This window comes from Ictalurus furcatus, chromosome 13 (genome assembly GCF_023375685.1).
Source record: "Ictalurus furcatus strain D&B chromosome 13, Billie_1.0, whole genome shotgun sequence".
NCBI lineage: Eukaryota > Metazoa > Chordata > Actinopteri > Siluriformes > Ictaluridae > Ictalurus > Ictalurus furcatus.
This window is the reverse complement of record NC_071267.1, coordinates 2,955,895-3,022,905: the sequence shown is the minus strand read 5'-3', so window position 1 is coordinate 3,022,905 and position 67,011 is coordinate 2,955,895. Positions and strand designations below refer to the sequence as shown.

At 38.8% G+C, this 67,011-nt stretch overlaps 2 protein-coding genes and 1 pseudogene across 2 annotated transcripts; 2 read left to right on the top strand and 1 right to left on the bottom strand.

Annotated features, from left to right (window-relative positions):
- Nucleotides 1-10,551: 10,551 nt before the first annotated feature.
- Nucleotides 10,552-21,410, top strand: LOC128617303 (uncharacterized; annotated as a pseudogene).
- Nucleotides 21,411-28,813: 7,403 nt separating this feature from the next.
- On the top strand, nt 28,814-41,213 carry LOC128617302 (carbonic anhydrase 4-like). Its single transcript, XM_053640381.1, has 6 exons — nt 28,814-29,000; nt 30,539-30,690; nt 30,783-30,869; nt 30,960-31,032; nt 31,745-31,908; nt 41,145-41,213. The coding sequence occupies exons 1-6, from the start codon at nt 28,814-28,816 to the stop codon at nt 41,211-41,213; spliced, it is 732 nt and encodes a 243-aa protein (XP_053496356.1).
- Nucleotides 40,890-59,490, bottom strand: mmp25b (matrix metallopeptidase 25b). Its single transcript, XM_053640197.1, has 10 exons — nt 59,388-59,490; nt 59,040-59,183; nt 55,096-55,228; nt 54,431-54,572; nt 53,786-54,258; nt 51,383-51,476; nt 50,381-50,463; nt 50,104-50,256; nt 45,820-46,107; nt 40,890-43,061 (listed from the first exon to the last, which is right to left on the bottom strand). Exons 2-10 carry the CDS (start codon nt 59,145-59,147, stop codon nt 42,808-42,810), a joined length of 1,728 nt encoding a protein of 575 aa, XP_053496172.1. The 5' UTR covers nt 59,148-59,183; nt 59,388-59,490; the 3' UTR covers nt 40,890-42,807.
- Nucleotides 59,491-67,011: the final 7,521 nt, after the last annotated feature.

The following is a 67,011-nucleotide window of genomic DNA, read 5'->3' as shown; positions in this document are numbered from 1 at the left end:
CCAAAAAGGCTTCAAGAAGACGGAAATAACACTTTAAAACACACACTCATGCACCCACCGAGTGTTCACCCTGCACACTCACTCGAAATAGAGTGTGTAACACAGCACACGTGATCAGGCCTAATTTCTGCCATACAGCCTCAGCTCCTGAAAGAAAAAAATACACACAACTGAACATTAATGATTAGAAAAACGTGAGCTCATACACACTAGAAGACTACACCTCCCATAAAAGGTGCATTCAGGCCTACACTAAGTGACCCACTGCACAAAAGTGCTGCTGGTCCAAATGCACCATGCAGGTTGTAATTCCAGCACAAAAGAAATACAAACAAAACATACAAAGCAGACGATGCACAAACAAACAATACTTTTATGAACACATGCAAATCTCAAATTTAAACAAAACATACATCCATCAGGTAAAATGGCACTCACCCGCTAAATAAACAAAACAAAAGCAGCCACAATTACACCACTCAAAATAGACAGTAGATAGCAAATAAAGCTATTATAATGACATTAACTGTAAACACCAAAATGGCCACGAACAGGACAATTCCTGAACAGGACAGCGACAATTCCTTGCCCGCACATGTTCAATAATATGGGAGGGGGGAACACTCAGTCAACCTAGAAAAGAGCACACATTACTAATCCATGCAGTCTAAAGCACGACCACACTCATGCTGAAATACGAAATCAGGCTTACCCCACCAAACAAGGGCGTAACCACAGTATGGACATTGGGGGCGGGGGGGTCCAAGCCCCCAACATCCAAAGTTTGATACTGAAAATGTGCATATATAGGATTACAGTTACCATTTGAATTCACATGATTTCTGAGTGATAGAAGCTCCCACAACATGGGGAAATTGTGGGGTGCTGTGGATGTCCTGTGGGCAGATGTATTCTCTGCTCCATAACCTACCATGAAACCTACCATACCAAGTAGAGGCGAGCTAAGATGTGTGCAGGCAAACCACACACGCTGACATTTAAACACACAATCACAACTTTTAAACAAACTCAGAAAGGATGGCTACCTATGAAACTAAATTCAACATTATATATGTTGTAAATACAGTTTCCCCACGGATGGTTCCAAGCAAAGGCGTTCAAAGGGAAAACATTTTAAGAAATTTTCTAAGAATGTGATACAAAGATGTAGAATCTTTACAGACACATGCAAGCAGGCTACTTCTGATTCACCTCTTACAAAGTAGTGAAAATACTTTTATGAAAATACCTTTAGTGAAAATACTTAATTTACTCAAATATTTTTCTATTTTACAAGACCCACTAGATGGTGCTAAAATGCAAGAAATCGCACCTGCCAAATAGAATTATGCATTTTCCAGTAGTAGCAAACAGAATAATTTATAATGGGTACAAATTACATATCCAAAATATGTTTATGTAAATGATGTGACTACAACAACCAATGCTGTACTTGCTGTACTTGTACCTTAGCCCGAATGTAGTGTAAAGGAACAAAATGCTGTGCAACTTTCCTCACTTTCACTCGCATTTATAACAGTCTGTCACAATGTGAAGGTTCACAACGAACTCGGCGGGAGGATATGCAAGTGAATGTAACGTTAATGGTCAAAAACTGGAACTGACGTTAGCCTAGCCTACTTCGTGGGTGTGAAATATCAAAAGTTAATTGATGTTAAGAACAAACCAAGCCATGGTATGATGCCTTCTATACTAAGCTAAGGTTAACTACTATTTAGGTATCTATTTACTTACTGTCTGAAAAAAAGCTTGTATGTTCTGCTACACTTTTCTACACTTGGCTGCGGTCTCCATTTCTTACAGACTGAGCTGCTAAAATATATCAATGAACTTGAGTTGAGTATGGGCGCAACCAAGTGTACAATTGGAGGTGGGGGCACACACCTATTTTCCTTTACAAATGACAAAATAGACATAAATGAATAGAATAGATGAAGAAAAGACAGATCCATTGGCAGGGTTCATTAAAAGGGGACATATAGAAAATATTTTCTACTGTATATTGGGCGGGGGGGCAGATTGTTGTTTCCTCAACACTGTGGGGGACACGACCCCCCCCCAGAGAATGTGTGGTTACGCCCATGCCTCCACAGAAATTAGTTCGGCGTCCCAACAAACATTGCTCAGAGGGTGGACTTCATTCGCATATTCTTCAGAGACCACAGCCCACTGGCTAGCTAGGATGATTAAACCTAAGCACTCAAATTCAACGACCCTTAAATTAGCCTCGCTGCTAGCAACACAGCCCAAAACACTACAAATGAGTATAACCCACCTGAAAATGAGAGCCATATACAAGACGGATGAAGAAGATGCTCTGGAGGGGGTATGGATAAAAATACCGTGCTTACGCTGATACTGCAGTTGCAAACCTAATATATCAAACACATTTACTTACACACGTAAATATTTAGCAAAACAGCCACCTACATGCTCCCTAGCTGCTACCCCTTCATCGCTGCAGGAAGCACACCCAAAAGGTCAATCGGATATGACGCACGCAGTGCAGTACCCAGTTAAACCTTAAATAGGGCGTGACCACCACTGATTGGGCCGCACCCTCGTCACAGATCATGGGGAAGAAAAAACAACAGATCGCCCAGCCACAGTCAGCGCGTTTACATGGACAACAATAATCCACTATTAACCCGATTAAGACAATACTCTGATTAAGAAACTACCATGTACACAGCGATTTTTAATTACCTTAATCTGATTAAGGTCATACTCGAAGTAAACATAAATCGAATTAAGACATGTGAAGTATTCCTGTTTTAGTTGCATTATCGACGTGTATTACAGACATGTACACACCTTAATCACATTATTAACATCGTGTCAGAGTTTTCACCACATTGTGCGACAGGACACGTACACACACGGCAGCGTTCAACCGTTTTACAGCAAACAAGAGAGCACGGCTGCGTCCCAAATCGCGTACTTGCCTACTATAGGCCTGTAGTAGGAAGAAATACATGTATCTCGGCTACTATATAGACGGTAAATACGCGGTTTGGGACGCAGCCCACGGCTTCAAGCAGTTGTCTATTTGCAGATACAGCATGACAAATAATTAACTGCACTTAAAGTGGTCTTAAATTTAAAAAAAAAAAACACCCAAAACTGTATACGGTACCATAACGAAGACGAACTGTATGTTGACACGTGAAATTCTGACGTGTGCCGTTAATCGAACTATGTTCTATAACATGTTAAACGGGTACATGAGAGGAGTATTGTAAAAGCGACTCATGTAAACACCTTAATCACAATATTGTCTTATTCAGAATAAGGTCAATAATTAGATTACTGCTGTCCATGTAAACATAGTCACTGACATGATTGCATCACAAAAATCCTGCAGATTTTTCAGGTGTACTTTCATGCTGGGATCCACATAACAATAATGTGTATTTAAGCAACTGATTGTAAAATCATAAATGATGATAAAATAGTTTTCTTGGAATGCTCCTCTGTTCACTTTTTAGTCTTCATCTACTCTTTTTGTTTGTTTGTGTGGTGCCACAACACTGTCCATTTTTTAAGCAGTATTTTAAAAAGTTTGCAATTTTTACAAAGAAATTGCTGTCACACTGAAAACACTCACTCCCTGCAATCACTCCCTTTCCCCCAAAGTGATCCCAGTGAACAGCAGGAATATTTTCAGCAAGTGAAAAACAGCTGGATGATGTGCTTCTTCAGCCAAATAATCTTGACTATGCTGCATCCCACAGTCTGACATGGCTACTTCATTTTTAGAATAAATTTATGTTGGAATACTGGGATTTATAAGATGACAGCAAAAGTAACTCTATGTGTAAAGACCATAGTTATATTGTGCAATATAATTCATTTAAAATGAGGGAAATAGTTAGACCAAATTACATAAACTATATCTTATCGGGCATGTAGTGGAACAATGAGTAGCATTGCTGTCTCACAGCTACAGGTTCCACAGTGCAATGTTTAGCACAATTTACTCCTCATGTGGAGTTTCTGTGCATGTTCTCTCCATGTCCACGTGGGTTTCTTTTGGGTTCTCCAGCTTCTTTTCACCTCACAAAAATATGTCAGTTGGTGGATTGGCAGAGATAAATTGCCACTAGGTATGTGAATTGTGCCCTGTTATGACCTGGCTTCCAATCCAGGGTGTATTATTATTATTATTATTATTATTATTATTATTATTATTTCCCCAATGAGTGATCAGTAATGATCTTATATAATCACTTTATATATGCATTTCAAGCCACCAAAACCATTTTGCGGCAGTAGCATGAGGCAAGCAAGTCTTAAGATGTCAATAGAATGTTTTGGTATTCTGTAGCATTAGAATTTCCCTTCTCTGAAACTAAGTGACCCAAACCTGTTCCAACATGTGTACAAAACAAGCTCCATAAAGACATGGTTTGCCAAGGTTGGAGATGAAGAACTCGTGTGGTCTGCAAAGAGCCCTGACCGCAACACTTCTGAACACCTTTGGGATAAACTGTAGTGGTGACTGAACACCAGGCCTCCTTGCCCAACATCAGCACCTAACTCCACTAATGATCTTTAACTGAATATGCAAATCCCCACAACAACATCTTGTTGAAAGCCTTCCCAAAAGAATGGAGGCTATTATGACAGCAAAAAGGCAATTAATCTGCAATGGAATGTTCCAAAAGCACATACAGTCCCCTCCCAAAGTACTGGAATGACAAGGCCAATTCTTTTATTTTTGCTATACACTGAAGACATTTGGTTTTGAGATCAAAAGATGGATATGAGATGATAGATCAGATTTTCAGCTGTCATTTCCTGATATTTGCATCTAGATGTGTTAAACAACCTAGAACATGGCACCTTTGGTGGCAGAGCATACAATTTTAGGTGAGCAAAAGTACTGGAACAGATAGTCTTAAAGTAAATAATGCTTAATATTTGGTTGCATATACCTTACTTACAATAACTGCATCAAGCCTGTGACTCATTAACATCCCCAAATGGTTGCATTCTTCTTTTGTGATGCTTTTTCAGCCTTGTAACATCTTTCAGTTGTTATTTGTTGTGGGGGGTTTCTCCCTTTAGTCTCCTCTTCAAGAGATGAAAGGCATGCTCAATTGCATTAAGGTCTGGTTATTAACTTGGCCAATCTTAAACCTTCCCCTGATGATGCCTTTTGTTGGCAGTGTTTTGGGTCATTGAGGGTAAATTGGCAGACAGAATGTTTCTGTAGACTTCTGAATTCATTCTGCTGCTACCATCATGAGTTACATTGTCAATGAAAATTAGTGAGCCTGTTCCAGAAACAACCATGCAGCCCAAACCATAACACTACCTCCACAATACATGACTTATGACCTTGTATGCTTTGGATCATGAGCAGATCCTTTCATTTTCCACATTTGAGCATTTCCATCACCTAGGTAGAGGTTAATCATTGTTCCAGAACTTTTGTAGCTCATCTCTGTATTTTTTTTTTTTTTGCAAATTCCAATCTGGCTTTCCAATTCTTACACCTGATGAGTGGTTTGCATCTTGTGGTACGGCCTCTATATTTCTGCAATCAAAGTTTACTTCAAAAGGTGGATTGTGGTACTTTCACCCCTGCCCTGTGGAGGTTGTTGGTGATGTCACTGACTTGTTTTTGGGTTTCCTTCACAGCTCTCACAATGTTTCTGCCATCAAATGCTGTTGTTTTCCTTGGTGACCTGTTTGATGTCTGGTTGTTGATACACCAGTGGTTTCTTTCTTTTTCAGGACATTCCAAATTGTTGTATTGGCTATGCGAAGTGCTTGTGAAATTGCTCTGATTGATTTTCCATCTTTTCACTGCTTCAAAATGCCTTGTTTTTTTCCTATAGACAGCTTTCTGTTCTTCATGTTGGTTCATCCTTTTTAACAACAAATAGTCTTCACAGGCGAAACCCAGAGCTCATACCGAGAGTAAACATTCAGAGCTATTAATTGTTTAAACAATTAATCTCCCAGAACAAAACTGGGTAACAAGAAACACAGGTTCATCACTTGTTCCAATAGTTTTGATCACTTGAAAAATGGGTGTGTTTAAACAAAAGATGTTGTAAGTTGGTTAACACATATAGATGTAAATATGAGGAAATGAAAGCTGAAAATCTGATCTGTTGTTTTATATTAATCTTTTGTCTTTAATTTATTTATTCATTTTCATATGATTCATTTTATATTCACCTTTTGATCTCAAACCCAAACGTCTTCAGTGTATAGCACAAAAAAATTATAATTGACTTTGCCATTCCAATACTTTCAGAGGGGAATGTATTGGTGTGATGGTGAGGTGTCCACAAACTTTTGGCCATATAGTGTATATTTTAAATTTGGGAATCCAAAATAAAACAAGTTGTTTCACTACTGGGTCATGGAAAAATTCTACCCAAAGGTCTTCATATGGGTTCATATGTTGTATGGTGTATTCAATCTTTGTTTGTTTCACAGACTTGTTTTGTGATGTTTTTTTATTCCCCCAGTAGCTACTATATCTGGATGACCTTGTTGTTGGAAGACGGAACGCTCCAAGCTGTGCTTCAGCATGTACTGCTGTCATAGCTTCACCTATTTTATAGGAGAGACTGGGTAAACAAATTCACATACTGTAGGTTATGATGATAAATTTTAAATCACAACAGAATCTAGCTCTCATGTAATTAAAGTTGATTTAATTTGGATGCACTGTGACTGCAAAACATAACTGTTATTCTAGCTACATACATTTATATATTAGAATGAAATCATGTTTTACGATGCCTTTGTGCATCATTACAGAAGTGACAACACATCACGTGCAAAATTAGAAAAAGTGTCAGTGCAAAATGGACAACAAAGCACAAAACAATAAATAAATGCTGAGCAGATGTCTGTACAATAAGGACAATATAATTAATACAACACAATACATTAAATATAATGCAGTGTGTACAGTGATCCTCAGCATAGTAGATTGGTGTGTGATGAGTCAATGTAGAAGAGTAGAAGTACCTGAGCATTAGGAATAAAGTGAACAAGGCACTGTACCTGTATAACTGGTAATACTAGTGTGGATAGACAGTGCATAGTAACATTCCCAAGTATGAAAAAATACAAGGTACACAGATAGCATGCCTAGAGATTAAAGTCACTAGTGTGTTGATGATTGGTTGACAATATATTAGGTATACTGAGGGTCCTGACAACTTGTGGAAAGAAGCTGGTCCCAAATATGGTGGACATACAGTACTGTATGAGAGAGGTAATCTGCAAGCACACCATGACAGTAAAAAGGCACAGAACAGAGGCTTCAGTACTATAGTACTGAAGAGGTCATCACAGTACTACATAAATAGGGACTGTTTTTCAGTCTGCCATAATAATGTTGATGTCACATTTGCTGTCATAAACCAAAACGTACACTTCATGTTAATAGACTGGCTTGAATGGAGTAACTCTTCCAAACTACAAATACAGCAGAGAACTCACACTTACTCACTTTCAATAACTGCTTGAGCAATTTTTCTTGGCCAATACACCTACTGGCATGTTTTTGGTAGATAAGACCGAAGTGGTTTTCCAGCCGGTTCCGGTGACAGGGTACGCTGGCATGTTTTGCTGCCGCTCCTGTTACCATTTTGTTTGCTTTCGTTTGTTTTTTAAGTCATATTATTTTAAGTAACTGCAAGGTTTTTTAAGTTATATTGTTTTTAGCGCCATTACAATTGCGATGTGGTGGTGCCATTTTATATACATTGGACTGTTGTTTTTATTTCTGTGTTCCACCTGGAATAACCTGCAGCGTGCATCGCAGAATCAACGCCTCGGTCCAGCTGCGTGTGTGGATTGTATGACTTTGTGCTAGCAGTGCGCTCCGGAGCTTCAACGCCTTGGCCTTGTGAGTGTGCACTCAACGACCATGGCCCTAAGGTACACTACATGCCAGCTTCTGTCTTTAAAACAGAGCTCTTATTGTCTAGCCAAAGACTCTTCCAAACTCTGTCGAGACGCTGGATTGCTACGTCCTAAACCATATGTCCATCTTTGAGGCGCAGTTTTGCTGTCTCATCCTCTCCTAACATCTTTGTCCCTACCTGTCGACGTAAGACCAACAAACTGCTCCATACTGGTGTTGATCACACTAATTTAATATCGGTTCCCCACATGGAAATTAAACCACTGTCGTTTCCGCCTCAGAGCCTGGCTTATGCCGCATTATTCAGTGCACGGTCTGTGAATAACAAGGCGCTGCTTTTATTGGATTTTCTTACAGATAAAAAGCTGGACTTGTTGTTTTTAACCGAAACCTGCCATAAATAAAATGATGGGCTCCTGTTTAACCAGATCACTCCAGCGGGCTTTGGAGCATTTGACCTCCATAGGCTATCTGGCAGAGGCGGAGGCATTATTGTGGTTTACAACCTGAAGTTCAATATAAGCTCTGTGTCCGTTCCCCAGTTTTCATCATTTGAATGTCTGGTCTTCAGTATTTCCGCTCCTATATCTACCATCATTGCTACAGTCTATAAACCACCTAAGGCTAAGACACGTGCAGCTCTTATGTCAGAATTTGCTGACTTCCTGTCAACATTGAGAATGAAGTTTGACAGAATTTTAATTGTGGGAGATTTTAACATTCATGTGTACCAGAGTGACTCTGTGGCGGTTAAGGAATTTCTGTCACTAATTGATTGTTTTAGCTTCACACAGTTTGTAACTGACCCTACTCATAACAAGGGCCACACCCTGGACCTCGTGATTGCAAACGGCTCGTTTGTATCACAGTTTTCATCTGTTGACATTGGACTGTCTGATCACTCAGCTGTCTTCTTTAATCTGGAACTGTATCATCCAAGTGAGCCTACCATCCGAACAGTAACCTTCCGGAAGTGGAAGTCTATTGATCAGACAGTTTTCTCCAATTCGGTTGTTACCACCTTAAGCGATCTGCATCCCTCATCGCTGGAGGAGAATGTTCTGCAGTTAAATTCTGCTCTTGCTAGTAATCTTGACTCATTTGCTCCCCTAAGGTCACATAAGGTCACATTCGCCCGCTCTGCTCCCTGGTATAATAACAATCTGCGCTCTAGAAAGGCTGCTTGTCAGAAAATCGAGTGCAATTGGCGCCTTACTGGACTGAATGTCTACTATCAAGTGTGGAAGGATCTTCTGGGTGATTACCGAGCACTAATGGAAACTGAAAGATCATCTTACTTCTCTCCGGCTATTGTAAACAATCAAAATAATACCAGACACTTGTTACAAACCCTAAACAGATTGCTCCAAGTTAAAGCTGTTACCACTTTATCTGTTTCTCAGTGTTACATTATCCAATGTATTTCTGTTTGCTCTATGTGCCATTTGTGTGTCTATGTCGGTGGTGGGATGGGTTTCTTTTGTCTCCTCCCCCTTCTCTAGGCCCCGCCTACTGCATGCATCACGTTCTGGCTTGCTAGTGGATGATCACGTCTTGTCCACACCTGCTCCGGCCTTGCGCAACAGGATTGGTTGCCTGCTTGTTTCCGGAAGTATACTTAAGCCTCGTCAGTCTCCATCCCAGGGCAGATCATTACCATTGCGTTGTGTATAGAGAGAAGTGCTTTTCGCCTGTGTATGACCTCATGCCTGATTTGACTTTGTTTATGCTCTGCCCCGTTACGATTCGTGTGAAACACTTGTGTATATATGTACATATTATTTTGTTAATTAACACACTAATAGTCACCTCTGTAAATAGTGCACAGTTAAGAGTGGTTTGTAGGAAGTCGGCGCCATTTGTGTTGATTCTTGTTTTCTCCTGTTTTTGGGTTAGCTAGGGAGTGAGGGAAGACGGTGTATTTTTGTTTTCTTTTCTTGTAGTTTAGTTAGTTTTCTTGTGTTAGGTTAGAGGGAATTTTTGTTTATTATTTTGGCTTGGCCGGCTTCTGAAGAGTGAAACCACTATGTATATAAAAGGTGCTCCGTTTGGAGAATAAACAAAGCAAACGCAATCTTGGTCTCGCCGACCCTTTTCTATTTTTTTATAAGCACAGGTATGAGACCTGTGTGAAGTTGGCCCCCCCACCAACACAAAACATCAGCAAAATAGTCTCAATCGTTTGTGCTTTGTTTGAGCTGGTTTGTGCCATAAAAAATTTCATTTGTGCTGCTTTTTTAAAAATGAAAGAAGCACAAACGAAACTTTTATCAGCACAAACCAGCACAAATGAAGCACAAACGATTGAGACTATTTCGGGTTAATTTGGAGCATGTGGGAGGGCTGAGTGACCCCAGAATGACCTTTGACTATTCTTTTAATATCTCCTGAACCAAAGCAGCACAAACAAAAATTTTTATGGCACAAACCAGCACAAACGAAGCACAAATGATTGAGACTATTTTGCTGACATTTTGCGTTGGTGGGGGGGCCAACTTCACGCAGGTCTCATACCTGTGGTTTCCCTCGTTTCGTCCCGTTTCTCGTTTCGTCCCGTTTCTCTTTCGGCGTGTTTGTCTGGTGGTTTTGTCTTTGTGGTGGGGAGTGTGTGTGTGTACAGGTTATAAGATATGGCAACTAATTTTAACCTGGAGCAGTTTGCTATTTGTCCCACATTAGAGCAGTTTGAGCGATGCTGTAAGGATGATCTGTTGCTCCTTGCGAACTTTTACAACGTATCAGTTACACGGAGCACCACTAAGCGAGACCTCAAAAAGCTGCTGTATGAGGAGCTTGTAAAACAGCGAGTCATGCTTGAGATTACCGAGGCGGGTGTTGCATCACCGGTCAGTGGTTCCAAGGATTTGGCTTCAGCAGAGGCTAGGGCCAAGCCGAGGAACCAACGTGCATAGATCCCGTGGTAGTACACTCTCCATTAGAGGAACCCATGCTCGTGCTGCAACTAAAGAAACTTGACCTTGAGTTAAGTCGTCAGCAGTACCAAGCTCAGCTACTGCAGTTCCAAACACTGGAGCTGGAAACCAAGAAGGAGATAAAGTTGAAGGAGCTGGAGTTAGAGTTGGCGCTGCGAAATAGGCCAGCTCCCGGTTCACCTGCGTCTCCTGCACATGCGCTTCCTGTACCTGTTCATCAGTTCATAGCCTGTGCTAGAGCTTGCGCATCATGGCACCTCGTCTGTAAGTCCTACTGGTTTTGATGTTAGTAAACACTTAACCTAAATGTTAGTTCTTACATTTAGGCAAAGTGAGGTGGACACCTATTTCTCTGTGTTTGAGTGCATTGCTGCCACTTAATATTTGGTCTTTATTGCTACAGTGCACGTTTGTGGGAAAAGCTCAAGAAGTATGTTCTGGTCTGACGTTGGAACAAAGCTTGGAGTATGAAACAGTTAAATCAGCTGTGTTACGGGCATATGAACTTGTCCCTGAAGCTTATCGGCAGAAATTTCGAAAACATGCCAAAACCGCCAGCCAAACATATGTTGAGTTCGCGCGTTAAAAGTCTGCAAATAAGCCGCAAATAAGGTCGTTACTTTTGATCAGTTAAAAGAATTGATCCTGCTTGAAGAATTTAAGACTTGTATTTCTGACAAAATTGTGGTTTATTTGAATGAGCAAAGTCTCTTCGCTCGCTGTACAACGACAACACTGTGACAGTTTGCATTCACTTTCTTCAGTTGATACTGCATTTGAACCTTTTATTCTGGATGGTGTAGTTTCACTCCTCTGATACCGATTCGGACCGTAAACCACTGCGTATTCTGAGAGACACTGGAGCAGCTCAGTCCTTCATGCTGAAAGGTGTCCTTCCTTTGTCTGAACACTCTAGCTGTGGTGGAGATGTTCTAGTTCAGGGTATTGAACTTGGTGTAGTGAAGGCCCCATTGCATATGGTTTATCTTCATTCTGAGGTTGTGTCTGGCTTCATTAAGGTTGCAGTTCGACCTCAGTTGCCAGTTAAGGGAGTTTTGTTTATTTTGGGTAATGATTTAGCCGGTGGAAAGGTTTTCCATTTGCCTGTTGTAACAGACGCTCCCGTGTTGCATCAGAGCGATGAGCTTTTACGTGAGTTTCCCTCTGTCTTCAGTTCCTGTGTCGTGACACGCGCCCAAGCTCGCAAAATGAAAGGTGCTGTCGATATTTCAGACTCTTTTGTGTAGTGACAATCCCTTGTTTGAAAACCAAGATTTGTGTTCTAGTCCTGGGGTTCTTCTTGAATCTAAAGCTTCTCCAGTATTGGAAGAAGAGTGTGGTAAATGGGGTGTTGGGCGAGAACAGCTTGTGGCTGCCCAGAAAACAGATGTTTCACTCTCTCACTGTATGGCTGCTGCTGTAGATAGGGCACAGTTACCTCAATGTTCTACAGCGTATTTCTTTGATGGGATGTATTGATGCGTAAGTGGACACCCCTGAATTCTGAGCATGATTGGAGGTCAGTTTTTCAAGTTGTGCTTCCAAAACCATACCGAACCCAGGTGTTGAGTATTGCCCATGACCATGATCTCGCTGATCACCTTGGTGTGAGGAAGACATATGACCGTGTTTTAAGGCATTTTTTTTGGCTTGCTATGAGGTCAGAGGTTGCTAGGTATTGCCGTTCCTGTCATGTGTGTCAGTTTGCAGGGAAACTAAATCAGGTCGTTCCCCCTGCTGCACTTCAACCTATACCTGTTATGGGAGAACTTTTTGAAAGAATTTTAATAGATTGTGTGGGTCCCCTTCCTCGAACCAAGTCTGGTAATTCATACCTACTAACTTTGATGTGTGCTGCTACTAGGTACCCTGAAGCTATACCCCTGCGCAGCATAAAGTCCCGTGCTGTCATCAGAGGTCTTGTCAAGTTTTGTACCACTTTTTGTTTGCCAAAATACATCCAGTCAGACCAGGGTTCAAATTTTATGTCTGCTCTGTTCAGGAAGGTTATGACACAACTGAACGTGCGTCATCAGGTTTCTAGTGGTTATCACCCAGAGTCCCAGGGTGCATTAGAACGCTCCATCAGACATTGAAGTCTATGCTTAGGACCTACTGTTTAGGTCAGCGAAAAGACTGGGATGAGGGGATTCTCCTGTTATTATTTTCTATCCGTGATGGTGTACAAGAGTCACTTGGTTTCAGTCCTGCCGAGTTAGTCTTTGGGCACTCTGTTTGTGGACCTTTAAAGGTTTTACAGGAAAAGTTCCTGTCTCCAAGTCCGGTGAAACCCCTAACTAGGAATGTCCTAGATTATGTTAGTTCCTTTCGTGAGCGCCTACATACTGCTTTTGAGTTAGCCAAAAGTTCTCTGGCATCCTCTCAGGCCTGTATGAAGGCTCGTTTTGATAAAAAGCCTGTGGTGTGTACATTCCAAGCGGGTGACAAGGTTTTGGTTTTACTGCCATTACCTGGCTCTGCTCTCCAGGCTAGGTTCTCAGGTCCTTATGTTATTGAGTCTCAGTTGAGTGATACAGACTATGTTGTGAAAACCCCTGACCGGAAACGAAAGTCTCATGTGTGCCATGTGAATATGCTCACGCCTTATATCTCTCGTGCTACCATGGATGTTGGCTCTTCAGTTCCTGTTGTCATGTCAGTAGCTGCTGCCTCTATGAGCATGCCACCATCTGAGTATTCTGCTGAGGTGGATGGTCTCAGTTTAGGTAGGGCTTGTTTTCCCTGTGCTCAGTTACCAAACTCTGAATGGCTGGCAAATATCCAGTCTAAACTTGCTCACTTGTCAGAGCCAGCCCAGGGTGATTTAATAAGTCTTTTAAAGAAATATCCATCACTTTTTTCTGATACCCCTTCTCATACTACTGTCCTCAGACATGACATTGATGTTAATAATAATGCTCCAGTTAAACAAAAATGCTTATAGGGTTAATCCCGCTAAACATGCCATTATGACAGAAGAAACAGACTACTTGCTTGAGAATGGTCTTGCTGTGCCTAGCTGTAGTCCCTGGTGCTCGCCCTGCCTGCTAGTTCCAAAGCCTGACAAAAGCTATAGATTCTGCACAGATTATATAAAAGTCAATGCTTTAACTAAAGCGGACTCATTTCCCGTCCCAAGAACGGAAGATTGTGTTGACTGAATCGGAAATGCAAAGTTTGTCACAAAACTGGACCTTCTAAAGGGTTACTGGCAGGTTCCACTCATCCCACGTGCATCTGAGATTTCTGCTTTTGCTACACCAGACAGGTTTCTTCAATATACGGTCATGGCTTTTGGTCTGAAAAATGCTCCAGCTACATTTCAGCGGCTAATGGCACAGGTATTGGGAGATGTAGAGAACTGTGAAGCCTACCTCGACGATGTGATCATTTTTACAGACACCTGGGATAGTCATATTTGTGTGTTAGCCTGTGTGTTTGCTGGTCTCCAGACAGCTTCTCTTACTCTGAACCTCAAAAAATGTGAGTTTGGTCATGCCACCGTAACCTTGGTAATCTCGGTAAACAGGTTGGACATGGTACTGTTCGCCCACTGGATGCTAAAGTTAAGTCCATTGCCACTTTTCCTGCGCCTAAGACGAAAAGAGATCTTCGACACTTTCTTGGGATGGCTGGGTACTATAGGAGTTTTTGTAAGAATTTTTCAGATGTTGTGTTGCCTCTCACAAATCTCCTCCGTAACTCTGTTTCTTTTATATGGACTTCTAGCTGTAAGGCTGCTTTTGAGGCTAAGATGTTGTTATGTAGTGCACCTGTTCTTTCTTGCTCCATCTTTTGTGAAGCCTTTCAAACTTGAAGTAGACGCCATTGGTACGGGTGCCGGTGCTGTCTTGATTCAGGAAGATGCTCAGGGCATAGATCACCCAGTTAGCTTCTTTTCTCACAAGTTTAACTGTCATCAGTTGAACTACAGCACTATTGAGATGGAGGCCCTTGCCCTTTTGCGTGCGCTCCAGCATTTTGAAGTTTATATTGGTTCCAGCTCTGACCCTGTTACTGTTTTTGTAAACCACAAACCCCTAGTGTTTTTACATCGTATGTCAAACAGCAAAAAACGGCTCATGCAGTGGTCCTTGATTGTGCAAGGTTTTAACATAACCATTCAGCATAAGAAAGGGTCTGAAAATGTTGTGGCTGACTCACTATCTCGGTGTTATTTTAATGACATTTGTGAACCTGACGTTCACTCATAAGGGAGGGGGTGTTACGTTATCCAGTGTATATCTGTTTGCTCTATGTTCCATTTGCATGTCTATGTCGGTGGTGGGATGGGTTTCTTTTGTCTCCTCCCCCTTCTCTAGGCCCCGCCCACTGCATGCGTCACGTTCCGGCTTGCTAGTGGATGATCACGTCTTGTCTACGCCTGCTCTGGCCTTGTGCGACAGGATTGGTTCCTTGCACAGTTCCGGAAGTGTACTTAAGCCTCGTCAGTCTCCATCCCAGGGCAGATGATTGCCATTGCTTTGTGTATAGAGAGAAGTGCTTTTCGCCTGTGTGTGACCATTTCGCCTGTGTATGACCTTATGCCTGATTTGACTTTGTTTATGCTCTGCCCCATTATGATTCGTGTGATATACTTGTGTATATATGAATATATTATTATTATTATAATATTAATATATTATTTTGTTAATTAACACACTAATAGTCACATCTGTAAATAGGGCACGGTTAAGAGTGGTTTGTAGGAAGTTGGCTCCATTTATGTTGATTCTTCTTTTCTCCTGTTTTTGGGTTAGCTAGGGAGTGAGGGAAGATGGTGTATTTTTGTTTTCTTTTCCTGTAGTTTAGTTAGTTTTCTTGTGGTAGGTTAGAGGGTATTTTTGTTTACTATTTTGGCCTGGCAGGCTTCTGAAGAGTGAAACCACTGTGTATATAAAAGGTGCTCCATTTGGAGAATAAACAAAGCAAACGCAATCTTGGTCTCGCCAACCCTTTTCTTTTTTTTTATTTTATTGTAAGCTGCGGCCCGACCTAGACTGGGTCGTAACACTCAGCAACTATGTAATTCTTTTCTTCAGGCTTCCAGGGCTTTAATGGGAGAAAATTAAAAAAATATATTCAGTTGTATTGGTTCTATGTCCACTCAATACACATTATTAAGACAATACACATTATGTTCTTTTTGTGTGTTTATTTCTTGAGAAATAGAAGAGAGAAGCTCGAATGTACAGCGAATGTCCAATATAAACCCAACTTTAATGCGGTGTACGCGGTTTACAAAACTGAGGGCATGGTTTACACGTGGCTGTATTTTTTTTTCTTATCTGACACTAGGGGGCTCCGTACTATTGCATAATAATATGCAGTAAAATAATAATGGTAACACTTTACAATAAGGTTCAATTTGTTGTTTTAGTTAACTACGTTACCCAGTACACTACATAAGTTAACATGAACTAACAATAAAAATACATTAACTAGGATTAATAAATGCTGTTAATGTCAATATAAACACAAACTAGCAAAATTTAAAAATCACATGTTATATTTAACATTAGTTAATGCATTGAATGCATCTACTAGGTTAGGGTTAGACCTAAGCAAAACCGAAATCCAACCTAATCTAACTTTACCTAACTGAAATCTCAGGAAAAACTTAGGTATTTAGGTGAATATATTTTAAGTGTTACCACTACTGTTTTATCTAATTTTTTGTCCTTTCTGTCTGATCTCTGTCCAGCTGATCAACGCTGACCTGCAGCTGGACTCTCTCTCTCTCTTGGCTGCTCAATCTCACAGGCCTGGGTGAATATATACGTCATCAGCTGGTTTATTTGGCCATCGATGTTACAGCTCTGCTGGAATGTCTCTGCTCTTCACCTGTACCCACAGGGTTTCCTTATTCTCCCGCTTATCGTATCATTCCATCAGTGACCTATGTTCATGCTTCCCCTCAAACTTAAGCTCAGCTTCTTCTCATAACTTCTGTGGAGGGCCTGTTTATTCTTTCCTCTGATGATGATAATAGCTTTGCTACAAACACATCATATGACATTTCACCTACAAATTATTCTTCTACAAGACCCATTCCCTCCCCGGAATATGTGTATGATAGTGATTCTCAATAAACTACACACTGTTACCCTCGTGTTTTCCTGTATCTTAAATTTATTCCCACAAAAGATAGACAACTGGCAACAGCTTGAAGGAGATGCGTGCAGGGAGGCGATTTCCTTCCTTGTCCACACAGCTGATGAAGCTGAACTTATGCAAAAGATGAAGGAAACTTTTAAGCATAGACAAGAACTGGTACACAACCCTGAAAGATCATCTGACATCCTTAATATCTTTCCAAGATTTTTGGATGTGAAAGGATTGGTGAAAATAATGTTCCTTCTCTTTCTTTTCAAAGATTAAGGATTTAAGTGTGTATTTTATATATCCTGTTTTTTTGTAATTTTTTTATATTTCTTGTAAGGACACTCGGGTCATGATTACTACTTGAGACTTACTCATAGATTTATCACTCGCGCTCACAACTCTCCCATGTGTCATGTGTCATTATCAGACCTGAACTGTGTCACAAATAATATCTAACTTCATTCAAACATTCATGATTTCTTAGCCTATCAATCTTCTCACATGCACACTATACATTTTGGATGTAAACTATTAATAAAGTCCTAAGTAGCCTTTCGTATATCTTGAAATATGCTTAATCATTAGGTAAATCAGGACTTTGCTCTGCTGTGCAATGCTGAAACATCCAACAAGTTGCTTGAGAGGTGGGAGACCTCATTCAAACACAAGATTATCAACGAAGCCAAGTCACTTACTTCAACAGCAGAAATTAAGTGTCTTCTCAGTGCAGTAGGGGGACAAGGATCTGAAAATGGTAGGCATGATTTGTGATGTCATAGTTTGAGATTTGCTCTGGCTTCTTGTATTCTTGTATGTTATTGTGTGTGTGTGTGTGTGTGTGTGTGTGTGTATATATATATATATATATATATATATATATATATATATATATATATATATATATATATGTATATATATGTATATATATATATATATATATATATATATATATATATATATATATATATATATATATGTATATATATATATAATCACTCAGATTGGGACAGTGACATTTCATCTATTCTGCTACTGTTGCTTCTCCTGCCACCTTCTTCAGGGAGGAAGAAGACTAAGTCCAGCGGAGGCTGTTGATAGGCTTGTGCATTTCTATAAGGTAAAACTCACAATACTGTTGTGAAGTCTTTGTGAATTGTATTATTATTATTATTATTATTATTATTATTATGGTTAGATACTTGAAGGAATCAATCACCCAAAAATGTAAATTTGCTGATAATGTACTCATTCTCAAGTCAACTATATCCAATATCAAATCTCCCCTTCATCTCTAAGATTTTAGAAAAGGTTGTAGCAAAGCAGTTATGCTCGTACTTAGATAGGAATAACATTCATGAAATGTATCAGTCAGGGTTTAGACCTCATCATAGCACAGAGACAGCATTAGTTAAAGTAGTAAATGACCTTCTACTGACCTACGATCAGGGTTGTGTCTCTCTGCTTGTGTTACTCGACCTTAGTGCAGCTTTTGATACTATAGATCACACTATTCTCCTTGATAGATTAGAAAATGTTGTTGGTATTAAGGGAACAGTCCTCTCCTGGCTCAGGTCTTATCTGACCGATCGTTATCAGTTCGTAGATGTAAATGGTGAATTCTCCATGCGTACTGAGGTTACTTTTGGAGTTCCACAGGGTTCTGTTTTAGGCCCACTGCTCTTTACTTTATATATGCTACCCCTAGGTCAAATTATTCGTAAACATGGAATTAGCTTCCACTGTTATGCTGATGATACACAGTTGTATGTTTCAGCGAAGCCAGAGGACAGACAGAAGCTTAGTAAAGCTGAGGATTGTGTAAAGGACATTAGACATTGGATGTTAACTAACTTCCTTCTACTTAATTCTGATAAAACAGAAATACTTTTATTAGGCCCACGTGTAGCTAGAAGTAATCTTTCTGATCACATGGTTACTCTGGATGGTCTTTCTGTTTCATCATGTGCAGCAGTTAAAGACCTTGGAGTGATTATTGACTCCAGCCTATCATTTGATGCTCATGTAGATAATATTACTAGGATAGCCTTCTTTCATCTCAGAAATATTTCTAAAATAAGAAACATATTGTCACTACATGATGCGGAAATACTAGTTCATGCATTCGTCACCTCTAGATTAGATTACTGTAATGCCTTACTGTCTGGATGTTCCAGTAGGAATATAAATAAGCTCCAGTTAGTCCAGAATGCAGCTGCTAGAGTCCTAACTAGAACTAGAAGGTACGACCATATCACACCGATATTATCAATACTGCATTGGCTCCCAGTAAAATCTCGCGTTAACTATAAAATACTTTTATTAACCTATAAAGCACTACATGGTCTCGCGCCACAATATCTAAGCGACCTTTTGGTTTTATATAATCCGCCACGCCTACTTAGATCAAAAGATGCAGGCTATTTGACGGTACCTCGAATAGTGAAGGCTACAGCAGGGGGAAGAGCTTTCTCTTATAGAGCCCCACAGTTATGGAACAGTCTTCCTATTAGTGTTCGGGACTCAGACACAGTCTCAGTGTTTAAGTCTAGGCTTAAAACGTATTTGTTTACTCAAGCCTACCCTGACTAGATTCTGTTCTACTACTTCGCAGTCATAATAATCTTTTTTCTCCCTCTCTCCTTTCGCCGAGCCCCACATGAATTTATGGAGATACTAGAGATCCAGATCCTTTCTGCCTCTGGATGGAGCTCAAATCTTCTCTAATTCCAGACTGCTGGGACTACGGCTGCTCCTAAGGCCATACAGACTTCATATAAATCCATAATTAACTTTTTCACACTATCTGTTGTTACCCAGATGAGGATGGGTTCCCTTCTGAGTCGGGTTCCTCTCAAGGTTTCTTCCTCTTAAAACATCTTAGGGAGTTTTTCCTTGCCACCGTCGCCACTCAGAAGCTTGCTCAGTTGGGATAAATTCGCACCTTTAATATCTGTATACCATGTTGATATTTCTGTAAAGCTGCTTTGAGACAATGTCTATTGTAAAAAGCGCTATACAAATAAAATTGAATTGAATTGAATTGAATTGAACTATGATGTATGTGACTTTCTTTCTAAATTCGAGCTCTGCAGGACAATAGAATGCAAGTGAACAGATGTCACCGCCTTGAGAGTCCAGTTAGACAGTGTCACAGTAATCCACGTGACTCCGGTCAATCAAGTAATGTCTTCTGACATGAATCGATAAGTTTTTGTGAAAAACAAATCGCTAATCAAAATGCTTTTAACTTTAAATCTGTGCCGCTTGTCAGCTCTTTGAATAACTGTACTTTTATTACTGTGACGCTGTCTAAATGTATATTTTGGACTCTCAAAAAGATGGCACCCATTCACGTGCATTCTATTGACTTACAGAACTCGAATTTCCTTTGAAAATTCTTTGTGTTCTGATGAAGAAAGAAAGTCATATAAATCATGGGTGGCCTGAGGGAGTATCAGAAAATTTTCTTTTTCGGTTGAAATATTCCTTTTTTGAAGGTGTCCTGAAGTTGCCAGTAATAAATAAAGAATGATACAAACTGGTTTTATTTTGCACATATTGAATTAAGAAGGTTTGATGTGTTTTTTAATTATGATTATAGCACATTTTTCATCACAAAGTCTGAATATGTTAAGGACCACATTTCATGGATTTCATTTTACAGATTTCATCATTGCACATCATAATTGGTATATTTTTATTTTTAATCAAATTTTTATTGTTGCTGTTTTTTTTTTCTAGTCATCCACCAGTATTAAAGGCCATCTCAGTGCCAGGGAGGGCTGCCAGGCGTATCTGCTGGCATTAGGAAGGATCAAGGTCAGGATTGACAAATTCTACATGGTTGTGGATAAGCACCTCATCCCATGCACAGGAACCAGCTCCTTGAGTGCTATAGATGAACTCTTCAAAGTCCACTATGTGTTCAACCTGTTGTATGAGGAAGCCTTTGTCAACATCTTTACTTTCCTGTAGACTACAATCTACAACATTGATGTTGGTCTTACCAGTGAGTCTCCCAGAGTCAAGGAATTGCATGCAAAGCTTTTGAACTAGGTTAAATGTTAGTGTTTGTTGTCAAAGTCTGCATGCAAATAGCCACGAGAGTCACGCACAGATTCTATACTTTGTTAAAGTTTAAGTTATTATGAGTGCAGCGTGGCTGTAGCCGACAGTTTTGTGGACAAACTTTTCACAGAACATTTCTCAGAGCATCACCAGGCATTTAAAGTACATATATGTGACTTGGGTGAACTTGTAAAAGCCTGGAGTTTGAAGTTCTACAGGCCTTTTGATCTACAGAGTCCATATGGGTCAGATGATGGTGAATATATTGTACCTCAGTTCATGCTGGTTTGTTACATCTAAGATACTGTGTTGAAAATATAAGTTCAACTCGATACAGCAACTGATATGTTAGCTGTTCTTTTATTGACGAGTACACACATTTTAAAGGTATGCATTTTTAGGCATAACGTGTATAGATTACATTTTATTACCTCAATCTGGGTATGAACACTACTTAGTGTTGAAAATAACTCCCTTAGGGTTGAGCTAGTGACACATTTAGTGTAGATTCAACACTTGCTTAGTGTAAATGGAGCCTGTGAGGAGTAAAAATCTACACCAATGGTGTTAACAGTGAACATTTTCTTAGTGTTGAAAAAGCACTGAGTGTAGAAAAAATAACACTACTTAAAGTGTAAATTTAACTCTATTTAGTGTGGACCTATATAAACTCTGGATACGCATTGATTTTCACACTGTGAGTGTGAGTATAACACTTTAAAATTTGCTGTGTGTGATCAGTTAATCAAACAGACTGTCAATCAGTGATTCTTTAGCTTTTTTTATTTAATAAATACAATGAACTAATCTATATGTTACCCAGTCAACATCAGCAGTTAAGTCTGGTTAGCTATGACCAGCTTGACCAACACTGACCATCTAAGACCAGCCTGACCAGCTAAAAAAAAGTGGCCAAAACCCCTCTAAAACCAGCCTGCTCTACCAGCTATGACCAGGCTGGAAGACCAGCTAAGACCAGCCAACCAGCTTAGGCTGGTTTTTTCAGCAGGGAAACAGGCAAGGGTCATAGATCAGGCAAACAGGTCAAAACAGGCAAGGCAGAGAATCGAGGTCAATGGAGTAAACAAAGTCAAAACCACAATATCAACACTTAGTAAGGCTTGGTAACGACAGACACAATAACAACTAAGCGTATACTTCGCAAAGAGATTGTGTTCAAACAGTCTCTATATACTGTGGCGTGAGTGTGTGTGAACTCCAGAGAAGGTGTGTGTGTGTGTGTATGTGCGTGCGAGTGAGTGCTTGCATGCGTGAGGGAGGGAACCATTACAGGTACTCCTTGTCTTTTGATTTCCTATTTGTGAACTCTGGTTGGTAGATTGGTTTTGTCGATGTTTGTTTTATGTTTGGTGACTTCAGGAATGATTTGTGCAACCTGGCCTTCAGCCTGGTTAAATTTTTCATGTTTTAAAACTTTCGTTATACTCAGAAGACATATTGACACTATTTGCCATTAAAGTCTACAAATCTATATTTGTAACTACAAATGTCACAAATGAACCCCAGTATAATGCTGAAAATGATAAAATGAAAATCTGTGAAAATAAAATAGGATTTCATCAAGTAATTCTGATCAGAAGGTCATGAATTCAAATCCCGGTACTACCAACCTGCCACTGTTGGACCTTTGAGCAAGGCCATTAACCCTCAACTGCTCAGCTGTATAAAATGTAAGTTGCTCTGGATAAATTGTGTCTGCCAAGTGTCGTAAATGTAAAATGACAATATGACATTTTCATATCTTCTATGTCATATTATCTTGCCAATTATGCAGCTGTATCCTGAGTGGAAGTTTTTTGTTTTGCAGCACATCATACATGTTGATGCACTACATGGTCAGTTATATGCTGTTGCATTAAGATTTAAGAACACTTTACAACAAAGTTTACTAAAATAGCAAAAAAAAAAAAAAAGCCCATAGCTCTTGCAATGAAAAGAAAAAAAAAAAACACATCATAGGTAAATCAATTAGGGAACAACTGTAATTTTACATGTCTGACAAGATGACAATATATAAATAAACCTTAAATAGAAAGTCCAAAATAAGGAATAAGTTAATAGTGATATGTTTCTAGTAATAATAGTATAGCTTAGTGTAGGTGTTGATATTCAAAGCAAAATAATAATTCATTAACAATAGTTTACCAATCATAGGATGTTTTGTATGAAACAAGCCTAAACCCTTCCATTATGTAAGGTAATGCATCGTATAATTGATAAGTGAACCTAACCTACTTTATCTATATGTTCCTTCCATCAATTGATGTTATTCAGTGGTAACTTTCTCTCTTATTAATTACCAAGCACTTGCAAGTATTTGAAATAATTACATTATATGGCCAAAGGTATGTGGACATCTGACCATCACACCCATACGTTGGCCTTCCTCAAACTATTTCAACTAGAAAGCACACAATTGGACAAGTTGTCTCTCAACTCTCAACATGGACAGACATAAAGTTCAAGCGGTGGCAGAATGGCCCATGCCCCGAACCATCAAGGAGTTGCAACGGTTCCTCGGCTTTGCAAATTTTTACTGACGTTTCATTCGAGGGTTCAGTACCATAGCACACCACCTGACGTCCCTTCTACGGGGCAAGCCAAGGCAGCTCGTTTGGACCCCAGCCGCCCAGGATGCCCTGGACAAGCACAAGAGGGCCTTCACCACGGCTCCCATCCTCAGGCACACTGACCCCTCCAGACCCTTCGTCATGGCGGTTGATGCCTCGGAAACAGGAGTAGGGGCCCTTCTCTTCACAGAGGCTCGGAGACAAGCCCAAGCTCCACCCTGTGGCGTTCTTTTCCTGCAAGTTATCCTTGGCAGAACACAACTATGATGTGGGGAACCAAGAGCTCCTGGCAGTCAAGCTGGCCCTGGAGGAGTGGAGGCACTGGCTGGAGTTTGCCACACACCCGTTTGTTATCTATACTGACCATAAGAACCTTGAGTATCTGCGGTCGGCCAAACATCTCACGCCTCACCAGGCCCGCTGGTCCCTGTTCTTCTCCAGGTTCCAGTTTACCTTGTCCTATCGGCCAGGAGTGAAGAACACCAAGGCCGATGCCCTGTCGCGGCTCCGCTGCCTGGAAAGCCGAGCGGACCACCCAGATTGTATCCTGCCCCCCTTCTGCAATGTCAGCGCCATTGAGTGGGCTCTGGACCAAGCCATAGCACGTCTCCCCAGGTCGCAAATCCCAGCAGCATGCCCAGTCGGCAAGCAGTTTGCCCCAAAGCGAAACTGACTGGAGCTCACAACCTGGGCCCACACGGCACTAGCAACGGGCCACCCGGGGATACATCGTACCTACCGGTTATTGGCCGAGAAGTACTGGTGGCCCAACGTGTCTAGGGAGGTACAACTTCATGCTCTATGTGCGCCCAGGCCAAGGTACCGGGGGCACTGCCAGCCGGTAAGCTTAAGCCCTTACCCATCCCGGCATGACCATGGTCCCACCTGGCCCTAGACTTCATCACCGACTTACTGGAGTCGCAGGGAAACACCACGATTCTAGTGATTGTTGATCGCTTTTCAAAGTCCCTGCACCTCATCCCACTCCCTGCCATCCCATCTGCCTTTGCCACTGCCGAGCTACTGTTCCAGCATATGTTCAGGTACTTTGGGATCCTGGAAGAGATTGTGAGTGATAGGGGGCCGCAATTTACGTCACGAGTCTGGACCAGCTTCATGTAGAAGATGGGCATCACCATTAATCTCACCTCAGGTACCACCCCCAGGCTAATGGACTGGTAGAGCGGGCAAACCAAGAGGTCGCAATGTTCCTCCGGACCTTCTGTGCCACAAACCCAGAGGATTGGGGCCAATTCCTCCCATTGGCAGAGTATGCACAGAACTCCCTGCGACAATTGGTAACACAGCTCACCCCATTTCAGTGTGTCTTGGGCTACCAGCCACCCTAATTCCCCTGGAATGCCAACCCCACTGACTCGCCAGCAGTTGTTGAGTGGTTCCACCGGAATGAGCAGGTTTGGGAAAGCACACACCAACATCTAGTGCAGGCCTCGCACACTGCCAAGCGAAAGGCGGATCGTCACCGGAGGGACCATCCCAATTACCAACCTGGGGACAGAGTGTGGCTCTCCACAAAAGACCTATAACAGCCCCTCCCGTGCAGGAAACTTAACCCCAGGTATATTGGCCCCTTCAGAATCAAGGAACAGATTAATGAGGTCACATATCAACTGGAACTGCCCAAGCACAGCCGCATCGCTCTGATTTCATGTCTCTCTCCTTAAATCAGTTATCCCAGGTCCCATTAGACACGGTGGTCCCGGGTGACTCCCCACCGGAGCCGTTAGAAATCGACGGCCAGCCAGCCTACCGTGTCCGGACCATCCTAAACTCCAGGTGTCGGAGAGGTAAACTAGAGTACCTGGTGGACTGGAAAGGATATGGCCCAGAGGAGCAGTGCTGGATCCCATCCCAGGGCATTCTGGACCCAAGCCTGCATAGGGACTTTCATGCCACTCACCCAGCAAAACCAGGACCGCAGAGGAGAGGGAAGCCTTGAAGGGACTTGGCTCCTGGAGTGAGCCCTTCACGTCACTGCGAACTCACGACTACAGTTCCCAGAGTGCAGCGCGAACTACAAACATGGCCGACGAGGACTACACTTCCCATGCACGCACACGCTCGCATTCTCCAGAATTCTGATTGCAGACACCTGCACTCAATCAGAGACGCACACACAGTATTTAGGTCAGGCTGAGAACAATGGTGACTCGCGAAGTAAATGCTCAGCAGTCACGTCTGTCGTTCACCAAGCCGTCATCTTCGTTTTGGATTTTCCTGGTTCTCGGATAATTGCCTGTATTTGGATTATGATTCCCTGCCTTGCCCAGTTTTGTCTGTTCACCTGATCGACTGACCTCTGTCTGTTTTCTGAATTCGCCTTCAGCCTGATCCTCGCCTTCCTGTTTTTGCATCACCCGCGCTTACTTGAAAACAAGGTATCGTAACAGGTAATGAAAAGCCTTTTTATAGACCATCAATTTACTAACCCAGCTGATATTAATTTGCACAGATAGGAGGTATAATTACTTTCTAACTACTTACGGATTTCAGCTGGTTCCTTGCCTTACCTTGCCTTGAAGAACTGCTTTTTCTTAGCGTGTCATTCCACTTTATTACACACAACTTTATTCATGGACTTTAATGTTGTGAATTCTTTATATTTGCAGTTCTTGAATTAATACTTATGTCTGGTGAAAATTTCATGTGAATAACCTCATTGGAAATATATTTACTGAAAAAAATGTTGACTCATTCAATACTTATTGGCCCCAATGTATTTAAATGCACTGTATTATCTATATTATATATATATATAAAACCTTCTTTACGGTCACTATTGTGGGACTAAATGGGTCAGTCAGTCAGCTGCAGAAAAGTTTCATTTTTGCATTTTGTTCATTTTGTTCATCATACCCTTTATATCTCTTTATACATTCAGAGGGTGGGACCCACTTTCAAATGGGGACATTAATTGGTTTCACTAGAGGTGAGTGACAATTCCTCTATATAAAACGAGCCTAATCATTTGCTGCCCTTCTTGATTGGTGGACTAGCATATAGGGATGTTATGGAGACCCTACTTTGAGGCCTCCAAGGCCCTAGGCAATTGCCTACTCTGCCTATTGGTAGAGCCAGCCCTGAATACAGCCTATATGTAAATTTAACTGTTGAATTGACCTCTCACTGGAGGAGAGTGGTACTAGGCATGTCAGTGGGGAATGCTGTTATGAAATGCTGATAAACCACATATTTGAATGCTTTTATTCAACAGATCAACCACTTATGGGAAATTTGCTAAATATATATGCAGGCATTTGGATGTCTTTGACAGAGCTATTATCTGCTGTTGAAGGTATAGTTCCTGGCACACTTTAGTTTCAGTTCAAATCTTAAAAAAACAGGTAATCAAGGCTGCATCTACATGCCAAAGCATGTGAAAGTTAAAGGTATATTAAAGTAAGCTTGAAATTGTAACTCAGTAGGATGGAAGATCTAAAAGAAAGCACACACCTGCTAATACACCTAATTAAACTCAGTGTTTCATTGTCAACTTTAAGAGGTGTGTTAGAACAACATACAAGAACTGGGAATCCCTGCGTAATTTAAAATTAAGGGAAGTGCTATCCAATTATATGTTTAATAAAGGCAGGTGCAGACATAGGATAGCAGTCATCTCTTATCAGATCAGATTATGCATTTGAAATTCCATAAGTGTTGGCAGCAGAGTCACGTGACACGCCCACAGTATTTGAGATATATTTAAGAAGGGAATGAGTGTGACTTCTGAGTGTGAATTCTGCTCAGCTGTAGTGTTGAACATCACTGTTAAAAGGTAAGACTACTATCTATTGTCCATAGCCTATGACACAGATTTGCACTATTAAAAGAACAAATTTGAATATTATTTTTTATATTATTAATATATATTTTTTTTATTCGAAAGACGACAGTCAGGATGCTTTAAGACATTATGACATATTTAAACACTGTCTTATGCATGCAGATGAATGTACAGCTCGTGCCATTTCTCATCGCCTGTCTGCTATCCACTGTTTGTAGTGAAGGCTCAGTAGGTGAGTGATGTCGACTTGACTGCTCTATACTTACGACTGACAAATTGAATTTGCCTTTAATTTTACACTAGACATTTCTACTTCTTCTTCTTCTTCTTCTTCCATTGTTCTAATCTTTTTTTTATGTCACCTTTTCAGAATTCTGCTATAACTCGCCAGAATGCAGTAAGTATCCTTTTTTCTACCAAGTTGCTAATTCTTTTCTGATTGCATAGTCTGTGTATCAAAATGGTCCCTATATGTGCAGAAGAGGGCTGTGTCGGTAATGAAATGTGTATATATGTGTATAGATGCATAGCTTATATTTAATTAAATAAATTCCTAATTTCAAATTATAAAAGTATTAAAATAGGATCTAGTGAAACTCACTTAGTTAAAAAAAATAAATAAATATTCACTGCAAATCTGTAAAATAACAATGTTGCATGTTAAATCATACAAAATGATTAATGGTGGCAAGCTTATAAATGTGTAGCTATTCAAATGTGCATGCACATTTTAAGTTAATTTTAATAAATAAAAGTTATTATTTATTTATTTGTTTATTTATTTAACTTTTTTAATGTTACTTTTTATTAATCAGTTAATGTATGATAAATGAATATATATTTACATTGAAGCAAAATAGGGTTTGTTTGTTTTTTTTTGGTCAAATCCTGTTCTAAACAGACCACATTAAAATCCCAAACACATTCCAACCCTCTCTGCAAGCTGATCCATTAATTATAGCAATTGACTACTTATATATAATTTTTTAAGACCTAATGTTCTGCTTTGCTATCTGGTGAATATTAAATGTGGAGCTAACATTATTAAGGCCAATTCGCATCCCATATTATTTTAATTATTTTAACCTGAACTGTATTTTCTCACAGGACCATATCGTTTTTCACAAGGGGCACATCTTGACTTAAACAGAGATGCATAGAGCATACATGCAGTTTCTGGTAGGGAATGTAATCAGACACATGTACACCTGTGCAGCTCTACACACTATAAGCACTATAGTAAACAGTGAAAGTGAGCAATGAAACAATCTGAGACACAGCTAAGAGTATAAGTTAGGGGTTTTTGCATGAAATTGGAACTCGGCACAAATAAGATGTGAATAATAGACTAATTCTGCTCTGCATTTTGCTTGTTTTGCAATTTTATATGATGGGTTTCTCCTCAGATGCAACCACATGGCCTACTACAGCAACATTCAATTGCAATGGCACTCGTCAGTCTCCTATCAATATTGTGACTGCTGATGTGAAGGCTGATAGTAACCTGACAGCTTTCAGCTTCACTGGCTTTAATGACAGCTCCACCCTCCGAAACATTAACAACACTGGAAAGTCAGGTGAGGTCTTTTTGTAAGATGACTCAGGTTTGTAACATGAGATATTGTTCCTTCGTGGTCCAGGTTGACTTTATATAGAAACCTGTGTTGCTTTTTGCTTGTTTGTTGTTGTTACTTTTTTAATCTTTCAGTGGCAAACATCATGCCACCTAGTTTATTATATGTACAGTCATGGGGAAAAGAAAGTACACCCTCCTTCAATTCTTATCAGGTCATAAATTACAATTGTGTGGTCCTCAGCAACTTCTATGAACAAGTAAATAACCTCAGGTGACAACAAAAAACCTCAACATAGTCATTTTTTTAGTTTGCAAAATTGCATCTGAATAAACCCCAAAAGTTCTGGAGCAACATCTTTTGGGCTGATGAGACCAAGGTGAATATGTTTGGACATCAAGCACATCACCATGTTTGGTGAAAAACTAAAAACAGCGTATCACCACAAACACCTGTCATGGTAGTGAATGGTGGTGGAAGGGTGACAATTTAGGCTTGTTTGCAGCCATAGGACCTGGGAAACTTTCAGTCACTGAGACAATGAATTTAAGATAAGATAAGATAATACTTTATTAATCCCCAGATGGAGAAATTAGTGTGTCACAGCAGCAGCCAAAAAAAAGACAAAAAGAAAACAAAGAAGAGATAGTAAGGAGAGCAATACATTGATATATAAAGAGTATATACAGGATGTATAAATATGTATAGACATAAGCACAAACTCTGTATACATTATATATATATATATATATATATATATATATATATATATATATATATATATATATATATATATGTGTGTGTGTGTGTGTGTGTATATAATCTCTATATATACACACACACATACATATGAGCAGTATATACAGCAAGCAACAATGTACAGTCCAACTATGCAAGTAGCCCATGTACATATCGCATATGTACAATGGTATGATCAGTGTGTTCATATAACAAAAGCTTTCACTTTATAGCTGAATATTCTTCAGACAAATATGAGGCCATCTGTCCAACAGCTTAAGCTGGGCTGAAATTTGGTTCATTCAACAGGACAATGATCCCAAGCATACCAGCAAATTGATACCTGAATGGCTAAAGAAGAAAAATATCAAGGTGTTGGAGTGCAAGTCAAAAGCAATTATTGTTCACATCAAACATCAGACTGGGGAAAAATTTGATCTCTCTGGTTGATACCAGATAGGCTGATTTGAGTATTATTTTAGAAATTGCTGATCTCCTGGAATTTTCATGCACACCAGTCTGCAGACTTTACACACAATGATGTGAAAAACAAAAATACTTTGTTGATGAGAGAGGTCAGAAGAGAATGGCCAGACTGGTTTGACTCTAACTGGAAGTCTACTGTAATTCAAGTAACCACTCTACAACTGCAGAGAGCAGAAAAGGCATCTTAGAATGCACTATGATGGGTTTGGGTTTCACTCCTGTCAGCCAAGAATCTGAGGCTACAGTGGGCACCCCTGGGTAGATATTGCTAATAAATTCAAATGAGACACTGATTTGAAAATTCTTTGCCTCTTCAGTCAACATCGATCTTGATGATCAAAAGATGAGCGTGTCAGGAGGAGGCCTTCAGAACACGTACACTTCCAAAGAGTTCCACATTCACTGGGGCAACGGCTCCTCTTTCAGTGGATCTGAACACACTGTGGATGGCAAACAATATGCAATGGAGGTGAGGCAGCTGTTGGTATAAAAATTGTGATGATATTCTAGACTCAGTGATTAATTAAAACTTTATATTGTATTTGTGTTTTTCTCTTTCAGATGCACATACTAAATCTTAGGTCTGATGTATCCGTGGCTGCTGCCAATGACTCAACAGCATATGCTGTTCTTGGTTTCTTCATTGAAGTAAGTCCTTGCTGTACCCTTATACAGTTGCCTTGTTTCCCTGACAACTTGTAGTTATTACATTGTGGCTCTTTATTATTATATTCTTAGGCAACCAATGACAGTGGCAAACCAGAGAGCTGGAAGAACCTCACCTCATTCTTATCAAAAATTCCTAAAAAAGGTACAGCTATAATTCTTGTGTAGTGAACCGATTGAGAAGCTGCTTATTTGCACACCAAAGAAAATTGATCAATGATAATCTACAGGTTATGTGTCATTTAATTGGTCATTCAGCACAGGTGTAGAGACATACCGTTTAAATTCCATTATAGTACATCACAGTTATTTAAACCAAAATGTTTTAGATGGATTCAAATGCATCCCAAGAAAATGCTACCTGCACCAGTACTTCAGCTCCTGCAAAGCCCAGTTGTCCACCATTCCTTTACCTTTATAAGGAAAAGGACTTCTTCAAAACAATAGCAGCAGTAACAAAGCACATGTGACAAGTACGTTGAATTCATCAAAGACTTTGTAACTTTGATGATTAGGACATTTGCTGTAATTCCAATCCAATTCCAATCAGTCTTACAGTGTGGGAGAGAGGAACGTAAGGTGTTTTGGCTTGAGATAAACACCAGATCAAAACCCATTTGTTTCCAGCAGGCACTGAAATTCCTTACACCTTACTTAACTGTTACAAATTGAAACAAACTTGGATTTAGGGCATCAGCGTAAAATTAATAATGTGTGACAGGAGAACATGATCATCTGTGAAATTATTTTATTTCTTTAAACTATTTAATCTCTTCTTAATTGCCAGGTTAAGTAAAACCAGCAGCAGAAACAACACCTTATTTTAATACTAAAATGTCCTTTTTTCTTCATTTTAGGTGACTCACTGGACATTATGAATCAACTTACTGTAGATAGTCTGCTTGAAGGAGTGGACCGGACTAAATATTACCGTTACCTTGGCTCTCGGACTACACCAAAGTGTAATGAAAGTGTGGTATGGACTGTATTCAAAGACCCAGTCAAAGTCAGCAAAGATTTGGTAAGTCTTCAAATTATGCACCCTGCTGATATTTAGTTCACTGCATGTTATTTCATTACATTCATTCATTTGGCAGACATCTTTTCCAAAGCAACTTTAATACAAGTAGGGATCTGAGCAATTGAACGGTAACAGCCTTGGTCAAAAGCCCAAGCACTGACTCTCTGGCAGTACAGTCAAGTTACTAACACAGAACCATGCTGAGTTAGATTTGATCATAATATTCCATAATTATTTTACTATTTGTTTATTTCTGCCCATTAATAAACAGCATCAGCAGGAACTGTAAATGAATCATAGTTTGCCCAAGAAGCTTTTTTCCCCCTGGCCTAATACAGCAACACATCAGCATGTAAAAAATAAAGCTTCTGAGATTAGGATTATAGTTATAGTTTCAAAGACCAGTTTTAAACACAATTAAATGTATTCTTTCCGTTACTAGATTGATCTTTTCAGCAACACAGTGCACATCAATACAACTGCTGATCCTTTCATCACCAACAACCACAGAATACTTCAGGCTCTAAATGGCAGGGTTGTGATATCACAACCAATATCATTAACAAGCACAACTTCATCAGCAAGCACAACTTCATCAGCAAGCACACTTCATCACACTCTGCCCATCAGCACAGCGCTCCTCTACTATGTATTTTTGTTGGTGTTTGTAGTCCCTGTCTACCAAGACAACAGTGTAATAATCAGAGTGTTTGTTTAGTCTAGACACTTGTTTCCACTGAATGTTTCAATCAGACCTAAATTAATGTGCATTCATGTGCAATATTCAAATTATTATTAAATTACTGTATTTATTCTCTTAAAGAAAATTTTCAACTACCAACAATAACTACAAAATGAAGAAAATTTATAGCCCTATTATAGCGTGAGGGACTGCGATTGTTGTGCAATGTTTTGTGTAGTATCTTTATATATGGTGGTGGGGGGGTCAGGTGGGTGGTGGGGTCGGGGTGGTGTTATGGCATGTACAGTCTATGTATGCTTGATTCCAAGCATTTTCAATTTAAGTGTAACTTAAAAGCATTATGACATACACTCACTGAACACTATATTAGGAACACTAATACTGGGTAGGACTTCCCGTTGCTTTCATAACAGCCTCACTTCTTTGTGACATGGATTCCACAAGATGTTGGGAACATTCCTTTGAGATTCTGGTCCATGTTGATGTGGCAAGGCACCCCTAATGACTAAATTTATAAATGAAACAGCTAAATTTAATTCATAATTAAAAATATATATTTTTTAAATTAGTTTTTTCTCAAACTATGAACTAGGCTAGCCTGGTAAATTTGTCCAGAGAACTAACTCTAGGTCTTAGTCTAAATCTCAAGGTTCATTGTGCAATGGAAGGTTAAAATTATAACATTAAAATCTTTGGAGTCCCAATCATGGAACCACCTCAGGAAAAGTTTTAAATAATTAGCAAGAAAGAGACAAAAAAATTAAATTAAATAAAACATATGCAACTGGTTGTAGTCTGCATTGTGTGTTTTCTTCTGACCAAATAAATATGCGGATGGCAACTGGGTTGAATCTTTGTTTACTCTCTCTCTCTCTCCCATGAAAACACATTGTGTAAAGGGGCAGAAAGGAGGTAAAATAATATAAAGACTTAACATAAATGACAAAAAAACATACGGATGATGCATAAAACTAATCATAACCTTAATTAAAGTAAAAACATGAAAATAATAAATCATACATGGGATATAATGCAGTAAATATGATTTAGAAAAAGAATATTAGTTTAAAAGTAATTTTTAAGGCAAAGATGAAATTAGATTTATCAGAGCTAAATAAAATCCTAACTCTCCCATGAAAACACATTGCGGAAAGGGAAGAGGAGGTGCAAAGACAGGAAGTTAACATTTACCAACTACAGTCAGAAAATTAAAGGGGAAGATGCACACATCCAGTCACTTCAGGTATACATTTCCTTTTGTGTAATTCTATATAGTAAATTTATGGAATATCTTCCATACACGTTACACATACACACACACAACTATTATTAAAAAAAACCTCACAGGGCTGAGGCTTACCGAGAGGGGGGGAACAACAACAAAAAAAACCCCACACAGGCCACTTAAGGCCAAAAAGGCTTCAAGGAGATGGAAATAATACTTTCAAACACACACTCATGCACCCACCGAGTGTTCACCCTGCACACACACTCGAAATAGAGTGTGTAACACAGCACACGTGATCAGGCCTAATTTCTGCCATACAGCCTCAGCCTCAGAAAGAAAAAAATACTAAAAAAAAAAAACCACACACACACAATTGAACATTAATGATTAGAAAAACGTGAGCTCATACACACTAGAAGACTACACCTCCCATAAAAGGTGCATTCAGGCCTACACTAAGTGAACCACTGCACAAAAGTGCTGCTGGTCCAAATGCACCACACAGGTCATAATTCCAGCACAAAAGAAATACAAACAAAACATAAAAAGCAGACAAACAACACCTTTGGGATAAACTGTAGTGGTGACTGAACACCAGGCCTCCTTGCCCAACATCAGCACCTGACTCCACTAATGATCTTTAACTGAATATGCAAATCCCCACAACAACATCTTGTTGAAAGCCTTCCCAAAAGAATGGAGGCTATTATGACAGCAAAAGGGTCATTAATCTGCAATGGAATGTTCCAAAAGCACATACAGCCCCCTCCCAAGTACTGGAATAACAAGGCCAATTCTTTTATTTTTGCTATACACTGAAGACATTTGGTTTTGAGATCAAAAGATGGATATGAGATGATAGATCAGATTTTCAGCTGTCATTTCCTGATATTTGCATCTAGATGTGTTAAACAACCTAGAACATGGCACCTTTGGTGGCAGAGCATACAATTTTAGGTGAGCAAAAGTACTGGAACAGATAGTCTTAAAGTAAATAATGCTTAATATTTGGTTGCATATACCTTACTTACAATAACTGCATCAAGCCTGTGACTCAGTAACATCCCCAAATGGTTGCATTCTTCTTTTGTGATGCTTTTTCAGCCTTGTAACATCTTTCAGTTGTTATTTGTTTTGCGGGGTTTCTCCCTTTAGTCTCCTCTTCAAGAGATGAAATGCATGCTCAATTGCATTAAGGTCTGGTTATTGACTTGGCCAGTCTTAAACCTTCCCCTGATGATGTCTTTTGTTGGCAGTGTTTTGGGTCATTGAGGGTAAATTGGCAGACAGAATGTTTCTGTAGACTTCTGAATTCATTCTGCTGCTACCATCATGAGTTACATTGTCAATAAAGATTAGTGGGCCTGTTCCAGAAACAACCATGCAAGCCCAAACCATAACACTACCTCCACAATACATGACTGATACCCTTGTATGCTTTGGGTCATGAGCAGATCCTTTCATTTTCCACATTTGAGCCTTTCCATCACCTAGGTAGAGGCTAATCATTGTTCCAGAACTTTTGTGGCTCATCTCTGTATTTCTTTGCAAATTCCAATATGGCTTTCCAATTCTTACAGCTGATGAGTGGTTTGCATCTTGTGGTATGGCCTCTATATTTCTGCAATCAAAGTATACTTCAAAAGGTGGACTGTGGTACTTTCACCCCTGTCCTGTGGTGGTTGTTGGTGATGTCACTAACTTGTTTTGGGATTTCCTTCACAGCTCTCACAATGTTTCTGCCATCAAATGCTGCTGTTTTCCTTGGTGACCTGTTTGATGTCTGGTTGTTGATACACCAGTGGTTTCTTTCTTTTTCAGGACATTCCAAATTGTTGTATTGGCTATGCCCAGTGCTTGTGAAATTGCTCTGATTGATTTTTCATCTTTTTTCTGCTTCAAAATGCCTTGCTTTTTTCCTATAGACAGCTTTCTGTTCTTCATGTTGGTTCATCCTGTTTTAACAACAGTCTTCACAGGCGAAACCCAGAGCTCATACCGAGAGTAAACATTCAGAGAATCTTCCAGAGCAAATCTGGGTAACAAGAAACACAGGTTCATCACTTCCAATAGTTCCAGTAGTTTTGATCACTTGAAAAATGGGTGTGTTTAAACAAAAGATGGCATGTTGTAAGTTGTTTAACACATATAGATGTAAATATGAGGAAATGAAAGCTGAAAGTCTGATCTGTTGTTTTATATTAATCTTTTGTCTTTAATTTATTTATTCATTTTCATATGATTCATTTTATATTCATCTTTTGATCTCAAACCCAAACGTCTTGAATGTATAGCACAAAAAAATTATAATTGACTTTGCCATTCCAATACTTTCAGAGGGGAATGTATTGGTGTGATGGTGAGGTGTCCACAAACTTTTGGCCATATTGTGTATATTTTAAATTTGGGAATCCAAAATAAAACAAGTTGTTTCACTACTGGGTCATGGAAAAATTCTACCCAAAGGTCTTCATATGGGTTCATATGTTGTATGGTGTATTCAATCTTTGTTTGTTTCACAGACTTGTTTTGTGATGTTTTTTTATTCCCCCAGTAGCTACTATATCTGGATGACCTTGTTGTTGGAAGACTGAACACGCCAAGCTGTGCTTCAGCATGTACTGCTGTCATAGCTACACCTATTTTATAGGAGAGACCGGGTAAACAAATTCACATACTGTAGGTTATGATGATAAATTTTAAATCACAACAGAATCTAGCTCTCATGTAATTAAAGTTGATTTAATATGGATGCACTTTTTCTGCAAAACATAATTGTTATTCTAGCTACATACAATTATATATTAGAATGAAATCATGTTTTACGATGCCTTTGTGCATCATTACAGAAGGGACAACACATCACATGTGCAAAATTAGAAAAAGTGTCAGTGCGAAATGGACAACAAAGCACAAAACAATAAATAAATGCTGAGCAGGTGTCTGTACAATAAGGACAATATAATAAATACAACACAATACATTAAATATAATGCAGTGTGTACAGTGATGCTCAGCATAGTAGCTTGGTGTGTGATAAGTCAATGTAGAAGTGTAGAAGTACCTGAGCATTAGGAATAAAGTGAGCAAGGCACTGTACCTGTATAACTGGTAATACTAGTGTAGATAGACAGTACATAGTAACATTCCCGAGTATGAAAAAATACAAGGTATGCAGATAGCATGTCTAGAGATTAAAGTCACTAGTGTGTTGATTGGTTGGTTGGTTGACAATATATTAGATATACTGAGGGTCCTGACAACTTGTGGAAAGAAGCTGGTCCCAAATATGGTGGACATACAGTACTGTATGAGAGAGATAATCTGCAAGCACACCATGACAGTAAAAAGGCACAGAACAGAGGCTCATCACAGTACTACATAAATACTGACTGTTATTCAGTCTGCCATAATAATGTTGATGTCACATTTGCTGTCATAAACCAAAACGTACACTTCATGTTAATAGACTGGCTTGAATGGAGTAACTGCCCAAACTACAAATACAGCAGAGAACTCACACTTACTCACTTTCAATAACCACTTGGGCAATTTTCTTGGCCAATACACCTACTGGCATGTTTTTGGTAGATAAGATTGTCATATATTTACAGTTAGCAAAACCCTGTCTGGGTTGGATCAAGGCTGGGAATGGGAATATCTTCCAGTGTGCAGTATTCCTTAAGATCTGGAAGATTCTCCTCAGAGACATCACAGAACTCTGGCCCTTGCTCATCTCCATTATCATAGAAAGTTTGACAAGCCCACATCTGGTCGACATGATGTCTCCAGTGTTCCAAAAGTCCCACATCCACAGTGTAAGATACAGGACCTGTCTTTGCTGAAACAGTGCAAGATGTCCACTTCTGTCCCCTTTGATAATAACAAACTAGCACTTTGACCCACAGCAAAAGTTCTGTCCTTAGCATGCACTTGCAATCACTGACATTGATTGCTTTGTGCTCTTTCAACTACAGCAGCCACATTAGGCTTCAATAGTTCTAAATGAGAAACAACATGGCCGGGGATTCCTTAGTAATAGCATGTGGTGTGTTTCAATATGCCGGTAAGTGTCTAACCTCTGTTGAACAGTGCACATTTCAAAGTTTGAACAAAACATTCTGCTAGGCCATTCGTGGCTGGATGGAATGGTGCTGAACGAGCATGTGTCACTAAATTAGCCTTGAGGAAAGTCTGTAACTCACCCGAGGTGAATTGGGGACCGTTATCCATGACCAGCACTTCTGGGAGCCCATACCTGCTAACCAATCCTCTCAACATCTGAATGGTCTTGGTAGACGCAGTTGATTCCATCACAATTATCACAGGCCATTTAGAGTGAGCATCCACTACAACTAAATACATGTGTCCTTCAAATGGACCAGCAAAGTCCAAATGTATGCGTTTCCAAGGAGATCCTGACCATGTCCGGGGTGTAATGGTGCGGAACCTGGGGCTTTTTGTGTTTGCTGACATAAAGAACAGGTTTTTGACGATGGTTTGATTTGAGTATCGATTCCAGGCCAACATACATGACTATGAGCAACTGCTTTCATCCTTACAATGCCTGGGTGCCCGATATGTAGTTCTTTCAGTACCCTGAATCTTAGCTTAGGAGGAATAACCACCATACATCCCCACATGAGACAACCTTGTTGACTGCTTAACTCATTTTTCCTGTTTATGTATGGAGCAAATACATTCTTTGGGTCATGGATCTGTGGAAAATGTCCAGTTGTTGCCATTTCCATTACTTGTGATAGAGTGGAGTCTGATCTAGTTTCCTTACAAATGTCTGTTCGCTGCACCGGTAAGGCCTCCAAATGTTTCATTTGGAACAATTCTACTGTATCTGACTTTGTTTGTGGTGTGGCCGGTAGTGGTAATTGTGATATGCCATCTGCATTACAGAGGTGTGCACAGTCCATATACTGAATGTTGTAGTCATATGCTGCTATCATCAGAGCCCAACGTTGCATCTTAACTGCCAGCATGGGTGGAATGGCCTTAGTTGGACTGAAAATTGTTGTGAGAGGATGATGGTCTGTAAGCTGTGTAAACTGTGGCCGTACAGGTATTGTTAGAATTTCTTTACTCCGAAAACAATTCCCAGTGACTAATTGAATGTGCGATGAAACATTGAGTGTATCACCTCTGATTTCAACCGTGACAAAATCTTCAGACAAAATTAAATTATTAGTGATTTCAATCACACTCTTTAAAATCTTTAAAACATAATTATAAAATTCCACAATGCTGTTGACATTAGAGATCGAAGAAAAACTCACTCTTCTCCTAATCTTGGTCTTGTTGAATCTGTCACGATTAACAACCTGGGGTGATGGCATGTTTTCAATTTGCGAATCTTGGATATCAGGGGATGGCATGTTTTCCATTTGCGAATCTTGAAAATTAGGTGATGGCATGTTTTCCATTGGAGAGACGTACTCATTATCATTTCCCGAATTTCGTTGAATATTGGCAGGGAGTTTGATTAAGTTAACCAGACTATCATATACCATAAAACTTACATTAAGTTCGTATGACAGATGAACAAAAAATGGTCTATGTTCTGGTGTTCTGGTGTCATATCGCAGTAAACCAGTGACTCCATTTCCCAGAATGCACCGCAGACTACAAACATGGCCGAACACCCAGACATGTTCACCTTCTCCAGAATACTAATTAGACACACTTGTTCCCAATCACACTCACACCATGCTTTTAAAAGAGTCTGCTCACACATTACACATTTGTGAAGTAAATGCTTAGTTGCCTAACATACAATACATGTGGCAAAATGTGTTATGGTCTTATGAGACCACGATAGAAAATTTTGGGCATAATTCTAAAAGATATGGTGCAAAAACAAGACAGATTATCATCAAAGAACACAGTGAAGCATGGTGGTGGAGGCAGCATCATGTTATGAGCTTCTTCTCTTCAGCAGGAACTGGGGCTCTAGTAAAGACAGAGGGAATCAAGGAAAGCTTCAATTACCCATCTATTTTGGCACAAAACCTGCAGGCCTTATAGAATATATCGATAAAGCATAATTAATATTTAAATCTAACATTTGGATATATTAATAAAGCATAAGCTATATGTATAATCAATATTTAGAAGCATAATCTAAAACCATAGAACACTTTCTAATCATGTTATATTCTAAGTATGTACTGAGTTAGAGGAATTCTGTGTGTTACTGCACAGTAGTTGTTTTTCAGTATCATCCTGTACCTTTCTGCACAACAGTAAATTATCATTTAGATATTTGCTGAAATTGCTTTCCGATTAAGACCACTTTGAAGCTTGCAAACTAGTATCGGGCTGAGGTAAGGCTTCAAGTATCGGGCTGGGACGAAAGCCAGAAAATCATTAAGGAAGCAGAAGTGAATTGGGTGAGAGCCAGAAATTCATTAAGGTGTAGAGATGAGTTTGGGACAGAGTAAAAATAAATAAATAAATAAAAACACCTTGGCCTTATAAAACCTTTCTAAAAAGCAATTAACTATGCATGTGCCGCAAAAGTAAGATATCATATAGACATGAATAATTCATTGAAGTGAAGAAGATTGGTCTATTTTTAATGAGAAAAGGTATAAAAGGGCATGTGTATGTTTGCATAATTTAGACTTTCTGCTGACTGTCTCACTTCATTGTTTCAATAAAGTTTGATTTCTTTTACATCAACATGGTTTCCACATGGTTTCACAAAAACCTGTCAGACAGCTGAAGATTAAGACTATTTTCACTTTCCAGTAAAACAATGGCGCAAAATACAAAGGAGTGACGTTCTTCAGAAGAAGAACATTTTGGAATGGCCCAGTCAGAGCCTTGATTTAAATCTTATCAAAAGCCTGTACGATGATTTGAAGAGGACTGTGCACAGGTGATCGCCTTGCAACCTGATAGATCTGGAGCATTTTTAAAAGGAATAAAATTGTCAAATCAAGTTGGTAGATTGTTAACCCAAATGACTGTGTGCTATATTACATGCTTTAACAAAGAATTGGGTAAGGGGTGTGCACATTTATCCCACAGGTTATTGTACATTTTTCTTCTTTTTTTTTTTTTTTTTTGAGTTGACGTTTTATATTCACTATATGCACTGTATGTGTTTGTATTGTAGTGAGCCTAGGCTGTGGTAGTTTGAGCACAGACACACAGGAGGCCTCTTAGGTGCAGAACTTAGAAGGTTTTATTCAAAGGCTTGTGTGTAGGAGAGAAAAGGGGTGGTGGAGTGAAGTGCTTGGGGGCTGGTGTCTTCCTCGTTGGTGTAGAGGTTGTGGTGTGGTCTCCCAGGGGGTTGAGGCCTTTTTTGGACGTCTGGGAGTTCTGGGGCAGGAGCCAGGGAGCAAAATCTTCTTCTGAGGCCAGATCTTCTGTGGAAAATAGATAAAAAAAACCAGTAGCAGTGTTTTGGAGATGGTCCCTCCTCTTGTAAGAGTAGTAAGGCCCTTTTATATGCTCCCGTCGGCTGCTGGATGGTGGAGAGCTGCCGCGCTGATCATTAGCCGCTAGCCGTGTATGTTTCTGTGGTCCTGGTGCTCTCAGGCTGTCCTAAACATTGGTGGTGCTGAAGCGGAGCTGTTCTTTCAGCACCCAGGCGGCAGTTGTGGGAAAAGCGCTTCTCCTCTTTTGTGTGCCTGCCGCCGGCCTGCTGTCACAGTATGTATGTTTGTATGTTTGAATGTATGTGTGTATGTATGTATGGTCTCCCAAAGTTTTTGTACCTGAGCTTATTGGACGTCTTGTAGCTTGCTTTTAGTCATTGCTAGGGAAAATTGGGCTTTCTATATTACTTGTATATTTTTCCCAAGAAAATTACATTAAGCTACAGCTTAGTCCAAGCTTGAATACAGATGTTGTTTTCCTTCGTATGTTTTGACTTAATTTGCTAACTACTTATTCAATGACTTGGATTACTAAATGTTTACATAGACATATTCAAATCAGATACTGGGCATAGATGGAACATGAGTCTTTTCCAGCTCAATTTTAAAAAGCTTAAACAAACAGTTTAATAGTAATTAGAATGAAAGCAAAGCAAAGAAAAAATAAAAAACATAATTCAATCCTAACACTACACTGGTCTATGTGTAAACAGTTCTGCTGTGGGGATTCTGACCTGCAAATGTCCCCTACATGTTTGATGGTTAGGCTGCAGCTGTAATACATTTATCTGCTGATTGTCTTCTTGCTGATTGTTGATTGTAAGAATAAACCTGTAAAATCTCTGATAAATTAAGAACAAGTTTAAGAATAAACATCTCTTGCAGAATTTAAGGAACCAATGGCGGCTCAAGGTTGCACTTCTCATAAAGGGCCACACAGACAGCTCTTTTCTTTTTCTCCTAAAAATACAAGTTCTATATCAATCATGGTAATTAATATATATGCATAATTCAGATATGTATATCATTAAAAGAAAGAAATTTCATAACAAACACTAAGATCTTAAAAAGCATTGGCAGAGGACTGAATGCAAGAAATAATACTTACATATACTTGCATATTTAAACATCTTGAATACTTTTTTCACTCAAAACATTTTACTATAACAAATAATACATTTTATTGCATAGGAGTTGCGTAAAATAAATCTAATTTACCTACACTTGTATCCTTATCAAAAAGTCTATGTGGTAATTGCAAATGTCCACAAACTTATACACACACCCTGCAGAAGATACGATATTTGGAGATTGAAACATGATTGAAACATGATAGGTCATAAAAAGTGATAGCTTTACATTTTGATCAGTGTAGGCACTCAAATTGTCCCAAAAGATCTTCATCATATAAACATGTTTGATTAAATTTAGGTTAATTACTCCAAATTCTTGGTAAACAAACTCTGCATTTCAGGATAGCAGTGAAATAGCATACATAGCAACCACAAGTCCCTGACTGAAATATGCATGATCAATCATCTCACTAATTTCTTTAAAAAAAAAACAAACCTCTAAATCAGCACACAGATGCACTGAAACAGTATTGAAATAAGTAGCAGTGAAGATCCAGTCAATGTGGAAGCCTTGTTACTTTTACAGTTGCATTTGCAGATGTGCGGGGTGAATGGGGATTGGATGTCTGGTGTTGGAGTAGGACAAAACATCCAATCTGTCGCTGTTGATTTAGGATTCACTTTGTCCTGGTCCATCCCCCCACTCTTTAGGACCCAGTAGGAATTGTCCTTGAAGAAGTATGTATCTCCTGCTGTGGGAAAGAGAAAGCCTGAAATAAATTTTTTTGTGTCTAATGCAAATGAAACCCAGTAATATATTTTCCAGTCTACAAGAACCTTTGTTTGGTCCTCTAGCAGGTGCTAGGGCATACTGTATAATACAAAGCAACATATGTTCGAATGAGCCTAATAGTGTTTTTACAGTAGCCATAGTACTACAACTTTTGCAGTAGTGTAAGAACAGCTGCCAACAGATGTAGGGAATAATGCAATAATTACCATGCCTGTAAAGAAAAAGGTTTTCTGGTATGAAAAATTGTAGCCAAGTCCAAATTGACATTCTTAGCACAGCAGATAGACATGCAGCTATGGGGCATGCTAAATGATATGCTAACAGTGCTAACTATCTGAGGCAAGCAGTTTCCGTACAAATCTTTACTGAAAGATACACTTTACAACTGCAAAACTGTAAACAGAAGAATGTCTTTAGACATTACAATACATATGTCTGTATAGGAAAGGTGCGTAGTATTTTTTGTTAAAAACAAAGAAAGTTTTTAACAAATGCTAATTTGTTTTTAATTAGTTAAAGTTTTTAACTAATGCTATTAATAGCATTAGCTTTACATGGGGCACTAGAATAAATCAGCAGTATCAATGGGTGATTGTCCAGTAATAAGAAAAGCTTTTTTATAAAGTGAATTATAAGGTGTGATGCCAGCCTTCACAGGGGACTACCAGTGCACACCAATAGCACAAAGTCAATACCACACCCTGAAACAAGAACCAAAGCATGTGCACAAAATTCAGAAAAATGGTGTGAAATGATCAATTACCAAGGCTTTCGGTACTCTTTTAATTCAACACTTTTAATAATTCTATATACTGAGTTAATAATTTAACAGCACGTCTTCAAGTAAGAGTAGTTGTCTAAGAAGAGATTCTTGTAATTCTATAAACTGATTTGTCTGATTTCGAGGTGACCGCATCATAATCAGACAAATCAGTCTATAGAATTAGGTGATTTGGGGAAAATCAGATGGCTGCATGTGTAATGGGAGAAAGTTGTAGGCTTTCAGCCTGCACTGTGAGTTAAAACTCAGAATTAAATGACCGCATTAGTACATACGTTATATATATTTAGACAGGCAGCATTCTGCTAAAGTTAAGGAACTGAACTTTGCCTGTGAAAATCTTCTTGTTGATTACCAATGTTTTAACTTGCTAGCTAGTATGCGGACCCAAAAAGATTTTGGGGTTGGTAAGCAAGCTACTTAGTGGTTAACTAATGGAAGAGCATTTATGCAACCACAATGAATAGGTTAACTAGAATTTACTTAAATTTCCAGACTTTGTGTTTGGTAAATCTATTTGGTAAATCTAGCTGCAAACACTGAGCTCTCAAGTAGTGCAACAGAAAAGGGTTCACCCTGTCATCGGGAGATCACAAGTTCAATTCATCCATGGCCGGGAGAGCAAAATTGGCCATGCTCTCTGGGTGGGAGGGATGGCATTAGTGTCTCTCCCCTGTCAATCACAGTGACACTAGCCAATCCCAGCCATTTGTAAGCTCATGTTCGTGGAAGAATGTGCTGCCCTGTATTGCTGCATGAGCAGCAGTTTGAAAAGGTGTGGTTGGCTATTATTTAGTACTTTTGAGGTGCGAGGCCTGTCATGCTTCCATAACAGACATTTTAGTATAGCTACCACTGTAACTAGAAGTCACAAACAACCATAGATATAGATAAGCTTCAATGAACCAACGGGTATACTGATTTGGCTCAACTACATTTGTTTCACGCCACAGTCGGAAAAAGGGCGTGGGAACCCAGGCATTGCCACAGCGTCCTTGCAACCCCAGAAGTGTGAACCTGAGAGTAAAATTTGCACAACAGAATCCACTTGTTTCCATACAGAGACATTCATAATGTGATACATTCAAACAATCTATTTTCATTCAACCATACGTGCATTCACATACAAGTTGTATTCAAATTGAAACTGGAGCTGTATACAAATCAGCTATGACAGCATGTTGCCATGTCATATATGGGCCATTCTACAGAATTGGTGCAAACTGCTGTCCCACAAAAAAAAAAAAAACACCACACATTTAAAAAGCATTTAAGTGTTAAAATCATAGATGTTTACTAAGATCCTTCTATTATCTTTATCTATATATATATATAATCATCATTTATTGGGTACTTTCAAATGGGAGGTGGCTGTCACAAACCCTAACCCCTAAATTTCAACATATGAAAATGATATTGAAATAATTTTTTGCACTTTATTCCATTATTATTATTGTTGTTGTTTTTAAAAAGATCTTTTTGATTTTTAAAAAAGTGAAGTTCAAATATTTATTTAATATTTTCTTTGTAAATCATGAAACTTTATGTAAACAAAATGTGTCCTGCATTTTCATGTCACTACCAAAACAGTGCGTGCTTTTAGCTGAGACTGATTTTAACCACACCCCTACATTTCTGATCAGATAACATTCCTGTGTCCCTCTTTCTCCCAGCTACATGGTGAGTAGATAGGTCTGTTTGGGGTTTCTGTGCATGTTCTCCCTATGTCCACATGCTGCGCAGCACTACAGCTTCACCAGCATGATTGCCTCAACAAGCACAGCAGGTGATATTCAGTAGATACGCTGTACCCAAGCTGACACCTAACCTGACGCATAACTCCTACCTGAGCTAATGAAGGGTTGGGTGTTAGCCAGTGATTTGGCAGATTCTTTGTAGATAATAAAGACAGTAATAACTACACTGTATCAGTTACCTTTTCCCCAGCTCATGATGTCATCAGGAACGCTGGGCACCCCCTTCCAGAGGGAAGCGCTTCTTGGGTAGTCTGCATCTGGATATGGTACCGTTTGTGCCTCATTCTCAGTGAACCTCCAGAACTCTTCACCACTGAACAGGTATGTGTGACCATTATGGGCCCAAACAAATGCTGCTTCGACTTGCTCAACCACCCTCCCATCGCGAGTTCTCATGCTCCATTCAGACAAAGGGCGTGGGTATCCAGGCAATGCCCTGGTGTCCTTGAAAACCCAGTACTTTGAACCTGAAAGGCAAATGAGCACAACTACAGAATCTGTTTGTTTCCATACAAAGCCATTCGTAATATAACGCATCCAAAAATACATTTGCATTACACCACATTACACCATAAGTGCATTAACATACAAGTTGAAACTGGAGATGTATACAAATAAGTTATAAAACGATGTTGCTATGTCATATATATATATATATAATGTGTGTGTGTGTGTGTGTGTATGTTAGAGATGCACCGATGTATCGGCCGATAAAGGTTATTTTTCATTTAAAAACATGATCAGGGCCGATTATATCCTGTCAATCAAAAGAGGACGGGAACACACATGGATTTCGTGCTGTGTGTAAAGATGTCGTCTCTCGTGTGGAATGACGACAAAACTGCAGTGTGTAATCTCTGTAATCTCTACACTGCTAAAATTTTACACCGGAAGTGAGCAGCAGTGAAGCAGGAGTTTCGGCATCCAGTCAAATTTATTTATTTTTTTTTTTTTTTGTCGTGCTGCTCGAGCAAGGGCCAGTACACCGTTGAAAGATTTAAATGAAGATGAGTTGACAAAAAGGTAGGCCTATATATATTGCACAGAAAAATATATTTGTAGTGTATTTCATATCAGTTAATGTTAATATTTAAAAAATAATTTGGATTATATATTACCAGTTTGATGTTATTGATGAAGTAGAAATGCTTTTGTTAGTGGTGAGTGAATGTGAGACTAACAGGAGGTTTTTTAGAATGCAGTCAATGTTAATATGAATTAATAACATTCAATAAGTTAAGAAATCTTACTTTAATTTTCAGAATTGAGTTCATGTGTTAATGTTCATTAGAGTAATGTGTTTTCTGTTTATGAGACCAGTTACTGTGAAACGACTTGCTGAAATGGAGAGAATAAAGTTTTTATTCCCTTCAGAATTGTGGAATGAATTATTATCCATTTAAAAGAAGACAGAAAAGGCAAAACTATCGGTATCGGTTATCGGTATATCTCTGAATAATCGGTTAACGTATTGGCTGAGAAATTTAGTATCGGTGCATCTCTAATATATATATATATATATATATATATATATATATATATATATATATATATATATATATATATAATATGTGTGTGTGTGTGTGTATATATACTACCAATGAAACGTTTGGACACAATAGATAAAAAACTGCTGATCTCCTAGGAATTTCACACACAACTGTCTCTAGAGGTTACACAGAATGGTGTGGTGGAAAAAAAACTGGTTGAAACACCTTATTAATGAGAGAGATCAGAGGAGAATGACCAGACTGGTTTGAGCTGACAGAAAGCCTATAGTAACTCAAATTAGCACTCTTTACAACCGTGGTGAACTTGAGGTGGATGTGCTACAACAGAAGAAGACCACATCAGGTTCCACATCTGACAGCCAAAAACAAGAATCTGAGGCTATCATGAGTACAGACTACACCAAACTGGGCAGCGGAAAACTGGAAAAAGACCAGGTAATTTTTCTTGTAAGGAGAAAAAGACAAAGACAACAACAACAACAACAACAACAAAAAGACAAAGGCAGTGGCTAGGTTCCACATGAGGCAATTCAAAATAAAAATACAAAGGCAGAATGTCATCTAGTGTCCAAAGTCTATATTGTCCAAAATCCTACCATTTTTAATCCAGTTTGGGCAAGGCTATGACCATGATAGCCTCAGATTCCCGTTCCTGGCTGACAGGAGTGGAACCCAATGTGGTCTTCTGCTGTTGTGGCCCATCCACCTCAATGTTTGATGTTTTGGGATGTTTTTCTACTCAACACGGTTGTAAAGAGTGATAAAATGAGTTAATATCCTTCCTGGCAGTTCGAACCAATCTGGCCATTTTCCTCTGACCTCTCTTAATAACAAGGAATATTCAAACCAGTCTATCAGGTATCAATATCCATGCCATGGTTAAAGTGACAGAGATCACACTTTTTCCCATTCAGATCTTTCATGTGAATATTAACTGCAAGCTCTTGACCTGTTTACGAATTGTGCTGCCCACATGATTGGCTGATGGGATAACTGCATAAATGGGCAGGTGTATGATTTTTAAATCACAGAAATTAATGCAAAATAAAGCAAAATTTGCAATATCCAGTGGAGCTTGCAATTTTTCAAAATTACCACAGATTTGGGCCAAGACACATCATGTAACATTATCACAATACAAATTCACCCAACGCCCCCTTCGATTCACGTACGTCGAACATGAGTACAGCTAAAAGGTCTCATTTACTGACAAACTAGGGATGTCACGAGAACCGATACTTTGGTACCAAGTCGGTACCAACATTCTTAAAACATGACGGTACTTGTTTTTCTGCAGTAGCGTTAGTACCGTTTCTAATGATTCATTAGTAATGAAGGCACCGAGGTTGCGATTCTTCCGGACCTGATGGGGGCAGCAAATACACGTAAGTGTTTTAGTCGACCCACAAGTAGTGAAGAAGAAGAAGGACGCCTACAAGCACATGGGAAAAACTACAGAAGTTTATCTCCGCCCCGACTCGTTGAGAGTAAAGATGGTAGGAGTTAAATATGGAAATACGTCGCATTCGAGGTGGATGCCAACAAACATATAATCGATGCTCTAAAGCCGGTGTGCAACCGATGCTATCGTTCATTTCAAACAAAGCGAGGAAATGGAATTTGGCAAAGCACCTGAAAGACAGGCCCTATATTATGTTTGTTTGAGGCAGCTGCATTGTAGCCGTGAAACCAGCTAATGTTATGCTCCATGTAATGTTAGCGATAGCCAGTTATTTGTTAAAGACGCTAACACATTGCAATGTTATAAACTACCTCCTAATGGACCACCATGCATCGCCATTCAGCCCGTGTCCTGTCAGCAACATGTAGCCTAATGTCACTAATAATTATTCAAATGTTCATGCTTTTAATAAATCTTTTTGGCTTGCCACCATATCAGTGAATTTACACTAATGCTTGCATTCAGAGTATAAGGTGTGGGTGTGTGTTTGTCTGCACGCGTTTGGGAGTGCACCTCCACTGTAGCCTACAATCATTGTCAGAGTGTTTGATAACTAAAATCTCTCTCTCTCTCTCTCTCTCTCTCTCTCTCTCTCTCTCTCTTGCCAGTATAAGCCAGAGGAGGATGTCCTCCAGGAGAGTTTTAAATTCAATTTTTTTAATTTTATTTTTATACCACACCGTGGTATCGACTTTGGTATCGAGTATCGTGTACTTTTGGTAGTATCGGTACCGACTACTAGATTTTTGGTATCGTGACATCCCTACGACAAACAAACTGCAAATCGCATCACAAAAAAGAGTCGTAGCAGAATCAAATATTTTTGGCCGTAACAATCACAAAAAAAAAAAACCTCAGCAAAATCGTGTACAGACTGATTAATATGAAACAGTCAACAAGAACATTGCTTATTTGGGAACTTTTAAAAAGCTGACTGGGTGAAGTACCATCATAAAGCTGATAGAGAAGATGCTGACTTTTAATAAGTTCTTGCCTTGTCTCTTGTTCCTGAGATGGACACTGGATCCTGCAGTTCTGACGATGAATGAATTAATGATTTGTTTAACATTTTTCTTGGTCACTGCATATGTATTATTTTATATCTTGGTTATTACATATATTAGTTAATATCTTGGTTATTATTCGAAAATATTGGGGGGGAAGAGAAGAGCATAAAAGAAACCATTTTTATGAGCAGGTGTGTCCAAACGTTTGACTGTTAGTGTACATGTATACACGCTCTATATTTTGAACACTAATATAGTGTATACTCATAATCTGGAATAAACAAAAAAGTTATTTGAATCACGTGCATCCTAATAACTATAAATACATAAAAATTGACTTAAATTATAAGATTATGACATTTTGTAAAACTTCTTTTTAACACAACACACAGAAAAACAAACCTTCACTAGGTCACTTGTATCCGTCTCACACAGTGGTGAGTAGGAACTGTAGGACATTATCACTGTGCGACTCTTACTGACCTATAAAGAAGATGATGCGACTGTCAGTCTTCCTCTCATAAACAGCATCTATCTTGTCTGTGCCAGGTGGCAGTCCGATCCAGAAGTTTCTAATGAGAGCAGGATTGAGTGACACCAAAGATCCAGACCGCTCCATTCGCCAGAAATAAGGTCCTGACATCAACCAAGACCAAAACCGATTATTTAATTTAAATTGAAGACCGAATTTATTCTGACATTATTTAAAAAAAAAAAAAAAAAAAAAAAAAAAGCGCTAGTATTTAATCCTGAAGCACACCTTTAAAAAAAAAGACATCTCCTCTGATGTTGGCCACTGCATCAAATCCTCCTTCACAGCGATCCTGGTGGCCAGGGTTGGGTCTAGAAAAAAAAAAAAAAGTCAGAAAATTACATTCATCATTTGGCCTCTCATATACGTACTACATGCATATGAGTACACTGTCAGGCACCATTTTGCCTCACACGTTTATACAAAACGCACTGGCTTTACCTGAAGGTGTCAATATGAGGATTGTTTGAGTTTATGTAAGAGCATTTTGTATTTATGTATATCACAGATAAAGTCTCGAATGTGAAAGCACCTTGCAAGCCTTAAGAAGGTTCTAGATTAAAATCATCTTGTGAACTGTAATAGGATTGAAAGATTACAACAAATAGCTAATCTCTGGTGTTTCACTAGGGGACAAATTATAGCAATAAACTCTGGGCCATGAACTCAGCGGGAATAATTCATGCCTCATGACTCCAGGGTTTGATCCTGAGCTCAGTTTACTGTCTGTCGTCATGTTCCCCCTGTGTCAACGTGGGTTTCTTCCAGGTTCTCTGGTTTCTCTTGGGGGGAAGTGGGGGTTATGCACCACCAGTATTATTTACTATTGGTGTAGATTCATGACATAAGCATAATTAAGTACACTTCATTCCAGGTTGCAACACAACCTGAAATATTTAGTAATTATGAAAATTTGTTTTTTTTGGTAATGTGTTAATGAATATTTGTGAATACAAAAGGTATTTTTAAGAGGAGTTGTTGATCTGTTAAACTTCTGTTGAGACACCAGAAACATGTGAGACACAAGAAAGGTGTGGAACCTGTGTGCTTTACATTGTTTTGTGACAGTTACTGCCATCCTCCCCTATTCAACTGTCATTCACATAAGTACAGGAAGTCCCCACCCTGTGTTTCCATTGCAAGACCAATGCAGTTTTGATTCTCCTCGGGACTGTATAATGTGTACTTCTTATTTGAAAAAGTTGTTTATGATTTCCAAATGCCACTCACTGTGTAGTCCGTGTAGGTGATGGAATTTTGGGAAGCTCAGGCAAACGCGTTGAATGACCACTAGGGGGAGGTGTTGCTCTGTTCACATTGATTCCTACACACACACACACACACACACACACACACACACACACGCACGCACACACATCATCAACACACACTTGTGTTGTGGCTTGTGGTGAGTAGAGTCATGACCGTTTAGAGTGAACTGAAACTGCAGTAATTTTGTCATCCGTGGGAACTTGGCAGTAGAATGGTAACAGCAAAACATACTGACATTGATTAAAGAATAAAAATGATTAGGTACATTTATAATGAGATTTATTACAATTTAGCATCTGTTTAGCATGATATGGTTTCAATGACCTTCAGAAATGCTAACATGCATGGTCAAAAAGTTCCCAAATACCTTTGATACAGTTATTAAGAATAAAAGGTTTTTTAAAAAGGTCTTGGTAACAAATGCTAGGTTGGTCTGATTAGCGAACTGACGATATAGCTTGTTCAAAAAAAGTCGACAACGACAACGGAATGTTTAAAGAAGTTTGGATAAAGATGCACATGTTTGTGCTCCTTGCATCGCATTCAAATTGTGATGTGACTCATCTGTTCAGAGTCCATGGCACTAGTCAAAGGTGGTAATATGAAACACCACTACAAAACAAAGCCACTTTGAACTGTCTTAATTACAGCCTTTAACTAATCAGCAATGGATAAGAATTAAAAGGTAAATGTTACAATTCAGTCACCGTAATTGCTTATTTGGATGTTTGAAAGCAAGGAAGTGTATGTAATGCACTATGGGCAGTATGGGCACTAACAGTCAATGAAAATGAACAGTTGCTAATTAGAATAATTTTATCTGAATAATGCTAAGTCACTCCTATAATATTATTTGAGTTCCTAGACTGCTGATAAGTTTCTTGAATTAGGAGTAGACTGTTTAAAAATAATACATTCCACAAGATTGTTAATATGAGCTAATGTTAACTCAGTTAATGAAAATAAATAGGTAGAATTTTACACTTGTAGAATTTGACCGTTCCCTTCAGAATTATTGGCGTCCTTGAGCAAAAATTAATATATAAAAAGAATAACACTAACACTATGCAATAAGTGGTATTTCTTAGCTCCGACATACAGGGACATTATATTTACGTACTTGCATGTTTTTTTTTTTTGTTGTTGTTTTTTCAAGACAAAAGTAATGCAATAATAACTTTGAAAATTGTGGGCATAAATTGATATTTTGCTCTGGAGAGAATAACAGCACTGTAATGTCTTTGTAAGGTAAAGACACATGTAGAATTATTTACAATTAACAGTTTAACAGTGCTTTAGAAAACTGACAACCACAAGAATCAACAAATCAATTAAAACTGTGATCTTTGAGCTCTTATTCTCCCTCTTTCATGAGCCTCCTCAGTGAATGCAAGGACAGTGTGCTGCCTGTTATGTATTTTTTTTATACCCATTACCTGATTGGTACAGGTCAACAACTCTCAATGTATTTTGTGTTGAATGTTCTTTGTTTTCTTCCCATGGTAAGGTATTGTTTTTACATGTTTGTAACATCATATTTATATCCCTGGTTGCAGGAAAAAGGTTATGTGACTGAGGACTGAGACCAGTGTAAAGTATATTGTATTTTTCTTTCCAATAACGAAGAGTGTCAATAATTTTGCCACGTATATGTATAACCCTTTAACCTTCTTCTCAGTTGTTCGGTAGAGCACATTTTGAGTCACTACATCTTATTAAAAAATGTGTTGAACTAGATTGATCTCAACCACTCAGTTTTGTCATTTCAGTTCTACCTCCTTACAGGAAGTTAGCAATAAGAAAGTCACTCCAGACATCCACCTCAGGGTTGTATTTGACTTTACTAAACGTTTCTGTTATTTGGTAAATGTATTTATACTTTTACCATGAAATGACTTATGGCCTATATTAAAAAGGTCATACATTACCTACACTAGACCTATACTAAAAATCACTGTGGTGTCTGTTAAAAAAAAAAACAAAAAAAAAAAACACTGATAGCTCTTTTTGCCCCAAGGATATAAAAAATGCAAAGAAATACATTTTCCATTGCATTTTTTCTTAGTGAAGATGTTAAAAGGTTAAGACAAAATACTATTATTTTTAAAATGTAGTTCTAATAAGAATATATTTTGTTAGAACAAAATGTAATATTGTTTTAGTGAAAAAAAATGTGAATATTTTGAGTAATGGTTAATTTATACAATAATTTTTTCCTGTTTTTCTGATAGCTGTGAAGAATTCTAGTGGACAGTGCATATAATTTGTGATATATTCATGATATTTCATTAAGGTACTAGTACTAGTGAATGAAATACTTTAATTATGAACAGAAAACGAAGTGATTTAAAATTCTCTCACCGTACAGTGTCTGAATGGCTTGCAGGTCATCCATGGGAAGTGTGTATTTGGTAACGTCTCCCACTGGGCCTTGGTAGTATGGGCGCATGATGGAGGGATTGGTTGACGAGTGTGAGAGACCTAGTGCATGGCCAAACTCATGCACGGCCACAGTGAAGAGGTCAGTGCCCTCTCCATCTCTCGCCCCGTACGTCCATGTCTCCTCATCATCGAAGTGTGTGTCCCCATTGATGTCGGCCTGGCCAGGGAAGAAGGCATGAGCGAGCGTGCCTCCCTTCCCATCAAAAGGGTAGCCATCATCATGGAGGGTGTGCTCGAATGAAATTCGGATTTCGGCGCTATCAGCCACATCCTCGGAGGCAGCATCAAATTGGAGGTTGGTGTTGTCACTCCAGACTTTAAGCGCATGGAACAAAATCGATTTCACATGATCCTTTGAGAGTGAGGAATAAAGCCTGGGATAACTCAGGACACTAACAAGGAGAGATCAGAAGAGAAGGAGCAATGTGAAGAAGTTACTAAAGCATACTGGTGCATTAAATGGCAGCATTTTTAAGATACTTTATACTTATTATGTAAATAGAATGTACATGTACTGTATGTGTGACTGAGAATGTGACATTGTCTGGATGGGGATATACTAACCTCCATCTTAGATGAGTTTTTTCCCAGCTGGAGCCAGCAAGAGCATAGCGCTTCTTCCTTCTCTTCCTTAGCATGTCCTCGGTGCCTACAATGTCCGGCAGTGAGCATCTCGGCACTGACATCTGTCTTAGTGTGTCCTCATCTGGAGAGAGAGAGGGAGAGAGAGAGGGAGAGAGAGAGAGAGAGAGAGAGAAAGAGAGAGAGAGAAGAAACTGAAGTACAGATCAATAAATGGATTGCAGTAATGGAAACTCCTAATGCACTGCTGACAGAGTACACTGAAAGCACTGGGCTAGACTAACGGATTATGACTGAAGAATTTCCACTAAGAGTGCAATTCTGTATAAACCACAGTGTGTAAAAAAACATCTTAGACTGTTCCAAGAAATAATCGAATACCAGGAACCTGACAAACTGTTTATAGTTCTCACTCCTTTGAATAAACACTGTTTTTTGATTAATGAGCTTATGATATATGTTGAAACTTTTCTTAGTTTCTTATTACTGTGTAATGAAACTTAAATAATCCAGCGATACGTGTATTCCTTCATACGCACATTAGGAATGTCCATACAGTCCTGTTTCTCAAACAACACATGCGAAAGCTTGTGTATTATTATGAAGAGACATTTTCATGTTTGCAGGTCACAGAATGCCAATTTTACCAAGTTTGCCTGTTTCCTTCAGGCCGGCAAATCTCTGCATCTGTCTGATGGCCCTTTCCATCCCTTCTTTGGTCTGCAGTCTCCCTGTTCGTGGATCAGGAGGAGGGAGGTACCCATATCTGCTCAGCCAATCCTGAGGTAAGAAGAGTAGGAAAATGAATTCAATCAGCTACATTGCTGTGTAAAAGTATTTGATCTGATTTCTTCTGTTTTTGTGTATTTCTCATATTAAATAGTTTTAGATCTTTAAATGAAATTCAACATAAAACAAAGGCAACCTAAGTAAACACACAATATAGTTTTTATGTTTATTTTTTAATGATGCAAAGAAAAAGTTATCTAACACCTGTCACCCATGGGAAAAACTAATTACCCCCTTAAACTTAAGATCTGTTTGTGCCAGCTTTAGCGGCAATAACTGCAACCAAACGCTTCCAATAACTGCAGATCAGTCTTTCACTTACTTCTAGGACTAGGACTTACTCCTATGCTTTGGATCATTGTGTTGCTGCATAATCCAGTTGTGGTTGAGTTTCAATTTATAGACTGAAGACTGCACATTGTACTTTAGGATTTTCTGGTAGAGAGCAGAATTCATGTTTCCATCAATTATTGCAAGTTGCTCAGGCCATGAAGCATCTCCACACCATCACACTTCCAACACGTGGTTTTCACCTCACCACTCTTCCATGGATGCCATTGTTCCCCAGTGTCTTTCTGATAGAGGAGTCATGAACAGTGACCTTTATCGATGCAAGAGAGGCCTGTAGGTCCTTTGATATGGTCCTTGGCTCTTTGTGACTTGCTGGATGAGTCATTGCTGTGCTTTTGGAGGAATTTTGGAAGGTCGGTCACATCTGGGAAGGTTCACTACTGTGCCGAGTTTTTCCATGTAGAGACAGTGGCTCTCACTGTGGTCCTTTGGAGTCCCAGAGCCTTTGAAATAGTTTTGTAACCCTTCCCAGACTGAAGTATTTCAATCACCTTCTTCATCATCATTTCTGGAATTTCTTTCAACTTTGGCATAGTGTGTTACTGGGTAAGATCTTTTAACCAACTTCATACTGTTGAAAATGTTCTATTTAAGTGTTGATGTGACTGAACAGGGTTTGCAGTAATCAGACCTAGTTGTGTCTAGTCCAGCTGAACCCATTATCAATGCAGTTTCATAGATTTGGGGAATTAGTAACTACAGGGCAAATAAATTTTCACACAGTCCCAGCTGGTATTGGATAATGTTTTTGTTTCAATAGAAAACATTATCATTTAAAAACTGTATTTTGTATTTACTCCTTTGTTTTACCTTAGATTTTGTTTTAATTTCTGAAACAATTTAGTATGAGATATATACAAAAACAGAAGAAATCAGGATGGCAAATACTTTTCACAACACTGTATATTCATTATTTGCAACATTAATGGTTACAAGAAACCCCTGTTATACAACCCCAATTCCGAAAAAGCTGGGGCAGTATGGAAAATGTTAATAAAAACAAAGAGGAGTGATTTGTAAATGTACTTTTACAAAAACCTATAAAGACAAGGTGTTTGATGTTTGACCTAATCAATTGCATAGGTTTTCGAAGGTGAACGTTTATTTTGAAATTGATGCATGCAACACGTTCCAAAAAAGTTGGGACAGGGGCAATTTAGGACTAAGAACGATGTGACAAGTTGAAATAAGAATGTGATGTGAAACAGGTGAGGCAATCAACTAATCGTAGTATATAAGGAGCCTCCAAAAAAGGCCTAATCCTAAGGGCAAGGATGGGATTAGGCTCGCTAATCTGCTAACAGATGCATCAGCAAATAATCCAACACTTTCACCTTCTACAGTGCACAATATAATTAAAAGATTCAAAGAATCCAACCAAATCTAGGTGCGTAAAGGGCGAGGCCGAAAACCACTTCTGAATGCGCATGATCTCTGATCCCGCAGACGTCACTATCTTAAAAACCGTCATAAGTCTGTAATGGATATCCTGACATGGGCTCGGGAATACTTTGGTAAAACTTTATCAGTCAACACCATTCTCCGCTGCATCCACAGATGCAAGTTAAGGCTTTACTATGCAAAGCAGAAGCTGTACATCAACACTGTCCAGAAGTGCTGCTGACTGTAGGCTCAGTCTCATCTGAGATGGACAGTAGCACAGTGGAATCGTGTTTTGTGGTCCGACGAGTCGATGTTTAAATAGTTTTTGGATAAAACAGCCGTGGTGTTCTCTGGGCCAAAGAGGAAAAGGACCAAGCTGTTATCAGCGTCAGGTCCAAAAGCCAGCGTCTGTCATGGTATGTGGGCATGTCGGTGCCCATGGCATGGGTAGCTTGCACATCTGTGAAGGCAGCATTAATGCAGAAAGACATGTACACATTTTGGAGCAACATATGCTGCCATCCAGACGTTGTCTTTTCCAGGGACGTTCCTGCATTTTCCAGCAGGACAACGCCAAACCACATTCTGCCCAGATTACAAGCACATGGTTGCATAAGCAGAGAGTGCAGGTGCCTTCAGTCCTGTTTATGAAAACATGGTTTGCCAAAATTCGAGTTGAAGACTTCGAGTGGCCTGCATTGAATCCTGACCGCAACCCTAATGAACACCATTGGGGTGAACTGGAACCCCAGGCCTCCTTGTCTAACATCAGTGCCTGACCTCACTAATGCTCTTTTGGCTGAATTGGTAAATTCCCACAGCGATGCTCCTAAATCTAGTTGAAAGCCTTCCCAGAAGATTTTAAGTTGTTAAAACAGCAAACGCGGGACAAAAACAGGAATGGGATATTCATCCCAGGAATGGAACTTTGATGATGAGTTAATAAACTAATATAAAATAAAATAAAATAAAAACAGGCATCCTCAAATAATTGTTTAAAAGAAAAGGGAATTAAATTAATTAATCCATCCATCCATTTTCAACCGCTTACTCCTTTTCAGGGTCATGGGGAACCTGGAGCCTATCCCAGGGAGCATCGGGCACAAGGCGGGGTACACCCTGGACAGGGTGCCAGTCCATCGCAGGGCACACAATCACACACACAATCACACACACATTCACACACACATTCACACACCCAGGGAATTAAATTAAAAATAATTTTTATTTTCAAAAATCACCTTCCAATTATAGCCATATGATAAAGGGATCTGAAACCTTCTGGTAAGCATCCTAATTCTCATTCTTCTTCTTCTTCTTCTTCTTCTTCTTCTTCTTCTTGACAGGCTAAACATCGGTTTAATCTCTTACAGTCCTTTTCCAGTTATATGTAGATTGTTTCAAATGAAAAAGGAAAAAAAAAATGCTTCTCAGTTCAAACAAAAGTGTCTCAGTCCTGATTTACCCTTAGTGTGAATGAATCATGTGAATGAATGTGTAAAAGCCACATGTAAAAAAAAATAATAATGATGATTAATTAATATATGTGAAAAATGTATGAAACGTGTGAGGTGTTTAAAAACCACATAACCACATGTGCAGTTCGTGCGAATTTTCTGTAATGGAAAGGTGCAGTGAGTTGTCACCAAAGAACATTTAAAAAAAAAAAAAATTACATTTGCTGTCACAATAGCCTTTCTTGCATGCGACTTCATCCATTCATTCACTCATTCATTCATTCATCCATCCATCCATCCATCCATCCACCCACCCACCCATTCATCCATTCATTAATTCATCCATTCATTCATTCACCCATTCATTCATTCATTCATTCATCCATCCACCCATTCATTCATTCATCCATCCACCCACCCATTCATCCATTCATTAATTCATCCATAAATTCATCCATTCATTCATTCATTCATCCATTCATTCATCCATCCATCCATCCATCCATTCATTCAGTCAGTCAGTCATTCAGTCAGTCAGTCAGTCAGTCAGGGTATAAGATGAGCGACACGGTGCTGTGTTGTTGGTTTCATGTGGAGGTCGGATCACTCACCATTCCGCGGGAGTAGAGGTCGGGCGCGGGCGCGGGTGCGGCACTTCCGGGAGATGCGAGCGCCATCACCGCGCTGATCAGGTAAAGCACAGCTAAGTTCTCCATCATTTAATTCCTAGGAGAAATAGCCGCTACTTTTCCAAACTGTGGATGCAAAAGCAGCGGACAGTATCACCCTGGAGCTCATATCCTACCCCTAACATCCATTTAAAGGCTACTCACATACTGAACTTTAAAAGCTCAGGGATAAGGAAAGATTTGGAAAATAAAGAAATAATGAGCTAATGAGATGAAATAGCCATTATTTGCGTATGTAAAAGCACTACAGATTTATTTGTGTGCTCCTACCCGATACGCGCTGTTTGTTGCCTCCAGCTCTTCCTCCAGCGACGAGTCGAATCGATAAGCGTCTCTCTCTCTCTCTCTCTCTCTCTCTGTGTGTGTGTGTGTGTGTGGGGAGGGTGGGGGATGGGGGGGTCATGTTCCCGCAAAGATATGAATAGCCTATCTGACAGTTGTGAACTTGTGGGGACATTTTGCTGGTCCCCAGTTTTTTTTCTTTTCTTTTTGTTTTTGTTTTTCCAACCATCCATCTTCTATACCGCTTATCCTTTTCTTCAGGGTCATGGGGGAACCTGGAGCCTATCCCAGGGAGCACTGGGCACAAGGCGGGGTACACCCTGGACAGGGTGCCAATTGTTTTTGTTTGTTTGTTTGCAAAAAGTGCAGCTTTTATTTAAAAAAAAAATAAAAAAAGTGCCACACTGTATCATTTTGGTTAGTGAGGTGTAAATTAAGGTTAGGTTTAGCTGTAGGTATAGTATTAGTTAGCTGAATTAATAATTATGTCAGTGGAAGGTCCTCACAAGGATAGTAAGACAAACATTTGTGTGTGTGTGTGGGGGTGGGGGGGGGTGTGTAGCTGTTCTGCATTTGAATCACATATGATTGTAAAATCCAATTCAGTGCCTAATTCCTAATCAAATTCTTCACTGTCTTGTAAATTCAGTTTTGATTTTAGCATCCTTTTTCTTTTACTTTTTTTTTTTTTTTTGGTATAACAAACATATCTGTTAAACTGAAACACAGGGTGTCAACTTCCTTCTGTGAATAACAGTTGGGTGCATGCACATAACTGTCACGAATCAATTTCAAAACACACCATTTCTACATCTTTTCTGAAAACAGCTTTCCTTGTTTCACAGGAGATTTACACATCTAAATGGTTAGGTAATAAATTAAGCTTCATAAAGAAAGAACATTTAGCATTGAAATGAATTTTGTATGCATCTACATACATCATTTTTAATGTTGAGTTGGGTTAATGCACCTGAAAGTAAAAAAAACAAACAAACAAACAAAAAAAACATGAAAATCTCTGTCATTTTTGTTCACATCCAGTGTTTGCTCGTTGTGAAACTCATTGGTAGAGACTAAATGTGTAAGTTTGATAAAAAAAAAATATATATAGACTTGTAACTGTCAGATTTGTAAGCATGGAAATCACCTCAAATGATATCATTCATCCAAAGAATTATTTTTATCTTGTGTAAAATTTAGCAGCACGTTTGTGTCACTTGCATCCGTCTCTGGAGGACGTTACACCACAAAACACCTACATGGTTCTCACCAGTTGTGGTTTCCTCAGTATTTATACATCTGCTCTATATCTCTATGTAGATTCATGCTTAAGTCATCCCGAGACAGACTTCTTGACATTCTGTTTTAGAGATAAACCTGCTGGGGTAACCACAGCAGATGATTAGAGATGGGAAGTACAACCCCAATTCTGACAAACGTTGTGACAGTATGTAAAATGCTAATAAGAAGAAAGAGGAGTGATTTGTAAATGTACTTTGATTTGTATTTAAACAAAAAAAAAAAAAAAACGTATAAAGACCAGGTATTTGATGTTTCACCTAATCAGCTGCATAGTTTTTTGAAGATAAATGTTTATTTTGGAATTGATGCATGCAACACATTCCAAAAAACTGGTGTCTTCAGAGCCCAAACACTTAATAAGTGTTATTAAAAGAAAATGTGTTGTTACACAGTGGTAACCAGTCGACTGTCCCGACTTTTTTGGAGTGCGTTGCTGTCATCAGATTTGAAATGAGCGTATATTTTCAAAAATAAATTTAATTCACAAAGTAAAACATCAAATAATGTGTTAATAATGTGTTTTCAATATAGTACAGGGTGAAGTGAATTTTCAAATGACTCTTTTTGTTTGTCAAATGACTCTTTTCGTTTGCAGTCTGTCAATTTGTAATAACAACTAATTACCTTTGACTAATTACATGTGTTTATGTTCTATGCACAACATTATTTTTTCTGTGACTGAATCTAAAATGGTGTCCTTTTGGGCATTAAATTATGCATTACATTATATAATAAGTAGAGGAATAGCAAGTGAATATGTAGTGTATACCAAGTCATTATACATTAACTGTGTTCAAGAGGATACAATTATTTTTGTTATTATCCAATAAGAGCTAGCTCCTTGTATGATTTACTGTGGGCCAATAAATGAAAGCAAATTATACTACACTTTGAAGTTTCTGAAAAAATTGGGGCTACAATTGTTGTGATGTGCTTTGCTTAAGTTAATAACATAAGTTTCTCTTTTATGATTTATGCAAGATAAACACACTGTAGCAGCTTGGGTGCACGCGCACCGAGTTTGCTTTTATTCCAGGACTCTATCAAAACTTGATAGAGTCGCTGTACAAGCTGAATTGTGTAAACGCAACTCCAGTTCATTCACGTAGAACCAATGTACACATCAAGTAAATGTAATCAAGTAAATTAAATGATTTTTTTTTTCAGTGTAACTTCATAGTGGAGACTATTATCAGGATTTACCTTTGTAGTGATGATACTGCAGTCCCAAATGAGCATCCTGAATCAATATTTGCTATATATATATATATATATATATATACAGTGAGGGAAAAAAGTATTTGATCCCCTGCTGATTTTGTATGTTTACCCACTGACAAAGAAATGATCAGTCTATAACTTTAATGGTAGATTTATTTGAACAGTGAGAGACAGAATAACAACAAAAAAATCCAGAAAAACGCACATCAAAAATGTTATAAATTGATTTGCATTTTAATGAGGGAAATAAGTATTTGACCCCTCTGCAAAACATGACTTAGTACTTGGTTTAAAAACCCTTGTTGGCAATCACAGAGGTCAGACGTTTCTTGTAGTTGGCCACCAGGTTTGCACACATCTCAGGAGGGATTTTGTCCCACTCCTCTTTGCAGATCTTCTCCAAGTCATTAAGGTTTCGAGGCTGACGTTTGGCAACTCGAACCTTCAGCTCTCTCCACAGATTTTCTATGGGATTAAGGTCTGAAGACTGCCTAGGTCACTCCAGGACCTTAATGTGCTTCTTCTTGAGCCACTCCTTTGTTGCCTTGGCCATGTGTTTTGGGTCATTGTCATGCTGGAATACCCATCCACGACCCATTTTCAATGCCCTGTCTGAGGGAAGGAGGTTTTCACCCAAGATTTGACGGTACATGGCCCCGTCCATCGTCCCTTTGATGCGGTGAAGTTGTCCTGTCCCCTTAGCAGAAAAAAACCCCCAAAGCATAATGTTTCCACCTCCATGTTTGACGGTGGGGATGGTGTTCCAGGGGTCATAGGCAGCATTCCTCCTCCTCCAAACACGGCGAGTTGAGTTGATGCCAAAGAGCTCCATTTTGGTCTCATCTGACCACAACACTTTCACCCAGTTGTCCTCAGAATCATTCAGATGTTCATTGGCAAACTTCAGACGGGCATGTATATGTGTTTTCTTGAGCAGCGGACCTTGCGCGCGCTGCAGGATTTCAGTCCTTCACGGCGTAGTGTGTTACCAATTGTTTTCTTGGTGACTATGGTCCCAGCTGCCTTGAGATCATTGACAAGATCCTCCCGTGTAGTTCTGGGCTGATTCCTCACTGTTCTCATGATCAATGCAACTCCACGAGGTGAGATCTTGCATGGAGCCCCAGGCCGAGGGAGATTGACAGTTCTTTTGTGCTTCTTCCATTTGCGAATAATCGCACCAACTGTTGTCCCCTTCTCACCAAGCTGCTTTGCAATGGTCTTGTAGCCCATTCCAGACTTGTGTAGGTCTACAGTCTTGTCCCTGACATCCTTGGAGAGCTCTTTGGTCTTGGCCATGGAGGAGAGTTTGGAATATGACTGATTGATTACTTCTGTGGACAGGTGTCTTTTATACAGGTAACAAACTGATATTAAGAGCACTCCCTTTAAGAGTGTGCTCCTAATCTCAGCTCGTTACCTGTATAAAAGACACCTGGGAGCCAGAAATCTTTCTGATTGAGAGGGGGTCAAATACTTTTTTCCCTCATTAAAATGCAAATTAATTTATAAAATTTTTGACATGCGCTTTTCTGGATTTTTTTGTTGTTATTCTGTCTCTCACTGTTCAAATACAACTACCATTAAAATTATAGACTGATCATTTCTTTGTCAGTGGGCAAACGTACAAAATCAGCAGGGGATCAAATACTTTTTTCCCTCACTGTATATATATATATATATATATATATATATATATATATATATATGAAAACAAAAATGACCATCTGTTCACGATCATTACAATATCCATGACAGTATAGCTGCAGATTTCTGAGTCACCTTCTCAAGTGATGGACGTTAATTTGGAAACTGTAAAGCATGGATAGACATGCATGTAGATAAATAGATGGCTAGATAGAGAATACTGCAGATGTACTTTAATTATCCACAAGAGGAAATTTGGGAAAAATAAAAGTGGTCACCCAAGCACAGGATCAAACACATGATTTTGGTGTTGAAAAGAAGCTCGACCACTGCGCCAACTATTACCTCCTGCAGCACTCGCTGATTAAAGTAAAAAGGATGCAGCCATCCATATCCATGCTGTGTAGCATACAGTATATATATATACACACATACATATATGACGTTCTCGAGATCATAACTCGAAATAGTTGTGATCTTGAGAAAACAACTTTTGTTATCTTAGGATCACAAGAAAAAATATTCTGGACTTCTGTAGAAAAATGGTTCTGTACATTGTAGATAGGTACCAATTATAAATCTACAATTCATTAGCAATAAAAACACACTACAGTAATCAAATTACCAGTACACCAAAGTAGTGCAAATTGAATGCATTAGGTGTAAACCCTCATTTCAGTATTTATAAGTAAGCCCTTGATTAACTGTTTAGTTAACATCCACTTATATATTTTTTATTACAATTTTCCTGTTTGGTAACACATCTGCTTTTAAGGTAGATTCAGTTATATTAATAACCAGGCCAGAAAACCTACATAAACAGGATCTTTAAAACTCACCCTCACCCCCCCTACATGAAAGCACAGGAAATGAGCTGTAGGTGGTCAGGAAGTATATGTATCTGGAGCTAAATGCTTTTATCACTTGACCATTGTACACATATACGGCATTTTATTTCATTTAAGATATTTCACATGTGCAAATCATACAGTTATATTTATATTGCATTTACAATGACAAAACTTTGATTTACAGAAAAAGAAAGACTTGGATTTGTCACTGAAGTAATTTTATTTCAGGCTTTATGGTCAAGCTACTCATCTTGATCTGCATTCAATTTAAAAAAAAAAAAAAAAAAAAGGTTGTTCATATCTATCTTTGATTTATTACACCAAGAGCAATGATATAAGATAATGTTTTTCATCATTGATTGTGTACAGGCTTAGTTATCACCAGGTCAGAATAATGTACGTACAGAGCAAAATAAAGGGAAAGCGCTGAGATTTGAAGTTTGTTATATTTTATTAAATACATGCATACACACAGCTGCAGCAGCAGTGGATTCTTTGAGGTCACTGGTTAAATCATGTGCTAGTGACCACAATGTTGCAAGTACAAATCCCAGGACTGCCACTGAGCTCTTGAGTAAGGCCGTTAAACCCTCAACTTATTAGCTATATATTGGGATTGTGTCCCGCCTCACTGGTATGGCACTCTGGAAAACTATCTGCCAAATAAATACATGTAAATTTAAAAAAAATTATTAATATATGATCCAAGAGTTTTTCTGTCATCCTAGATTTTCCTCCAAAACCGAGGAAAGGTCCAAGTGTGAAATAACTACAACAGCATCATTCAAAGCAACCTTCTTGCCTTTATTACTTATACTCTATTTCATAGATCTCACTGACCACATATCTAAGCATTTCAAGGCTGAATGACGTAAGTAATTTAGCAAAACTGTCAAGCATGATTACGACACTCCGCTTGCACAATATAGAACAGGAACTGCATGTGCGTGAGATAGTCAGATGAGAACTGAGTGCAGTCGGCTCATATGTTTTTACTTGTAACTCATATGGGGAACCATGGGATGTTGTTGATGATGATGTATATGTTTATTCAAAACTGTAAGTGCAGTTTCAAAAGTACAGTTAGATCCAGAAGCGTTTTAACAGTAAGGTGGCAGCGCTATATTGAGAAGGGAAATTCTTTCATTTGAAGCTTTAACCAGCTAAACTGACATGTGTAAATGTTTAGAAATAAGCACTACAGATTCCTTGTGCACCTTGTGATCCATGTTTTTAAACTGAAGTAAACTGATAGCTACATCAAGTACGAAAATATAAGTATGAAATTGCAGGGCAGCACTCCAGCACTGAGTACACTATTGATAGAAGGTTTAATATTCTCTGTCATGTCTTCCCAACTGTCCAGCCTTCAGAGCCAGCCAAATAATGTTATTAGTGGTAAGAGGAAGAGAGACTGGGCGAGAGACTTAGAGAGAGAGAGAGAGTTAGTTTATGATGGTCAAGCAATAACCAGCTTCATATCATTTGCCTCAATACAATCACAAAGTAGAATCAAGGTGAAAAGCCTTTAAATGGATTTCCCCCCTCCTGACTGTTGATCATACTTTAACCATATTAATTCCACATATTTGGAATATGAAATATTCTATCATTTTGTTGTACATATACACAAAGAAATTTTACTCATCAGATATTTGCAAAGCTATGCAACCCCTTACAATCACAGCCAAACGGCACATATTGCCATAATTGTTTAGCTGGTATGTTAATTATTATTATAATTAGAAACATGCACAATCATGTCTGCACAGATATTATGTCTAATTATACTGAAAGGAAATGATTGTAAACTACAATAAGACCTGCCATTGTTGAGAAAGTATGTTATTGTTAATGACACTTTTAAATATACTACACACATTGAAAAAATATCTATAATAATAGCCTGATAACAAGAAATGAAATTAGAGACCCCAATACAGTTACTTTGTAAATTCATCTAATAGGAATCAGCATTAACAAATTGAAGTGAATTACTTAGATTACAAAATAACAAGTCAACAATTACATGTACAAATTCATTCATAGGCATTATGTTTTTCAGGTTGTCCATGCATTCTCATTAATCCGATGTCTCAAGAACAAGTGGTTGAACGCTTGTAGGATTTATATGGAATTATCACTGTAACCAGTAGTGGAACTGATTTGATTTTGGAAATTATCCAAACAGGAGGTCAAATGTCTCTGAGTCAGAGATGATTCAGTATTAGCATGGTGTAGGCAAAGCAATGATTGGTAGATTTACCAGTCACGTGTGTTGCTGCATTATGGAATAAAAAAGCAACACAGATTTGCTGATTACACATAGATTTTTATTAAAGGGTTCAGTGCTTACACAAAATAGGTTGACTGCAGGAAAAAGACACCTTTTTATCTTTACACAAAAAAAATAAATAAACAAAACAACCTGCCCTCCAACACACACATGCACATATGTACACATTCACAGATTTAATGAGAATATACTAAAAGGAGTACACAGATCAGAAATCCTAGCGTTTAAACGTGGTTACACAGAAGATGGCAAAACATATTAATAAATATCAAATGTATTTTCTAATCAAATTACA

Coding starts and splice junctions, on each gene's coding strand:
- LOC128617302 (XM_053640381.1), top strand. CDS start 28,814: ATGGGTTTCTCCTCAGATGCAACCACATGGCCTACTACAGCAACATTC. Junction 29,001..30,538: donor TAACAACACTGGAAAGTCAG/GTGAGGTCTTTT, acceptor TTGCCTCTTCAG/TCAACATCGATCTTGATGAT. Junction 31,033..31,744: donor ATCAAAAATTCCTAAAAAAG/GTACAGCTATAA, acceptor TCTTCATTTTAG/GTGACTCACTGGACATTATG.
- mmp25b (XM_053640197.1), bottom strand. CDS start 59,147: ATGATGGAGAACTTAGCTGTGCTTTACCTGATCAGCGCGGTGATGGCG. Junction 50,257..50,380: donor AGATGTCTTTTTTTTTAAAG/GTGTGCTTCAGG, acceptor GGTTGATGTCAG/GACCTTATTTCTGGCGAATG. Junction 43,062..45,819: donor CATCATGAGCTGGGGAAAAG/GTAACTGATACA, acceptor TCTTTCCCACAG/CAGGAGATACATACTTCTTC.